Here is a 72089-nt window from a genome sequence, read left to right as displayed (position 1 = left end):
CGTACGTGTTTCGCCCCTTTCTGTTGTCTGCAGAGAGGGAATGGCACAGCTTGGTGTCTAGCGAGAAAAGCAACAGCTTAGCCTGCTCTGAATCATCGCACCCATTAATATCCCCTGTGTGTTCCACTTCCAGGAAGTGTACCGAGGGATCCCCCTGTTGGGTGAGCTTACTTAGGTGGCCTATCATAGCCCTCAGTTTTTGGGTGTCGTGGGGGACTACGAAGTTGCTTTCTAGGGGTCCTGCTGCCCCATTGGCATCAGGCGGGCCAAACTTCTGCTGCCGGACCGGGTGCATTGGCCCTGGTTCCGGCCTTGTATTGGCTCGCCCTCTTCCCCCTGCTGCCAAGCCGAGTTAAAACTCAGGGCTGCCGGTGTTGGTAGTTCGCAATCCTTGCCTGCCCCGCACTCTGGGCCATTCCTGGGAGCTGCAGGCGGTGACTGAGGGGTTTCTCCTTGCCCAACCAGGTGTTCCTGGGCTAAACCTGGGTTTAACAGGCACACCTTGCCTTTAGCCCGGGATAGAGCAAGGTTCAAGCTTTGGATCTGCTGCTGGCAGGGGCCGTGGTCTCCTGCCTCAAAGCTCCTGGTACTGGCTACCTTATAGGCTACCTGAATGTCTCTCACCCTCTCCCCGTACTCTTTAACTTGCTTGGTGAGGCGGGAATTCTCTTCCCGCAATGCCCGTTCGCTATTCTTGACTTCAATAATCTGACTCTGTAAAAGGTCCAGTTGGGCTTTGTACCTTTCTTTTGTGAGCTCTCTACTTTCTTTTAACTGTCCCACCTCTGTCCACAGCCTTTCCCCGACTGTGGCCCTTGCGCTGGACCTCTCTTCTGCCTGTCTCAATACTCCCTTTAATTTCTCATTCTCCTCATCTGGAAGCCGGATCTGTTGCTGAAGGCAAATTAGCCAAATGGCCTTCTCTATCGACCTTTTATGGTCCTTGCTCTCGGTCCATTGAGCTGCAGCATCTTCTGGACGCTCAGCATACAATAGATCGAGTACCCACTCCTTAGCCACATTTACCCTCTTAAACACATACGAGGAAATCCCCTCTTCCATTTTGCTTCGATTCCTGAAACCAGTCTCTCTCTTATCACGTTCCTTGTACCAGTGTCCCATCTGGGTCGCCATTATGTAAGGGGTGGTTTGCAGGGGGTCAGCTTTCCCTTCTGACCTTATATGAGCGGTTCCGAATCGCTCCCATACCCTTGGTTCTAGACACTGGAATTATGAAGGGACGGTGACAGACTTGGACAGACAATCGGTTTCAAGGTAGGAAGCAGGTATGGCTTTATTGTGTTTAAAAAGAAGTAAAAGGCACACCTTTAATAACACACACAGACCAATACACACTGAGGGGTACAACACATTGAATAAATTGTCCAATTACAGTCTGTGACTGTGTTCCAGTCTGTGCTCTGCTTCTCTCCTATCTTCTGCTAGTTTCTGTGTTCTGCTAGTCTGTGTGCTGCTCCTTGCTGGTCTCTTTGTAAAAACTGGGGGATAGATATATTCCAAAAAAAAGGCTCCGTTATCTCCCATCAAATCTCTTGGGCTCTGTTTGAACTGTTCTGTCCACTGATTTTCAAATGTCTCCTTTGTCAGCAGTAACTCGATTAGGGTGTGAGAATGTGCTATCACTGGTTTTGCATTGTTTTAGAATTGTCCAGTTTCTTGACCATGATTTCCATTGTGCTTGATTGTGTAATTCGATTATCTCTTAGAGGGTGAATAGTTCCCCAGACAGTCTGGGGTCTTTAATACACGAATTTGGCCCCACCTCCTGTATTTGGTAACTCTTTTTTTTTGCAGCCAAAATGTTGTAGAATCTTAAAATTGATATGCTCCTTCCCATAGATGTTTAGGGGATCTCAAGCTTCTGTAATTTAGGTCCATTTTGAATTCCCTTTCCTACAAGTCCAAACACTGGGGGGGGCGGGGGGGGGGTCTCCATGAATGCATCCCCTTTTATCCCCCGCAGTCTTCGTCTGTCCCTTTAAACTCATTTTAAAAGCCCAGAAAGGGATTCTTCTCCTCTGTAGGGGAAAGGTACCTGGAATCTTTGCGAGATATTGGTAAATTCTACAGGTTTTAAACATAAAAAGTGATTTTATAACTTTATTTTTTATTTGTATGTGTATTTTTAGCCACTTGTGCCTGTAAAAGTAAGGTATATACCTGCTGTTTCTGGCGCAGGATTTTAAAGAACATTTGCCGGGCAAGATATGGGTAAATATCGGAAATCTTACCGTGCAAGTGTCCTCGCTCCCGAGAAACAGCCATCTGTCAAGACCAGAAACTTGACAGAGCGAAAATGTCGGCTTCCAGGGAATGCGCATTGTGCACGGACCCGGGACATCGGAATTTCAGGGCCGTTGTGTTTCATGCACAAGGTCCCCCAGGTCCCTCTGTACTACAGCACTTTGCAATTTTTCTCCATTTAAATTATAATTTGCTTTTCTATTTTTTTCTGCCAATGTGAATAACCTCACACTTTCCTGCATTATAACATAAGAACATAAGAAATAGGAGCAGGAGTAAGCCATACGACCCCTCGAGCTGCTCCACCATTCAATAAGATCGTGGCAAATCTGCCAAATTTTTGCCCACTCACTTAGCCTGTCTCTATCTCTTTGCAGATTTTTTGTGTCCTCCTCACAATTTGCTTTCCCACCCATCTTTGTATCATCAGCAAACTTGGCGACATTACACTGGGTCCCCTCATCCAAGTCATTCATATAGATTGTAAATAGTTGAGGCCCCAGCACCGATCCCTGCAGCACCCCACTGGTTACAGTTTGCCAACCGGAAAATGAACCATTGATCCCGACTCTCTGTTTTCTGTTACTTAGCCAATCCTCTATTCATGCTAATATATTACCCCCAACCCCATGAACTTTTATCTTGTGCAGTAACCTTTTATGTGGCATCTTATCAAATGCCTTCTGGAAGTCCAAATACACCACATCCACTGGTTCCCCCTTATCCACCCTGCTCGTTACATCCTCAAAGAATTCCAGCAAATTTGTCAAACATGATTTCCCTTTCATAAAACCATGCTGACTCTGCTTGGATTGAATCATGCTTTTCCAAATGTCCCGCTACTGCTACCTTAATAATAGACGGCAGCATTTTCCCAACGACAGATGTTAGGCTAACTGGTCTATAATGTCCTGCTTTTTGTCTGCCTCCTTTTTTAAATAGCGGCATTACATTTGCGGTTTTCCAATCCAGGGAATTTTGGTAGATTACAACCAATATATCCACTATCTCTGCAGCCACTTCTTTTAAGACCCTAGGATGCAAGCCATTGGGTCCAGGGGATTTGTCCACCTTTAGTCCCATTATTTTACCGAGTATGACTTCTTTAGTGATAGTGATTGTATTAAGTTCCTCTCTCCCTATAGCCCCTTGATTATCCACTATTGGGATGTATTTAGTGTCTTCTACCGTGAAGGCTGATACAAAATATTTGTTCAACGTCTCTGCCATTTCCGCGTTCCTCATTATTAATTCCCCAGTCTCATCCTCTAAGGGACCAACATTTACTTTTGCAACTCTTTTCCTTTTTATGTACCTGTAGAAACTCTGACTATCTGTTTTTATATTTTGTGCTAGTTTACTTTCATAATCTATCTTCCCTCTCTTTATCATCTTTTTAGTCATTCATTGCTGGCTTTTAAAAATTTCCCAATCCTCTGGCCTCCCACTAGTCTTGGCCCTGGTTTTCAATTTGATACCATCCCTTATTTAGCCACGGATGGTTATCCCTTCTCTTACAGTCTTTCCTTCTCATTGGGATATATTTTTGTTGCGAGTTATGAAATATCTGTTTGCCACTGCTCATCAACCATCCAACACTTTAATCTATTTCCCCAGTCCACTTTAGCCAACTCTGCCCTCATACCTTTGTAGTCTCCTTTATTTAAGTTTAGGTCCCTGGTTTGAGAACCAACTTTCTCACCCTCCAACTGAATTTGAAATTCAACCATATTATGGTCACTCATTCCTAGAGGATCCTTTACTACGAGATCATTTATTAATCCTGCCTCAATACACAGTACCAGATCTAAGATAGTCTGCTCCCTGGTTGGTTCCACAACGTACTGTTGAAGGAAACTATCCCGGATACACTCTATGAACTCCTCCTCAAGGCTACCCTGGCCAATTTGTTTTGTCCAATGAATATGAAGGTTAAAATTGGCCAGGATTATTGTCATTCCTTTATTACAAGCCTCCATTATTTCTTGATTTATACTCCGCCCAACAGTGTAGCTACTGTTAGGGGGCCTATAGACTACGCCCACCAGTGACTTTTTCCCTTTATTATTCCTTATCTCCACCCAAACTGATTCAACATCTTGATCCTCTGAGCAAATATCGTTTCTCACTAACGCACTGATCTCATCCTTTATTAACAGAGCTACCTCACCTCCTTTTCCTGTCTGTCTGTCATTCTGAATTGTCAAATACCCCTGAATATTCATTTCCCAGTCCTGGTCACCTTGCAACCACGTCTCTGTAATGGCTATCAGACCATACCCAATTGTATCTATTTGTGCCGTCAACTCATCTATTTTGTTACAAATGCTGCGTGTATTCAGATAAAGAGCTTTTAAATTTATTTTTTTCCCTTTTTCCTGCTGGTTTCCTCTGTCTTTCAAACTCACTTTCTTCATTTTTGCTTTCTAATTCCAGCTTTACTCCCCTCCCTGCATATTGTAATTCAATGACAGAGGTTGGAACAACCTTGGATCTGGACGGAGGTGGGGGAGGTGGGGGGGCGAGGTCGGTCGAGAGCGATATGAGGAAGTGGTCCGAGATGGCCTTATCTGCGATTGGTATGAGTTACAGTACAGAAGCAGGGTGTGGAATCAGAGAGAGTTAGAGTACAGTACCTCGCTATAGATAATTAGGCCCATTCAGCAGGACCTGGTCTCCAGTCGCCTTGGACCCCCTTGCCACTGGACCAAGACCTCGCTCAGCTGAGCCCGTGTGGTAGCCGTGTGAGCGATCACCCCACGTTAAAAGAACTCACGCACAGGCATCTTCCAATCCTCTAACATGAGGTTCGGGACCTGGAACATCAGGACCTGGAACGTCAGGACCCTCATGGACAACTCCAACAGTGACAGGCCGGTACGCCGCACTGCCATAGTTGCCCGGGAACTTAGACGTTTTGATATTGACATCGCTGCCCTAAGTGAGACCCAGCGGGCAGGGGAAGGCCAGCTCAAGGAACAAGGTGGAGGTTACACCTTCTTCTGGAAAGGGAAGCCAGTGGAAGAACGCCGGCTCCTCGGAGTCAGCCTCGCTATCAAAAACAAGCTGATCGACCGCCTCAGAGACTCCCCCTGCGGGATTAGTGAACGTCTCATAACTCTCCGACTCACCCTATCCTGGAACCAATGTGCCACAGTCATCTGTGCATATGTCCCAACACTCGATGCAACAGACGAGGCCATAGAGGGATTTTACTCCAGCCTCGAACAATCCCTGTCCTGTGTCCCTACGGATGACAAACTGATCCTCCTCGGTGACTTCAGAGCCAGGGTCGGCAAGGCGTGATTGGCAGAGAGAGGGTAGGGAAAGCCAACTCCAATGGTACCCTACTCCTAACAAAATGTCTCGAATATAAACTTCTCATAACCAACACCCTGTTCCGCTAGAGGGACAAATACAAGGCATCGTGGCAACACCCTCGCTCCAAACGCTGGCACCTGCTCGACTATGTCATTGTCAAGCCAGGGATCGCAAGGATGTGCGCATCACCCGCGCCATGACAGGAGCTGACGACTGCTGGATGGACCACCACCTAATCCGATCCATCATTGACATCAACATAGCCCCAAAACAGCGATGGCAGCGGAAGCAGTGCCGCAGGAAAATTAATGCCAGGGCACTCAAAGACCCAGCTAAGAGTGCCCTATACAGCCAGCGCCTTAATGACCCCAAGACGCAGAATGCCCACAGCGCTTGGTCTGCCCTCCAGGCCTCCATAACCAGTGCCTGCAAAGAGACACTTGGTCACTCAACCAGGAAACACCAGGACTGGTTTGATGAGAATGATCAGGAGATCCAAGAGCTAATAAACCGCAAGCGCAAGGCAGTTCTGAACTTAAAGCAGCAACCCAACTCGGGAGCAGCAAAGCAGCTTCACAGACGACTGAAGGCTGAGGTCCAACAAAAAACCCGCAGGTGGTGAATGGAGAAAGCACAGGAGATACAACAACTGGCCGACAGCCATGATGTGCGAGGATCCTTCATTGCAGTCCAGGGCCACTTACGGCCCAAACTCCCAAGGCCCCACCCCACTGCTGGCCAAGAACGGGGAAACACTCATCAAGTACACTGAGGCTGTCAGGGCCTGATAGAGGGAGCACTTTGAAGATCTCCTCAATCGAGACTATGCCTTTGACTCGAGTGTCCTCGACTCCATCCCGCAGCATTCAGCAAACATCTTCTTGCATGGTGGTGCAGGCTCGAAGGGCCGAATGGCCTACTCCTGCACCTATTTTCTATATTTCTATGTTTCTATGTTTACCTGCCACCATCTCAGCACAACCCCAGCCTGGCACAAGGTAGAAAAGGCCATCCATCAGCTCAAGAAGAACAAGGCTGCGGGAGTGGATAGAATCGCCATTGAGGCACTAAAGTATGGCGGAGAGGCACTATTGGCACGAATACATGACCTCATCTCTCTCATCTGGAAGGAGGAGAGCATGCTGGGAGATCTCAGAGATGCCGTAATCGTGACCATCTTCAAAAAAGGGGACAAGTCCGACTGCAGTAACTACAGAGGAATCTCCCTGCTGTCGGCCACAGGGAAAGTCATTGCAAGAATACTCCTCAACCGTCTTCTCCCTGTAGCTGAGGAGCTGTTCCCAGAGTCACAATGCAGATTCCATCCACTAAAGGAGTACAACGGACATGATCTTCACTGCATGACAACTACAGGAGAATTGCAGGGAACAGCACCAACCCTTGTACATGACCTTCTTTGACCTTACAAAGGCCTTTGACAATGTTAACCGCGAGGGACTATGGAACATCCTCCTCCGTTTCGGCTGCCCCCAAAAGTTTGTCATCATCTCCCGCCTGCTCCACGATGACATGCAGGCCGTGATCCTGACCAACGGATCCACCACAGACCCAATCCACGTCTGAACTGGGGGTCAAGCAGGGCTGCGTCATCGCCCCAACCCTCTTCTCGATCTTCATCACTGCGGTGCTCCACCTCACACTCAACAAGCTCCCCGCTGGAGTGGAGCTAAATTACAGAACCAGTGGGAACTTGTTCAACCTTCGTCGCCTCCAGGCCAGACCCAAGGTCGTCCCATCCTCTGTTGTCGAGCTACAGTACGCGGACAACGCTTGCATCTGCGCACATTCAGAGGCCGACATCCAAGCCGTCGCCATGAGATGTAAGCGGTTTTGATCCTAGCCCAATGGCTAGACGGACGGTTCGAATTGCCCTGCCTTACGAGAGTTCTATACCCAGGGATTATTATTCAGAGTGTAAATGGAATAAGTCACAGACAGGAATGCTTCAGTGAAAAATCGTACTTTTATTTATTTAGTCTAACATACACTGGTTAAAACATGCACTACTAAACAAAATCACCGTCTCTGTGGAGAATAAGACCCAGGTTACAAACAACATACATACAGTACAGAACTGAGGACCGGTAACATGCAACAATTCCCTTGTTGCTATGGTGGATTCTAACTCCACCCCGACCAACAAATTACCCAATCGCAGCCCCTTCTCCTGGCTAAACCCAACGAAGCTTCCTCCCCAGAATTGCCCCGAAAAAGTTTCACTGAGAAAACCGAGCCCTTACACCTCACCCAGGCCACCTCTGGTTACTGGTTTGGGACACTCGTGACCATGCTCACCACCACACACAGTCGGTCTCAATCGCTCAGCTCAGTTGTGGGAAGTCGCTGCCTGGAGGCCAAACCCTGTGAGGTGTATGCGGTTCTCTGTCTCAGCAGCTTCTCCTATGGAACTGCGGCTTCCTCCTCTGGTACTTCTTCTTGTTACGTCAATCTTGGTGGAGCGAGAGCGAGAGGGAACGCGAGAATGGTGGAATAGAGTCTATCTTTATAGGAGTCTTGCTACCCCTTTCTTTCCCGCTAATCTTTAAAATTCTTTTGTTTCTAAGCACTCCGGTGCTTAGTCAGTGATGGGCCATCAATAGACCCATGTGTATTCCATGATTGGACTAATGGCCCTGAGTCTGGGACATATCGCGATCTTTGTGTTGGGAAAAGACTGGCTCCTCTTCGGCTGGCTAGGCGAGTGGGTTCATTGTTCTGCTTCTCTTCTGAGATGGAGGGAGAAGTGCTTTTGCATATTAGAGTGGCTTTCTGATCTGGTTACTGGCTTCAAGTTACCGAGTGCCTCAGTTTTCCTGAGCCCCTTTGTCAATGGCCCCTTTCCTTTTGCTCGGACTGGCGGGCAAACCCGTACATCCTGGAGTTTGTCACAGCCGACCGCCAGGCGGTCTCTAGTTTTAACATCCAGCTTTTTCACGTATCTGCACAGGGTGATCCCATCACAGAAAAAACCCATAAAGTCCACGAAATATTCTCGACTGAGTCCATTCTTTAAACAGAGACTTTGCGATCTCTTCAACCCTTACCGAGGCATACGAAAGCATGGGCCTTACACTAAACATCCGTAAGTCAAAGGTCCTCCACCAACCTGACACTGCCACAAAGCACTGCCCCCCCGATCAGCAAAATCCATGGCGCGGCCCTGGACAACGTGGACCATTTCCCATATCTCGGGAGCCTAGTGTCAGCAAGGGCAGACATCGATGACGAGGTCCAACACCACCTCCAGTGCGCCAGTGCAGCCTTCGGTCACCTGAGGAAGAGAGTGTTTGAAGACCAGGACCTCAAATCTGGCACCAAGCTCATGGTCTACAGGGCCGTAGTAATACCTGCCCTCTTGTATGGCTCAGAGACATGGACCACGTACAGTAGACACATCAAGTCGCTGGAGAAATACCACCAACGGTGCTTCCACAAGATCCTGCAAATCCCCTGGGAGGACAGATGCACCAATGTTACTGTCCTTGACCAGGCCAACATCCCCAGTACTGAAGCATTGACCGCACTTGATCAGCTCTGCTGGGCGGCCACGTTGTCCGCATGCCCGATACAAGATTCCCAAAGCAAACTCTTTACTCGGAACTCCTTCACGGCAAACGAGCCCTAGGTGGGCAGAGGAAACGTTACAAGGACAGCCTCAAAGCCTCCCTGATAAAGTGCAACATCCCCACTGACACCTGGGAGTCCCTGGCCAAAGACCGTCCTAAGTGGAGGAAGAGCATCCGGGAGGGCGCTGAGCACCTCGAGTCTCATCGCCGAGAGCATGCAGAAACCAAGCGCAGGCAGCGGAAAGAGCGTGCGGCAAACCAGTCCCACCCACCCTTTCCTTCAACCACTGTCTACCCCACCTGTGACAGGGACTGTAATGCCCGTATTGGACTGTTCAGCCACCTGAGAAGTCATCCTTAGATGGTCTTCCGGAAATACTAGGGGACCGAGGGTCTAGTGAGGAGGAACTGAAGGAAATCCTTATTAGGTGGGAAATTGTGCTAGGGAAATTGATGGGATTGAAGGCCGATAAATCCCTGGAGCCTGATAGTCTGCATCTCAGAGTACTTAAGGAAGTGGCCCCAGCAATAGTGGATGCATTGGTGATCATTTTCCGACAGTCTATTAACTCCTGATCAGTTCCTATGGACTGGAGGGTAGCTAATGGAACATCACTTTTTAAGAAAGGAGGAAGAGAGAAAACGGGTAATTATAGACTGGTTAGCCTGACATCAGTAGTGGGGAAAATGTTGGAATCAATTATTAAAAATGAAATAACAGCGCTTTTGGAAAGCAGCGACAGGATCGGTCCAAGTCAGCATGGATTTATGAAAGGGAAATCATGCATGACAAATCTTCTGGAATTTTTTGAGGATGTAACTAGGAGAGTGGACAAGGGAGAACCAGTGGATGTGGTGTATTTGGACTTTCAAAAGGCTTTTGACAAGGTCCCACACAAGAAATTTGTGTGCAAAATTAAAGCACATGGTATTGGGGGTAATGTACTGATGTGGATAGAGAACTGGTTGGCAGACAGGAAGCAGAGAGTCTGGATAAACGGGTCTTTTTCAGAATGGCAGGCAGTGACTAGTGGGGTGCCTCAGAGCTCAGTGCTGGGATCCCAGCTATTTACAATATACATTAATAATTTAGATGAAAGAATTGAGTGTAACATCTCCAAGTTTGCAGATGACACTAAGCTGGGTGGCGGTGTGAGCTGTGAGGAGGATGCTAAGAGGCTGCAGAGTGACTTGGACAGGTTAGGTGAATGGGCAAATGCATGGCAGATGCAGTATAATGTGAATAAATGTGAGGTTATCCACTTTGGGGGCAAAAACACGAAGGCAGAATATTATCTGAATGGCGGCAGATTAGAAAATGGGAGGTGCAATGAGACCTGGGTGTCATGGTTCATCAGTCATGGAAAGTTGGCATACAGGTACAGCAGGCAGTGAAATGGCATGTTGGCCTTCATAGCGAGGGGATTTGAGTATATGAGCAGGGAGGTCTTACTGCAGTTGTACAGGGCCTTGGTGAGGCCTCACCTGGAATATTGTGTTGAGTTTTGGTCTCCTAATCTGAGGAAGGACATTCTTGCTATTGAGGGAGTGCAGCGAAGGTTCACCAGACTGATTCCAGGGATGGCAGGACTGACATATGAGGAGAGATTGGATCGACTGGACCTGTATTCATTGGAGTTTAGAAGGATGAGAGGGGATCTCATAGAAACATGTAAAATTCTGACGGGACTGGAGGGTTAGATGCAGGAAGAATGTTCCCGATGTTGGAGAAGTCCAGAACCAGAGGACACAGTCTAAGGATAAGGGGTAAGCCATTTATGACTGAGATGAGGAGAAACTTCTTCACTCAGAGAGTTGTTAACCTGTGGAATTCCCTGCTGCAGAGAGTTGTTGATGCCAGTTCATTGGATATATTCAATAGGGAGTTAGATATGGCCCTTACGGCTAAAGAGATCAAGGGGTATGGAGAGAAAGCAGGAAAGGGGTACTGAGGGAATGATCAGCCAGGATCTTATTGAATGGTGGTGCAGGCTCGAAGGGCTGAATGGCCTACTCCTGCACCTATTTTCTATGTTTCTATGTTTCTATGTTTCCTCGATTCCGAGGGACTGCCTATGATGATGATGGTAAATGTGTTTCTCCTGTATTCCTTTATGGATTTATTAGTGATGATCATATTTATGGCCCCCAGTTATGGTCTTCCCCACAAGTGGAAATGTCTTCGCTATGCCTAACCTATTAAACCCTTACATAACCTTAAGTACCTCGATTAGGTCACCCTTCAGTCTTCCCTTTTCTAGAAACAGGAGCCCAGCCCGATCAATCTTTGCTGACAGACATAACCTCTCAGTACGAGTATCAATCTAGTAACTGTCTGTTGCACCTTCTCCAGTGTCTCGATATCCTTTTTATAATACGGAGACCGCAATTGTTCACAGCACTCCCAGTGCAGTCTAACCAAGGTTCGTTACAAGTTTAACATAACGTCTCTGCTTTTCAATTCTATCCCTCTGGAAATGAACCCCAGTGCTGGGTTTGCTGTTTATGGCCTTATTAACCTGTGTCGCTACTTGTAGTGATTTGTGGATCTGCACCCCCAGATCCCTCGGCTCCTCTCCCCATTTAGACTTATTTTCTCAGGGGTATGTGGCCTCCTTATTCCTCCTACCAAAATGTGCCACCTCACACTTATCTATGTTCGTTAATTTGCCAATTACACGCCCATTCTGCATATTTATTAAAGCCTTGCTGTATTTTGTAACAGTCCTCTTTAATAACGACACCCCCCAATTTGGTAACGTCCACACATTTTGAAATTGTATCCGATTCCCAAGTCCAAATCGTTTATGTAAATGTTCAACAACAGTGGGCCCAGCACTGATCCCTGCGGAACACCAATTCCTACCTTTTGCCAGTCTGAGTAACCACCTTGAACCCCTACTCTCGGTTTTGTAGCCACCTTGCTATCCATTCTCTGACTTGTCCCCTGTTCTGATCGTAGTCATGACTAGTTAACTTAGAAGCTGTTTCAGCTACTACTTGAAGAAAGCTGTTTCCTTCTTAAATAGTCTTAGTCTTTGTTTAAAAAATTGTTAAAAAGTTCTTTTGTCAGAATCTGAATTCTCTTAACGTTTGTCTTTTAATCCATGACTTGTGTGCCTGATGTGACAGTTATGTTCGCTAACAAGGTAATACCTCTCTCATGTATTCATGCTTCAGGTTGGGAACAACTTCGAACCCCAGTTATCATTGATTTTCTTACATCTATCCGGCTGGCCAGTTCAGTGATGTTGACTCTTAAACTCTTAAACCAACAACTATATTGAGTTTATATAAACATTTATTAGTAAAGTTAATGGCATCTATTTGTGCCATTGCAATCGGCAGCGATTTGTGTCATTAAACTGAAGATTGGTATCTTGAAGAAATGATGAAATGGATCCAGCTGGAAAAAGACCAGATGAAAGACTAAAGCAGAGCTGACGGCTAGAATTTTACCGGCGCCGAGAGCGCAGGATTGGAGGTGGGTTAGCTGTCAAACTGGAAACAATTGACACAGGTCGGGAGCTGGCTGTTAACCCGTCTCCACACTAGTCTCCCACATGTTGGGTCTGTCAGCGCTGAACAGACCCGACACCAAGCGGCGGGAGAAGCAATTTAGATTATTCATCATAGGCGGTCCCTCGAAGCGAGGATGACTTATTTCCACGCCAAAAAGGGATAAGTTCACAGGTGTTTCAATGAAGGACCAGGTCTCGAACTACATGTTGAAGGGTGGGAGATGCCTGTGCGTGGATTTTTTTAACGTGGGGTGACCGTTGCACACCAGCCACCACACGGGCTTGACAGAGCGAGGTCTTGGTCCAGTGGCGAGGGTTAAGCAGGACGACTGGTGACCTGCTCTGCTGCACGGACCTATTGCGCACACATATCGCAGTGTGGGCTGGCCCGTGCTGCCCCTGGGCCCTCGGCTCTTCTCGGCCACAGATTCACGCCTCTCCTGGGCCCCGGTCACTTCCCTCTTACCGCTCCTTCGCCCCTCCTGCTGTGCCTGCCCGCACTGCAATCAGTGACCTGGCTTTGTAGCCGTTGCCCTCCTGCAGCAACACGCGCTGCTCCCTGCAGTAGTATGTAGCAGCACGCTGCTCCCTCCAAAGGCCCCGGCCTGCTGATGGTCTTGCAGGCCGAGACCGCGCCGATTTCCGGGCTGGGCCAGTGCACGCTGCGGTTGTTAACATAGAAACATAGAAAATAGGTGCAGGAGTAGGCCATTCGGCCCTTCGAGCCTGCACCAGTATTCAATAAGATCATGGCTGATCATTCCTTCAGTACCCCTTTGCTGCTTTCTCTCCATTAAGCCAATTAAGCACCATTTTGACCTGTACTTACCATTTTTCCAGCTTTTTCCTGAGGTTCACAGTGCTCGGGGATCATGTCAGGTAAGTCACTCGAGTGTTCCATCGGTATTCATTCTTCTGAATAGCTGACAGCTGCTAATGTGGTATAAAAGCCTCCGTTTCACAGCTGTTCTCATTCCAATCTTAGAAGCTGGAGCCTTCAGGATTTGGAAGACACATTTGAGCTTTATGCAGGTTGGAAATATTTCAAGTAAACTCTCTATCCACTGTCACCTGCTGGGAACAACCTCTGTCACCAGTGACAGTTCACTTCTTGCATCTCAACCTCACCTGCCCTTGAAAAAATCTCACCTTGGTCCTCAGAATCCAGCCACGATCAGCCCCAATAGCAGCATCACTGGATACACCAGCATCACCAGGCACACCAGCATCACCAGGCACACCAGCATCACCAGGCACACCAGCATCACCGGGCACAGCAGCATCACCAGGCACACCAGCATCACCAGGCACACCAGCATCACCGGGTACACCAGCATCACCAGACACACCAGCATCACCGGGTACACCAGCATCACCAGACACATCAGCATCACCAGGCACACCAGCATCACCGGGCACAGCAGTATCACCAGGCACAGCAGCATCACCAGACACACCAGCATCACCAGGCACACCAGCATCACCAGGCACACCAGTATCACCAGGCACAGCAGTATCACCAGGCACACCAGCATCACCAGGCTCAGCAGCATCACCAGACACAGCAGTATCACCAGGCACACCAGCATCACCAGGCACAGCAGTATCACCAGGCACAGCAGCATCACCGGGCACACCAGCATCACCGGGTACACCAGCATCATCGGGCACACCAGCATCACCGGGCACACCAGTATCACCAGGCACACCAGTATCACCAGGCACACCAGTATCACCAGGCACACCAGCATCACCAGGCACACCAGCATCACCGGGCACACCAGCATCACCAGACACACCAGCATCACCAGGCACACCAGCATCACCGGGTACACCAGCATCACCAGACACACCAGCATCACCGGGCACACCAGTATCACCAGGCACACCAGTATCACCAGGCACACCAGTATCACCAGGCACACCAGCATCACCAGGCACACCAGCATCACCAGACACACCAGCATCACCAGGCACACCAGCATCACCGGGCACAGCAGCATCACCAGGCACACCAGCATCACCAGGCACACCAGCATCACCTGGCACATCAGCATCACCAGACACACCAGCATCACCAGACACATCAGCATCACCAGGCACATCAGCATCACCAGACACACCAGCATCACCAGACACACCAGCATCACCAGACACACCAGCATCACCAGACACATCAGCATCACCAGGCACACCAGCATCACCAGACACACCAGCATCACCAGACACATCAGCATCACCAGACACACCAGCATCACCAGGCACATCAGCATCACCAGACACATCAGCATCACCAGACACACCAGCATCACCAGACACACCAGCATCACCAGACACATCAGCATCACCAGACACACCAGCATCACCAGACACACCAGCATCACCAGACACATCAGCATCACCTGGCACATCAGCATCACCAGACACATCAGCATCACCAGACACATCAGCATCACCAGACACACCAGCATCACCGGGCACAGCAGCATCACCAGGCACACCAGCATCACCAGACACACCAGCATCACCAGGCACATCAGCATCACCAGACACATCAGCATCACCAGACACACCAGCATCACCAGATACACCAGCATCACCAGACACATCAGCATCACCGGGCACAGCAGCATCACCAGACACACCAGCATCACCAGACACACCAGCATCACCAGACACACCAGCATCACCAGACACACCAGCATCACCAGGCACACCAGCATCACCGGGCACAGCAGCATCACCAGACACACCAGCATCACCAGACACACCAGCATCACCGGGCACAGCAGCATCACCAGACACAGCAGCATCACCAGACACATCAGCATCACCAGACACACCAGCATCACCAGACACACCAGCATCACCGGGCACAGCAGCATCACCAGACACAACACTGACCTTCTCCGCAATCACCTGATGCTGCACAGGACACAGGGCACCAGCACCTGACCATATTGCTGCCCGGGAGGTCAGGGATGGCCTCACCATGACCACCTTTACTTCACTGGACGCTGTACACCCTGACTGTCACATGATGCACCAGGTCGGCACCACCCCACACCGACACCATAAAGCATCCCTGCAATGTCCAAACCATTCCTTTCCCACTCATCACCATTGCGGGAGGGGGAGGGGCGGGGGGAGGGTACCGTGATATCTCATCATTCACTGCAACTCACTAAGTCACTTTCAAAGCTGCACAAAATCTGCCCAAGACTGGAAAGTGTTGAAAATAAAGATATTTATGTTTGACACCACATTAACAGAAACTTTACATAAACATTGCACAAACTCGATGTGGTGTTAGTTGGTATGAATGCATTAAGACGAAGGTGAATGTGAGAGGTGGCTAGTGAGATGGGGAAGTGATAATGCAGAATGAGAGAGAGGGATGGGTGGAGGTGCAAGGTAAGTTGATGTGAGTAAGGATGTGCAGGAGTAGGGTAGGGAAGGCAGAGTGATGGGGATGTGATGAGTGGCACAGCAGGATGAGACTGAGTGTGGCTTTGCAGGAACGTTTCCTGATCTACTGAGATCATTGAAAGGTTTGCACCGCTGCAGCCTGGTCCTCCTGACGATAACCTGCTTGTGCCCTCCTGCGCAATGTGCAACCATGGTGTCCTGGAGAGGTCTCTTCCGCCCATTGGAAGGGAAGAGAACCTCCCTGTGTGCTGTGACTTCCTCCATAAACATCTGGAGGGAGTGATGGGAGAGCTTGGGTGCAGCCATGCCCCTCTGTGCCGTGACTGTCAGTGTGTGCAGCAACTCAATGCTGCAGAACACTGACAGCACAACTGTCAAAATCAATGTGGACATGGTCCCTTTAAGGATACCGGCCGATGACGCGTCATCAAATGTTGTCATCAGACCCGCTTCCTTTTAATTGGCCAGGGTCCTTACTGGGTTGGCTTAACAAGCCCGATCAATGTAAAATCACTTGTAGAGAGCGGGATGGAGCCGGCAGCAGGCTGGGACCTTACTTTACATCCCGACCGCCTCGCTCCCGACCTAGTCGGTGAAATTGAGGCTAACGAGACTTATGTCCAGGAAGAATTGAATGCAAGAGTGACAATTGGCATCCAAAAATCAAGAGCTAGCAGAGAGAATAGTGCAATAGCCAGATCTAATGGAGTCTATGGACAGCTTTTTTTATGATGAGTATGTAAGCGATTGTATAAAATTTATCGTAGTATCCTTTTATTTTTAAATACTTGTCTGCCTATATATCAAAAGGAAAAGTTTCAAATTGGTGGACAAGTATATGTAACTATCGCCTAAACATAGAAACATAGATATTTACAGCGCAGGGGGAGGCCATTTCGGCCCATCGTGTCCACGCCGGCTGACAAAGAGCCGCACGGCCCTTGGTCAGCAGCCCTGAGGGTTACATACAAACCCATGAACAATGACGGAAAGGCAAAGAGCACCCAGCCCAACCAGTCCACCCCAAACAACTGCGACACCCCTTATACTGAAACATTCTACACTCCACCCCAACCGGAGCCATGTGATCTCCTGGGAGAGGCAAAAAACAGATAAAAACCCAGGCCAATTGGGGGGAAGAAAATTGGGAAAATTCCTCTCCAACCCATCCAGGCGATCGACACTAGTCCAGGAGATCACTCGTATTCTATTCCCTGCAGTACTTACCATTATACCTGCTCCGTCCAAAAAAAGGTCATCCAGTCTAATCCCAATTACCAGCTCGAGGTCCGTAACCCTGCAGGTTACTGCACTTTATGTGCCCATCCAACCATCTCTTAAAAGTGGGGAGGGTTTCTGCATCCACCACTCTTCCAGGCAACGAGTTCCAGATCCCCACAACCTTCTGCGTAAAGAAGCCCCCCCCTCAAATCCCCTCTAAACCTTCCACCAACTACCTTAAAACTATGCCCCCTCATAATAGCCCCCTCCACCAATGGAAATAGACCCTTACTATCCACTATGTCCAGGCCCCTCAATATTTTGTACACCTCAATGAGGTCTCCTCTCAACCTCCTCTGTTCCAATGAGAACAAGCCCAGCCTATCCAATCTGTCCTCTAACTAAGATTCTCCATTCCAGGCGGCATCCTAATAAATCTCCTCTGCACCTTCTCTAGTGCAATCACGTCCTTCCTATAATACGGCGACCAGAACTGCACACAGTACTCCAGCTGTGGCCTAACCAAAGTATTTTACAATTTAAGCATAACCTCCCTACTCTTATATTCTATGTCTCAGCCAATAAAGGCAAGCATTCAGTATGCCTTCTTAACCACCTTATCCACCTGGCCTACTTTCAGGGATCTGTGGACAAGCACTCCAAGGTCCCTTTGTTCATCTACACTATTAAGTGGCCTATCGTTTAATGTGTATACCCTTTCCTTATTAGCCCTCCCAAAGTGCATCACCTCACACTTCTCTGAATTAAATTCCATTTGCCACTGCTCTGCCCACCTGACCAGTAGATTGATATCCTCCTGCAGCCCATGACTTTCCTCTTCATTATCAACCACACAGCCAATTTTAGTTTGTCTGCAAACTTCTTAATCATACTCCCTATATTCAATCTAAATCGTTGATATATACCACTAAAAGCAAGGGACCTAGTACTGAGCCCTGCGGTACCCCACTGGAAACATCCTTCCAGTCACAAAAGCATCCATCAATCAATACCCTTTGCTTCCTAGCTCCAAGCCAATTTTGGATCCAACTTGCCACTTTGCCCTGGATCCCATGGGCTTTAACCTTCATGACCAGTCTACCATGTGGTACCTTATCAAAAGCCTTGCTAAAGACCATATATACTACATCGTACACACTGCCCTCATCAACCCGCTTGGTTACCTCCTCAAAAAATTCAATCAGGTTAGTCAAACACGATCTTCTGTTAACAAATCCTGCTGACTGTCCCTAATTAATCCTTGCCTTTCCAAATTCAGATTTATCCTGTCTTTCAGGATTTTTTCCGATAATTTTCCCAGTGCTGAGGTTAGGTTGACAGGCCTGTAATTACTCGGCCTATCCCTTTCTCCCTTCTTAAACAAGGGTACTACATTAGCAGTCCTCCAATCCTCCGGCACCATGCCCAGATCCAAAGAGGACCGGAAAATGATGGTCAAGGCCTCTGCTATTTCCTCTTTTACTTCACTCAACAGCCTGGGATGCATTTCATCCGCGCCTGGGGACTTATCTACTTTCAAAGTTGCTAAACCCCTTAATACTTCCTCTTTCACTATATTTATTTTATCCAAAATATCCCACTGCTCCTCAATAGCAGTATCTGCATTGCCCCTTTCCTTTGTGAAAGCAGATGCAAAGTATTCGTCAAGAACCTTTGTGAAATGGAGGTATGCTTTCACTTCAAGATACTGAGAGCAAATAACAACATTTGACAAAGCTAAATGTCTCATTTTGCGGCACTGCTCACAGGATATAAACAAAATGTTGACTGTGTTATTCTGCCATTTACTGCTATAACTAAATACTTCATGAGTTAGGCTTTAAAAGAGTTTTAATCGCTGAACCCCCTCATGTGGTCATTGTGACATATTTACTCAGCTGATATCATCATTCCTCAAGCAGATCCACTTAACTTCCAGTTTTCTATTGTAAATTTCACCTGTTTCCAAGTCCATTTTATCACTTGCTTATTTGGCCTTATAATTGTTGCATTTTTTTTAAATTGTGAAGCCTACGTGATGGGCCAAGGGAGAAGAACCATAGTACCACCATGAAGGTTGAATGCACTCGGGGACAAAGATAAGATAAATCAAGTAGGACTGATTAGGTAACAGCGAGCTTAAGTTTAAAAAGCCTATGAATTATGGTAGGAAGGGATGACCCAGAGAAGCAAAGAGTTTCACACTTTGAAGTACTGAAAGAATCGTTAAGAGGGTGATAAATTTTGATTTTGAGAGCTATATGTTGTATTATTGTTAACATAGACAAACATAGACAAACATAGACAATATAGTAAACAGCCAGACCATTTGTTATAACTGATTCATCTCATGTGTTTGAAAAAAAGTCGTTTAGAATTTTTCTGATTAAAGTGCAGATTGATATCAAAATTCACAAAACAATTCAAAATACATCACAGATCTTAAGTCAAACAAGAAATTAGGGATGTGTGCAATAAAGGTACAGCAGTTATCATGGGCGACTTTAATCTACATATTGATTGGGTTAACCAAACTGGTAGCAATGCGGTGGAAGAGGATTTCCTGGAGTGTATTTGGGATGGTTTTCTGGACCAATATGTCGAGGAACCAACTAGAGGGCTGGCCATCCTAGACTGGGTGATGTGCAATGAGAAGGGACTAATTAACAATCTTGTTGTGTGAGGCCCCTTGGGGAAGAGTGACCATAATATGGTAGAATTCTTTATTAAGATGGAGAGTGATACAGTTAATTCAGAAACTAGGGTCCTGAACTTAAGGAAAGGTAACTTCGATGGTATGAGACGTGAATTGGCTAGAATAGACTGGCGAATGATACTTAAAGGGTTGATGGTGGATCGGCAATGGCAAACATTTAAAGATCACATGGATGAACTTCAACAATTGTACATCCCTGTCTGGAGTAAAAATAAAACGGGGAAGGTGGCTCAACCGTGGCAAACAAGGGGAATTAAGGATAGTGTTAAATCCAAGGAAGAGGCATATAAATTGGCCAGAAAAAGCAGCAAACCTGAGGACTGGGAGAAATTTAGAATTCAGCAGAGGAGGACAAAGGGTTTAATTAGGTGTGGGAAAATAGAGTATGAGAGGAAGTTTGCTGGGAACATAAAAACTGACTGCAAAAGCTTCTGTAGCTATGTGAAGAGAAAAAGATTAGTGAAGACAAACTAGGTCCCGTGCAGTCAGAATCAGGTGAATTTATAATGGGGAACAAAGAAATGGCAGACCAATTGAACAAATACTTTGGTTCTGTCTTCACGAAGGAAGACACAAATAACCTTCCGGAGATACGAGGGGAACGAGGGTCTAGCGAGAAGGATCAATTGAAGGAAATCCTTTTTAGTCAGGAAATTGTGTTTGGGAAATTGATGGGATTGAAGGCCACTAAATCCCCAGGGCCTGATAGTCTGCATCCCAGAGTACTTAAGGAAGCGGCCCGAGAAATAGTGGATGCATTGGTGATCATTTTCCAACAGTCTATCGACTCTGGATCAGTTCCTATGGACTGCAGGGTAGCTAATGTAACGCCACTTTTTAACAAATGAGGGAGAGAGAAAATGGGGAATTATAGACCAGTTAGACTGACATCGATAGTGGGGAAAATGTTGGAATCAATTATTAAAGATGAAATAGCAGCGCATTTGGAAAGCAGTGACAGGATCGGTCCAAATCAGCATGGATTTATGAAAGGGAAATCATGCTTGACAAATCTTCAGAATTTTTTGAGGATGTAGCTAGTAGAGTGGACAAGGGAGAACCAGTGGATGTGGTGTATTTGGACTTTCAAAAGGCTTTTGACAAGAGATTGGTATGCAAAATTAAAGCACATGGTATTGGGGGTAATGTACTGACGTGGATAGAGAACTGGTTAGCAGACAGGAAGCAGAGAGTTGGGATAAACGGGTCCTTTTCAGAGTGGCAGGCAGTGACTAGTGGAGTGCCGTGGGGCTCAGTGCTGGGACCCCAGCTATTTACAATATACATCAATGATTTAGATGAAGAAATTGAGTGTAATATCTCCAAGTTTGCAGATGACACTAAGCTGGGTGGTGGTGTGAGCTGTGAGGAGGATGCTAAGAGGCTGCAGGGTGACTTGGACAGGTTAGGTGAGTGGGCAAATGCATGGCAGATGCAGTATAATGTGGATAAATGTGAGGTTATCCACTTTGGTGACAAAAACATGAAAGAAGAATATTATCTGAATGGCGGCAGATTAGGAAAAGAGAAGATGCAACGAGACCTGGGTGTCATGATACATCAGTCATTGAAGGTTGGCATGCAGGTGCAGCAGGCGGTGAAAAAGGCAAATAGCATGTTCGCCTTTATAGCTAAGGGGATTTGAGTATCGGAGCAGGGAGGTCTTACTGCAATTGTACAGGGCTTTGGTGAATATTGTGTTCAGTTTTGGTCTCCTAATCTGAGGCAGGACATGCTTGCTATTGAGGGAGTGCAGCGAGGGTTCACCAGACTGATTCCCGATGGCAGGACTGACATATGAGGAGAGACTGGATCGACTGGGCCTGTATTCACTGGAGTTTATCAGGATGAGAGGGGATCGCATAGAAACATGTAAAATTCTGAAGGGACTGGACAGGTTAGATGCAGGAAGAATGTTCCTGATGTTGGGGAAGTCCAGAACCAGGGGACTCAGTCTAAGGATAAGGCGTAAGCCATTTTGGACTGAGATGAGAGAGAGTTGTTAACCTGTAGAATTCCCTGCCACAGAGAGTTGTTGATGCCAGTTCATTGGATATATTCAAGAGGGAGTTAGATGTGGCCCTTCTGGCTAAAGGGATCAAGGGGTATGGAGAGAAAGCAGGAAAGGGGCACTGAGGTGAATGATCAGCCATGATCTTATTGAATGGTGGTGCAGGCTCGAAGGGCCGAATGGCCTACACCTGCACCTATTTTCTATGTTTCTATGTTTCTAAGTGCAAGGAAGTTATATGGAAATGAACCATGCAATGTGGACAGGTCCATGTTCGGACATTTCACTTCAGGACACCATTATTAATTTATAACTTTACTGTATGTAATTTTCCATTTCCAAATATAGCTGTAATGAAGTTAATACTCTGAACATAACTGTGACAGGAGCAAGTCCTCAAACTCAGTAGTATAACAACTTATTTTATACACATTTTATTATATACCATTGATGATCTCCATATAATTAAAATGTTTTCTTTCCAAATTAATTTTTAGATGTGCATTATATCAACCCTTGGTAAAATTATACTTGATTACTGGTGTGTAATCTCTGGTAAGTGATAGAAAATGAATGACCATATTCATTACAATACAGTTCTTATATACACACATTTAACATTGTCTTTAAATTGTACAGTTGGTGTATTCTGTAAATACCTGTAGTTTCCATGTAAATAATTACGTGCAGTTAGACTGTATTTCTGTATTGAACAAGGCAAACTATTGTGGAACAGTCCAAGCTGTACCTTTCCTTTATTTATTTTGATGCCACTTTTCTTCTTCCCCTTTGGAAAAGTGCGTTGGGTGAGGTTCCATGTGTGGCAGAAGCCCTCTATTACCTTGCCCAGGTGGCCATTGCTTATATAGGCACCCAGTGAGACGACTATGCAACAGCAGAGAAGTGGGGCAGGGGGGGAAGCATCATAGCCAGTAATGATAAGGACCAGTAATCCTGACTGATGCCCGAGCCCCAGAACAAGGAAGCAACGATGGTGTTCCTTCTGCTAGTCCATGTAAATCAGGGAACTGCACACCAACGGCAGGTCAATCCTGGGACATTAACATACAATTACATACTCAGCCATCTTCGCTATGCTCTCATGTTCTCCTTTGTTTCTTTTATTCTTAATTTTTCATCTTTTTGTTAGGGTTTAAGTTGGAATAAAAACTATCTTGAAATGATAGAATCTTACAGCACAGAAGGAGACCATTCAGTCTATCATGGCTGTGCCGACACTTTGAGAGAGTTATTTAATTAGTTCAGCTCCCCCTAACCTTTCCCCAAAGTCACGCAAAATTTTCCTTTTCAATTATTTATCCAATTCCCTGTTTGAAAGTTACTATTGAATCTGCTCCCACCGCCCTTTCAGGCAGCGCGTTCCCGATCACAACTCGCTGCGGAAAAACATTCTTCTCATCTCCTTCTGATTCTTTTGCCAATTTTCTTATATTAGAGTTAAATTAGTCTGGGAGCTGCCTCCAAATTCTAGGCAGACTATATAGACTATAGTCAGGGATGCCACCAGCCTATTGCTCTTAATTCCAGATTGCTTCACTTGAACTATATTTTGGCATTAGATGTAATTGCAGCTTCAGTGTGTGCCCTACTGGTGTAAGGGCAAAAGCAATGAAAGAGCTGCAAGGTTGTATGAGGCTTTGGCCTTGGTGCAATAAATGGCAAACAGACCAGCAGACCAATCAGAGTGGCGTGCATACTTGGGCTATCTCTCTGCTAAGTGGCACTGTTGGTAGTCTTACCTTGGTAACCTCTTTAAGGTGTGCCATCTTCATTCACATCTGTCCCAGGCCAGGGAGCTCTACCCAGTGTTGAACCTAGTTGCCACTTCATGCCAAGGACAGTGTCATCCTCCAGCGAGGGGGTCCTTGAGGGGTAGACAGAGCAAGCCCTCCTTGCACTCCACTTTGCAAACCATCAAATGTAGTGTAAATGAAACAATCGCGAAGGAATATCAACTAACTTATAGATTCACTAAATCAACAGCACAGATAAACAAATGAAATAATGCAAAACGTTAACAAGGGTTGCTTTACATGCACATTTCACAGTCGAAAGACAACCGAGGACAATGTTTTCTCCCATCACATAATCAACCAGATTGTATTTTATCTCATTTATATTATTTGTTCTTTCAAATCGGCACTTTCTTCTGCTGTTACAGGAATCTCATTCACTTCCTCTCCTAAGCACATAGTGGCAGCATTGGTTAGCTGACATACCTTCCTTAACATGCTTTCTCGCAACAGTAAATAAACCCAGGGTTCAAAGATCTGATTGAAAGCTGCCAGTCTAATGCCTGTGAGAAAAATGTTGCATTCATTTTGCAGCTCAGGGCTTAGGGGCGATGGATTGGTGGGAGACGTGTAGCAGTATTCCGAAGAACTTTTAGTGACAATCTTTATCAACAACAGCATCTGGGAAAGATATCATTAAAAGATCTCAGTATTAAGCAAAAACAGCAATCAATGATATAACAACATAAGAAATATGAACAGGAGTAGGCCATACGGCCCCTCGAGCCTGCTCCACCATTTAATACCATCATGGCTGATCCGATCATGGACTCAGCTCCACTTCCCTGCCCGTTCCCCATAACCCCTTATCCCCTTTTCGTTTAAGAAACTGTCTATCTCTGTCTTAAATTTATTCAATGTCCCAGCCTCCACAGCTCTCCGAGGCAGTGAATTCCACAGATTTACAACCCTCTGAGAGAAGAAATTTTTCCTCATCTCATTTTTAAATGGGTGGCCCCTTATTCTAAGATTATGCCCTCTAGTTCTAGTCTCACCTCAGTGGAAACATCCTCTCTTCAGCCACCTTGTGAAGCCCCCTCATAATCTTATACGTTTTGATAAGATCACCTCTCATTCTTCTGAATTCCAATGAGTAGAGGCCCAACCTACTCAACCTTTCCTCATGTCAACCCCCTCATCCCCGGAATCAACCTAGTGAACCTTCTCTGAACTGCCTCCAAAGCAAGTATATCCTTTCGTAAATATGGAAACCAAAACTGCACGCAGTATTCCAGCTGTGGCCTCACCAATACCCTGTATAGCTGTAGCAAGTCGTCCCTGCTCTTATATTCCATCCCCTTTGCAATAAAGGCCGACATTCCATTGGCCTTCCTGATCACTTGCTGTACCTGCACACTATCCTTTTGTGTTTCATGCACCAGTACCCCCAGGTCCCGCTGTACTGCAGCACTTTGCAATCTTTCTCCATTTAAATAATAACTTGCTCTTCGATTTTTTTCTGCCAAAGTGCATGACCTCACACTTTCCAACATTATACTCCATCTGCCAAATTTTTGCCCACTCACTTAGTCTGTCTATGTCCTTTTGCAGGTTTTTTGTGTCCTCCTCACACATTGTTTTTCCTCCCATCTTTGTATCGTCGGCAAACTTGGCTACGTTACACTCGGTCCCTTCTTCCAAGTTGTCAATATAGTATGTTTAATAGTACACCTACCGTTTCCAATGGTCTGCACTTACTCCTCCTGTCCTAAAGCAGGTGACTCGTGAAGAAGGTGACATTTCCTGGGTGTCAGCAGCCCTCACCCAAGTGAAACCTGCCCATATTTATGCACTACCTAGCCTTCGGACAAAACTGTAGGAGTCGCACCCTTGCCCTAACTACCAGTGGTATATTTCAGAGGGTGGGGGAGCGGGGGGCTGGGGGGTGGGGGCCGGGGAGCTCAAGATCTTCAATGTTGGTACACTCATAATAAAGGATGAAACTGAGTACTGTGTATAATGAGTAAGTGTGACCTTAGCTCCTTTAATAAGAGTGCAGGTACCTCGTGGGTGGCCTGCTTATATACAGTGTTCCCAAGGGATGCTGGGATCCCTTGGGACTCCAACAGGTAGGCCCTCTGGCGGTCAGATGTGATGCAGGTTACAAAGGGTTAAATACATAACATCACTCCCCCGTGAAATCAACAGTACATTTATTTACAAGATGAGACAATCTGGGGCTTTATGCTCCTTTGTCGATCGTCCCGGTACAAATGCTGGTGTGGTTGGGTTGGTCAGTTCTTCACTGGGCTGTTGGGTAGCCGGCCTTGCCGGGCTGCTGGGGATGGTGAGTTCGGCTTCGTGGTCAACCATGATGTCAGTTGCCACTAGTGTGTGTGTTGGAGGGTCAAAGTTGGGGGTGTCTTCTTCGGGTTGTTCGTAGCTGTTGGTGAACCGCGATTTGATTTGGTCCAAATATTTTCTGTGCTTTTATCCGTTGGCCAATTTGACCTGAAACACCCTACTCCCCTCTTTGGCTATGACTGTGCCAGCGAGCCATTTGGGACCATGTCCATAATTGAACACAAACACAGGATCATTGATCTCAACATCGCGTGACAAGTTTGCACGATCATGGTACATACTTTGTTGATGCCGCCTGCCCTCCACGTGATCATGGAGATCAGGGTGGACAAGAGAGAGCCTTGTTTTAAGCGTCCTTTTCATGAGCAGCTCAGCTGGGGGAACCCCGGTGAGTGAGTGGGGTCTGGTGCGGTAGCTGAGCAGCATTCGGGACAGCCGGGTCTGCAGGGAGCCTTCCGACACACGTTTCAAGCTTTGTTTGATGGTCTGAACTGCTCATTCTGCCTGGCCGTTGGATGCAGGCTTGAACAGGGCAGATGTGACGTGCTTGATCCTGTTGCGGGTCAGCACTGGTGAAGCATGGCCCATTGTCACTGACTAGGACATCAGGCAAGCCGTGTGTGGCAAACATGGCTCGTAGGCTTTCAATAGTGGCCGTGGACGTGCTTACAGACATTATTGTACATTCAATCCATTTTGAGTAAGCGTCCACGACAACCAAAAACATTTTCCCCAGAAATGGGCCCGCATAGTCCACGTGGATCCTCGACCACGGTTTGGAGGGCCATTACCACAAACTTAGCGGTGCCTCTCTGGATGCATTGCTCAGTTGAGAGCAAGTGTTGCACTGGCGCACGCATGACTCTAAATCTGAGTCGATGCCAGGCCACCACACATGGGATCTGATTATGGCTTTCATCATTACAATGCCTGGGTGGGTGCAGTGCGGTTCACAAATGAATGTGTCTCTGCCTTTCTTGGGCAAGACCACGCGATTGCCCCACAACAGACAGTCCGCCTGCAGGGACAACTCATCTTTGTGTCTATGGAACAGCTTAATCGCCTCCTGCACCTCCGCTGGGACACTGGACCAGTTCCCATGGAGGACACGGATTTTTACCAAGGACAGTAAAGGATCCTGGCTGGTCCAGGTCCTGATCTGGCAGGCTGTATCGGGGGACTTCTCGTTCTCGAATGCCTCCATGACTATGAGCAAGTCCGCTGGCTGTGCCATTTCCACCCCGGTGGTGGGCAATGCCAGCCGACTGAGAGCATCTGAACAGTTCTCTGTGCCCAGTCTGTGGCGGATTACATAGTTGTATGCCGACAGCATGAGCGCCCATTTTTGGATGCGGGCAGAGGCATTGGTGTTAATCCCTTTGCTCTCAGAGAACAGCGATATGAGTGGCTTGTGGTCAGTTTCAAGCTCGAACGCACACCAGAGCCTCTTTTTCAATCATGCTGTAGGCCCTTTCCTCCTTGGACAAACTCCTGGACGCATAAGCGACCGGTTGCAAAATCCCTGATTTGTTAGCCTGTAACACACACCCAACCCCGTATGATGACACATCGCAAGCTAGCACTAATTGTTTACAAGGGTTATACAGGACAAGCAGTTTATTTGAGCACAACAGATTCCTGGCTTTCTTAAAGGCAGCCTCTTGTGACCTCCCCCATACCCAGTCGTCTCCCTTGCGCAGTAGCGCATGTAGGGGTTCTAGCAGGGTACTTAACCCAGGTAGGAAATTACTGAAATAGTTGAGGAGTCCCGGGAACGACCACAGCTCCGTCACGTTCTGTGGTCTCAGCGCGTTCTTGATGGCCTCCGTCTTGGCGTCGGTGGGTCTGATGCTGTCTGCTGTAATTCTTCTTCCCAAGAACTCAACGTCCTGTGCCAGGAAATTACACTTCGTGCGTTTCAACCTGAGCCCCATGCGATCCACCGACAAAGAACCTCTTCCAGATTCTTCAAGTGCTCAATGGTGTCCCGACCTGTAACCAGTATGTCATCCTGGAAAACCACGGTGCGAGGAACCGACTTTAGCAGGCTCTCCATGTTCCGTTGGAAGATCGCCGCGGCCGACCGAATCCCGAACGGCTATCTGTTACAGATGAACAGACCTTTGTGCATGTTGATGCAGGTGAGGTCTTTCAAAGGCTCCTCCAGCTTCTGCGTCATGTAGGCCAAGGTCAGGTCCAGCTTGGTGAATGTCGTCCCTCTAGCCAGGGTCGCAAATAGGTCATCTGCCTTGGGTAGCGGGTACTGGTGCTGTAACGAAAAACGTTTAATCGTTACTTTATAGTCCCCACAAATTCTAACCATGCCGTCCTCCTTAAGTACCGGGACAATCGGACTGGCCCACTCGTTGAATTCCACTGGCGGGATGATGCCTTCTCATTGCAGCTGGTCCAGCTCAATTTCCACTTTTTCACGCATCATGTACGGTACCGCCCGAGCCTTGTGGCGGATGGGTCGGGTACCGGGAACCAAATGGATCTGCACTTTTGTCCCCGAGAAGCTTCCAATGCCTGGCTCGAACAACGATGGGAACTTGCTCAGAACCTGGGCACATGAGGCGTCATCGATGGACGAAAGCGCTCGGATGTCGTCCCAATTCCAGTGGATTTTTCCCAGCCAGCTTCTGCCAAACAATGTGGGGCCATCCCCCGGCACAATCCACAGCGGGAGTTCGTGTACTGCTCCGTCATAGGAGACTTTGACTTCTGCACTGCCAATTACAGGGATTAGTTCCTTGGTGTAAGTCCTTAGTTTGGTGTGAATGGGGCTGAGCTTGGGCCTGTGTGCCTTTTTGCCCCACAGCCTGTCGAAGGCCTTTTTACTCATTATGGACTGACTCACACCCGTATCCAGTTCCATAGATACTGCAATTCTGTTCAGTTCAACTTTCAACATTATTGGTGGACATTTCGTAGTGAATGTGCCCCGTACACTTCTGCCTCCTCGGTACGAGTCTCCGATTCAGCCTGATCCACAGTGGATCGATCTTCCTTTGCAATGTGGTAGGGGGTTTGCAGGGTTTGCAGCTCACCTGCACATTCGCTGGAGGTGTCCCATTGTTCTGCAGACGTTGCACATATAGTGCTTGAAGCGGCATTGATGGAGCCGATGATCACCTCCACAACGCCAACAATGTGTTAATGCGAGGCAGTTAATGATTGATGGCGGACTCTGGGTCAACTGAGGTCGGGCTGTAGCAGCTGGCGTGTACGTTCTGCCATGTACATTTCTGCTCGAGACCAACGTTACTTTATGCACAGTACTGGCCGAAACTTCTTTACTCTGCTAAATCTGCTTGGTGCTGTCACTGGTGGACATAAATGCCTGGGCTATCTTTATGGCTTTACTTAGATTTGGAGTTTCTACAGTCAACAGTTTGCGAAGGATTGTCTTATGGCCAATGCCCAGTACAAAAAAAGACTCTGAGCATTTGTTCTAGGAAATCTTCAAACTCACAATGTCCTGCGAGGCGCCTTAGTTCGGCGACATAGCTCGTCACTTCCTGGCCCTCCTATCGTTGACACGTGTAGGACCGATATCTCGCCATCAAAACGCTTTTCTTAGGATTTAGGTGCTCCCGGACCAGTGTACACAATTCTTCATAGGATTTCTCTGTTGGTTTTGCCGGGGCTAGGAGATTCTTCATGAAGCCACAGGTTGTTGCCCCACAGACAGTTAGGAGAATCGCCCTTCGTTTGGCAGTGTTCTCGTCCCCTTCCAGCTCGTTGGCCACGAAGTATTGGTCGAGTCTCTCCACGAAGGCCTCCCAATCGTCCCCTTCTGAGAACTTCTCCAGGATACCGACTGTTCTTTGCATTTTCACGCAGTTGTTCGTTACCTCGTCATAATAAAGGATGAAACTGAGTACTGTGTACAATGAACAAGTGTGACCTTAGCTCCTTTAATAAGACTCCAGAGTGCAGGTACCTCGTGCGTGGCCTGCTTATATACTGTGCTCCCAAGGGATGCTGTGATCCCTTGGGACTCCAACAGGTAGGCCCTCTGGTGGTCAGGTGTCATGCAGGTTACAAAGGGTTAAATACATAACAAATGCAGCTTGAACTCACCTAGCCAAAAACAAGGTATCTGAAAGAAAGATTACTGGATGGGGCACCTTCTTGAGGTTGGGGCTAAAGCACTTTGATGACCAGTTGAGATACAATTGATGTGGGAGTACTTCATGCTGACCCGATAGCAACAATCTCTGGAAAGTGCACTTCGAGTAGGGAGCCCCACCCACAGGGGAATGCAGATCAGGAATTCAGACAGATGTCCCATCATTAATTTAATGGACAGAAGATGGCTGGGTATGCACCCAAGTTCTCAATATGTGCTCCCAGCAAGGGAAGCACTACATTAGGGTATCATTACATAAAATTACTTCTTTCAACAATCCTACATTACAACAGTGGCTACACTCCAAAAATACTTCATTGGCTGCAAAGCGCTTTGGGATGTCTGGTGGTCGTTGTAATGCTCACAGGTTTGTAGAGCTGTTGCATTGGGATTGGCTTAGCCTGTCACGTGATGTTCACAGGACTCAATAAAACCCCAGCCAGTTGGGTCTAGGTCATCCACGATGAGGTATGCAGTTGTGAGCCCAGTGGATGAACCAGTAATGTGTAGTGTGATTGTTGAACCTTTGCTAATAAACCAATTAGTTCTTAATATCAATGTTTTGCTATGAATTCTTAAGCATAGAACCCATGAAGCAAATACACTACAGTAGTGAAAGGTACTATCTCAATTCAAGTCTTTCTTAGTTCCTAATGTTCACATTATTACAAGATAATTATGGAGGAGAAAGACCCATATTTGTTCACTCATCTAGAAGCATCCTACAGTTCTCCTTTGCAGGATCTAATTGTTTCTGAAACATATCCAAGGTTTTCACTCGCATCATTCCACTGGATAGTCCATTCCAAGTGTTGGTCATTTTCTGCATGGAAAAAATTTCCTGAGATCAGTCCTAAAATTATATTTCACTAGTTTGAACCTATGTCCTTTTGTCCTACTCCAACAATTTAATTTGAAGCAATATTCACTATGAAACTTTTCAATACATGTACTATATACCTCTGTACAATCACCTTTCACACACCTCCTTTCCAGGCTGACTAGCAAGAGTCGCTCGAGTCTTTCCTCATAAGTCAGAACCCTGATACCAGGGAACAGCATTATGACTCTGCTCTGCACTGCCTCCAGAGCTTGAATGTTTCCCTTGCATCTCAGTGACACAGCATTCAAGACATAGTCTGACGAGAGCACTGTCCAGTTTGCTCATGACTTCCTCTGACTTGTATTCCACTATTTTGGCTATGTACTTTGTTGATTGCTGCTCTGCATTGGCTGAATATATTTAGTGAAGAATCTGCCGAGACTCTTAGGTCATTCTCCATTTCACACTCAGCTATTTCAGCACCATTCACAGAATATGTGTGTTGCTAGTTTTTCCATTGTATGTGCAGTACTTTGCACTTAACTGCATTAAACTTCATCTTCATTATATGTCCACATATTTATTTTGCCAATCTCACTGTCATTTTTGAGTCGTTTCCTCTGCCCCTCACAGTTAGGTATTTTCAGCAAATGTGATCACTTTGCAGCAAGTTTCGAAGTCTTCTACAACATGCCTTTTGGAAGTCTGGGAACACAGAGATGGGGATTTGCCTGGGCCCATTTTCGGGCCTGGAATGGGTGCTGTGCAGGTAGTACGCACACAACTGGGTTCCCAATTTCAGGCCAGCCTCAGGCCTCATTAAAAAAATGTTCCGAGAGCTGACAGCACCTGTCATGCCTTCACTGGTCCATCTCCCACTTTGCCCAGAAGAATATCGGGCACTTGTGAGCAAGAGGACTTAAAACAGGTGTTAGGTTCTTTACATAAGTAAATGAGGGGCCTAACATCTGCCGTAAACAGCCTCCAGGCACGACTAAAAAGTGGCCTGATTCAATTTCAGGTCGGACATTTTTCAGGTGTCCTTGAAGCACGGGTCGTTGGCCTCCAAAATCAGGCTTCGATATGCTTGATGTACACCTGTCGGGCACAGTCCACTTCCAATGTTATTTACTCAAAGAAATGGAGCAAGTTAGTTGGCCATGCTCTTCCCTCTCTGAATCCACATGGAGCATTGTCTGCAAAGTAATTATTGAGTCCTGTTAATTGATTCCATTCGTTGACCTTAGTCTCTTGTAGAATTCTGGGGTAAATAGCATCGATCCCCAGTGTTGTTTCGAGCCCTTTTACCCTGACGAGGAAATGTCCCATTTCCCAGGGTGGCTATCCCTTGCATTCTTGGGGGGGGGGGGGAGGGGGACAAGGGGGACGGGCGGTAATCACTCCAGAAATATATATAAAATTCGACAAAAAGTAACAAGTAACAAAAGAAAACAAACAATAAAAAGGAACTCAGTCATGTTCTAACATTAACTTTAAAGTACAACAAATATCCCTTCCAGCAGGCTCTTGGCCACAATATCTGAGGCACAATCAATTTCTCCAGCCAACACAAGCAGGATCTAGAAAAGAGAAATTGTGTAATTGTTGATTCATAGCTGCGAAAAAGGGCTTCGTGCTGCACATGTTTAATAAATAAATAACCAATGAGCCATGAGCCCTCTCGAGCTCTAATTGGGTTAATAATAAAATTACCGGGAAGATAATAATTCACCAGAGCCACAAGATATGAAAGGACAGAACCGTGTATGGCAGGACTGACATATGAGGAGAGACTGGATCAACTGGGCCTTTATTCACTGGAGTTCAGAAGGATGAGAGGGGATCTCATAGAAACATATAAAATTCTGATGGGACTGGACAGGTTGGATGCGGGAAGAATGTTCCCGATGATGGGGAAGTCCAGAACCAGGGGACATAGTCTTAGGATAAGGGGTAGGCCATTTGGGACTGAGATGAGGAGAAACTTCTTCACTCAGAGAGTTGTTAACCTGTGGAATTCCGTATCGCAGAGAGTCGTTGATGCCAGTTCATTGGATATATTCAAGAGGGAGTTAGATATCCCTTATGGCTAAAGGGATCAAGGGGAATGGAGAGAAAGCAGGAAAGGGATACTGAGGTGAAGGATCAGCCATGATCTTATTGAATGGTGGTGCAGGCTTGAAGGGCCGAATAGCCTACTCCTGCACCTATTTTCTATGTTTCTAAAACTGATGACTTTTTCTTCAGTTCCATGTATGAAAACAGATGATAGAAAACATTACGAACAAATAGATAAGTAACTGGGCTTCACTTCTGAAGTTAAAATGAACCACAATTATGTGATCACATACATAAAGTCATATTAACCCTTAGAGTGCTGACAGGCTCAGTGAAATTGGCTCTGTTTTCAGCTCCTGTTCTGTGACATTGAAATAAACACAGAACTACTCCAATGCCAGGAATACCATTATTACTATAGTAGTAACCCCAAACAACTAAACTACGCACAAGAGGGCTAGAATTTCCTAACAGCCCACCAGCGCCCGACTGTCGTCCAAAAGACCGCAAAGATTCCCAAGATTATCGCCAGCGAAAACTTCCCCCCCAAAAAGAAAAAAATCCTCCCAGTGAAACAAACGGGCGTTGCACCCCGATTCTGAGGTGAATTCTGGGTCCATTGGGCGGTTCTTAAAGAAAAAGGGCGATAATTAATAAATTTGCTAAAAATTTACCCCAAGGCTGCAGGTTGGGCCTAGGAGGAAAAAAACACTAAAAATATTTTTTCAAACAACAGAACATAAAAATCATAAAAACATTCTCAGGGCTCTTTTAACTTAAATCACATCAGAATTTTAAAATAATGAGTAACAACCAATGGCTTACCTTTGTCTTGCAGAGCTCCGCCCAGCTCCGCTGATTCTCAGGGGCGGTTTACTTTAATACTTACCTACGGGTCACCGCTGAACCAAATATTGCAGCATGGCGATCTGTGAACGGTTCCTCAGCGGGACTTCGAAACCTGAGCTGAGCAATTTCTCACCGACCCGGTTATCGCCCAAAACGCCCAATATACCGCCCAGAAACCGGGCAGTGAGCCACTGCAATTTCTAGCCCACTGTCACATAAAAAATAAGCACTTGGAAGATTTTGCTTGTGGTTTGGCAATTGGTTGGGAGGTAAGAAAGGAAGAAAGACTTGCATTTATATAGTGCCTTTCATGACCTCAGGATGTCCCAAAGTGCTTTACAGCCAATTAAATACTTTTGAAGTGTCATCAATTTGCGCACAGCAAACTTCCACAATCATCAATGTGATCATGACCAGATAACCTGTTTTAGTGATTTTGATTGAGGGATAAATATTGGCCAGGACACCTGGAATAACTTCCCTGCTTGTCTTTGAAACAGTGCCATGGGATTTTTTATGTCCACCAGAGAGCAGATGGAGCCTCGGTTTAAGGTCTTTTCTGAAAGATGGCACCTCTGACAGTGCAGCTCTCCCTCAGTACTGCACTGGAGTGTCAGCCTAGATTTTTGTGCTCAAGTCTCTGGAGTGGAACTTGGACCCACAACCTTCTGACTCAGAGGTGAGGGTGCTGCCCACTGAGCCACAACAGAGCATAGGGATAAATAGTTTGTTTTCTGATTGGTGGGATGCGACAAGTGGTGTTCCCCAGGGATCTGTATTGGGGCCTACGCTGTTCACCATATATATCCTATATATATAAGTTGCTTATAGAGAGTTGTATATCCAAGTTTTCAGTTGACACTAAAAAGGCACAGTAAGTCGGGTACAAGGGATTAGAAAGTTACAAAGGGACATAGACAGACTAAGTAATTGGGAAAAACTATGGCAATTTGAGTTCAATGAAGTCATTCACTTTGGATCTGAGGAAGACAAATCGGAATTATCTCTTAAAGATGAGAAACGAGGACCTGTGGAAAAGCAAAGAGATTTAGGTATCCATATACAAAGATCACTAAAAGCACAGGTACAAAAAGTACTCAAAAAAGCTAACGGAATGATAGCCTTTATCTCAAGGGGCTTGGAATTCAAAAGTGAGGAAGTGATGTCAGTTGTACAGAGTCTTAATCAGAGCCCATCTGGAGAGGTGTGTTCAGCTTTGGGTACTGAACCCCAGCAAATAAATACTGGCCGTGGAAGGGGAGAGGAAAGTCTTACCAGAATAATACCAGGGCTAAAAAGATTAAATTATAAAGACAAGTAGCATAAATTCATTTGTATTCCCTTGAGTTTAGACAAGTTAGAGGTGATCTAACTGAGGTGTTTAAAATAATAATTCAATACAGCGGAGCCATTTAGAAGTGAAATCAAGATACACTTTTTCACACAAATGGCAGCGGCAATCTGGAGCCCCGCAAATGTTGGGTTCATTGAACTTTCAAGGCTCAGATTGATTTTTTTGTGAGGTAAGGATAATTAACATAATCCTCTATTTTGTCTACTTTTTCTAACTGTAACATTATATTTTTTCTTCTACTTTCCTGTCCTTGCTTGTTTTTAAAAATTGCAAATTGCTCACCAAAAATAAGCTTCAAAGATTGTTTTTCAAAGAATTTTCAGATTAGTACACAGGCATTCATTTAATACTTTTATATCAATGAGGTACACTAACAAACTCCAGATTCCAGACATTTGTGTGATTCTGAAACACTGGCTGAACTCACTACTATCATTTTTGGGATCATACTGATAAGAACATAGAAACAGGAGTGGGTCACTCAGCCCCTCGAGCCTGTTCCACCATTCAGTGAGATCACGGCTGATCTGTATCCACCTGCCTTGGCTCCATATCCTTTTATAATCTTGTCTAGTAAAAATCATCAATACCAGGCGGCTCTGTCCCCTGTCCTGGACATCCCCACCAGCGGAAAAAGATTCTTTCTATCTACCCTGTCAATTCCTTTCAAATTCCTAAATACCTCAATCAAATCACCCCTTAACCTTTTATATCCAGGGAATACAAGCCTTGTAATCTTGCCACATAATCTAACCGTTGTAGCCCTGGTAACATTCTGGTTGATCTGCACTGCGCTCCTTCCAAAGCCAATATCTTCTTTCCAAGCTATGGTGCCCAGAACTGTACACTGTATTCCTGATGTGGTCGGACCAGCCTTGTCTCGCTGGAGCAAAACTGCCTCCCCTTTAAATTCCAGCCCTCTAGTTATAAAGGCTAGCCTTTAAAGTTATTTTTTGTACCTGAGCACTAATGATCTGTATACATGGACCCCTGATATTATCTTCTTCTTCATAGTGATTGCCAGAAGCAAAGGATTTAAAGAAGTATTCTTATACAGGAATTAAAAACAGCGACTGCTGTAAGTAGCCAGATTAGCCAGCGTCTGTTCTGGGTGAAGGGTTACCCACCTGAAACACCATAACTTCTCTTTTCTCTTCACAGATATTGATTCCCAGCATCTGTGTTTTTTTTTCCTTTTTCTTTTAGATTAACTTGGTGGTACAAGTTCTAATAAAATAATCATGCGAAAATGTTTCTATCCTGGTATGAAAGTGCCAAATACAAATGATGGTTACAGTTAATACATAGAATTCACGGCACAGAAAGAGGCCATCCAGCTCGGCTGGTGTTTGTGCTCCACAACCGCCCCTCCCACCTATCGAATTCGATCAGCATCACCTTCTATCTTTATCTCAATCTATTCTTGTCACCTCAACCATTCCCTGTGGCAGCGAGTTCCACACTCTCACCACTCTCTGGGTAAAGAAGTTCCTCCTGAATCCCCGATTGGATCTTTTGGTGACTACCTTATATTCATTTTAGCTCTGGAGCCCCCCACATATTGGGGCTGAACTTGCGTCCCCTATAAGTGTGTATGAGGTGCGCCCGAAGTTCCGGGGTTCGGCATGTACTGTGACCTCTTGACCGATGGTACAAATCTGCAGGCAATGGGTTTTCACAGGCACAGAGTTGGGCTGTTTGCCCAGTTTTTACCAGCGTAAGAGTTTAAAAATGTACTTATATGTTAAAAACCCTGTCCATTAAGGTAATACATGCTCGCAGTTAAGCAATGTACCCAGGGGGGCGCCGCTAAGTTTATGGTCTTGGCCCTCCAAACACGTCGACTATGCAGGCCCGTTCTTGGGTAAAATGTTCCTTGTGGTTGTAGACGCGTACTCCAAGTAGATTGAATGTGAGATAATGTCGGCCAGCATGTCCGCTGCCACCACTGAAAGCCTGTGGGCCATGTTTGCCACACACAGCTTACCCGATGTCCTGGTGAGCGACAACGGGCCATGTTTTACCAGTGCTGAGTTCAAAGAATTCATGACCCGTAACAGGATCAAACATGTCACATCTGCCCTGTTTAAACCAGCATCCAGTGGTCAGGCAGAGAGTGCAGAGCAAACCATCAAGCAAGGCTTGACGAGGGTAACTGAAGGCTCACTGCAGACTCGCCTATCCCGAGTCCTGCTTAGCTACCGCACAAGACCCCACTCACTCACTGGGATCCCACCTGCTGAACTGTTCATGAAAAGAGCACTTAAGACAAGGTTCTCGTTAGTTCACCCTGATCTATATGAACAGGTAGAGAGCAGGCAGCTTCAACAAAGTGCATACCATGATAGCGCAAATGTGTCACGCGAGATAGAAATCAATGATCCTGTATTTGTATTAAATTATGGACAAGGTCCCAAGTGGCTTCCCGGCACTGTCGTGGCCAAAGAGGGGAGCAGGGTGCTTCGGGTCAAACTTTCAAATGGACTCATTCACTGGAAACACTTGGACCAAATCAAACTTAAATTCACGGACTATCCTGAGCAAACCACCTTGGACCCTACCTTTTTTGATCCCCCAACATACACACCAGTGGCAACTGACACCACGGTTGACCACGAAGCAGAACCCATCATCCACAGCAGCCCAGCAGGGCCCAACACACCAGGCAGCCCAGCAAGGCCAGCTGCACAGCTGCCCAGCGAGGGCCCAACAAATGATTCAACAATACCAGCTTTCACACCGAGACAATCAACCAGGGCAAGAAGGGCCCCAGATCGACTCACATTGTAAATAGTTACACGATTGACTTTGGGGGAGAGTGTTGTTATATATGTGGACTTGTATTTACTCTGTACGGCCACCAGAGGGCTCATCCACTGGAGTCCCAAGGGATCCCATAATCCCTTGGGAGCACAGGTATTTAAGGAGGTTTCACAGGTTGGAGAGGCACTCTGGAGACCTGCAATAAAAGACTAAGGTCACACTTTACTTTGAGCTCACAGTGTTCAGACTAACCCTTTCTCCATACACAACACCAAGTTCAGGAGTTCAGGAGGTCGGTGAGACAGGGCCTTGAGGTCGGCAAGTCGGTAGGTCCTGAGGTTGGCGAGTCGGTAGGCCCTGAGGTGGCCCTGAGGTCGGTGAGTCGGTAGGCCCTGAGGTTGGCGAGTCGGTAGGCCCTGAGGTCGGCGAGTCGGTAGGTCCTTAGGTCGGCGAGTCGGTAGGCCCTGAGGTTGGCGAGTCGGTAGGCCCTGAGGTCGGCGAGTCGGTAGGCCCTGAGGTCGGCGAGTCGGTAGGCCCTGAGGTCGGCGAGTCGGTAGGCCCTGAGGTCGGCGAGTCGGTAGGTCCTTAGGTCGGCGAGTCGGTAGGCCCTGAGGTTGGCGAGTCGGTAGGCCCTGAGGTCGGCGAGTCGGTAGGCCCTGAGGTCGGCGAGTCGGTAGGCCCTGAGGTCGGCGAGTCGGTAGGCCCTGAGGTCGGCGAGTCGGTAGGCCCTGAGGTCGGCGAGTCGGTAGGCCCTGAGGTCGGCGAGTCGGTAGGCCCTGAGGTCGGCGAGTCGGTAGGCCCTGAGGTCGGTGAGTCGGTAGGCCCTGAGGTCGGCGAGTCGGTAGGCCCTGAGGTCGGCGAGTCGGTAGGTCCTGAGGTCGGCGAGTCGGTAGGCCCTGAGGTCGGTGAGTCGGTAGGTCCTGAGGTCGGCGAGTCGGTAGGCCCTGAGGTCGGCGAGTCGGTAGGCCCTGAGGTCGGTGAGTCGGTAGGCCTTGAGGTCGGTGAGTAGGTAGGCCTTGAGGTCGGTGAGTAGGTAGGCCCTGAGGTCGGCGAGTCGGTAGGTCCTGAGGTCGGCGAGTCGGTAGGCCCTGAGGTCGGTGAGTCGGTAGGCCCTGAGGTTGGCGAGTCGGTAGGCCTTGAGGTCGGTGAGTAGGTAGGCCCTGAGGTCGGCGAGTCGGTAGGTCCTGAGGTCGGCGAGTCGGTAGGCCCTGAGGTCGGCGAGTCGGTAGGCCCTGAGGTCGGTGAGTCGGTAGGCCTTGAGGTCGGTGAGTAGGTAGGCCTTGAGGTCGGTGAGTCGGTAGGTCCTGAGGTCGGCGAGTCGGTAGGTCCTGAGGTTGGCGAGTCGGTAGGCCCTGAGGTCGGCGAGTAGGTAGGCCTTGAGGTCGGTGAGTAGGTAGGCCCTGAGGTCGGCGAGTCGGTAGGTCCTGAGGTTGGCGAGTCGGTAGGCCCTGAGGTCGGCGAGTAGGTAGGCCCTGAGGTCGGTGAGTCGGTAGGTCCTGAGGTCGGCGAGTTTGGACGTTCGGAGGCTGGGAGTTCGGAGGTCGGTGAGGTCGGGAGGTGACAGAGGTCGGTGAGTTCGGGAGACCACAGAGGTCGGTGAGGTGAGTTGGTAAGTAGCTCTCTTTTCTCTATTTCTTTTTAAGTAGATTTTAAACTAGATAAGCCTAACTAAAGGGATGGCAGTGCAGCTCAGTCCCGTGGAGTGCACATCCTGCGGCATGTGGGAAGTCCGGGACGCTTCGTGCAGCCTAGACAAACATGTGTGCAAGGTGTCTCCAGCTTCAACTGCTCGAGCTCCGCGTTTCGGAACTGGAGCAACGAGCGGTGTCAATACGGTGCATCCGCGAGGCTGGGAGCTACGTGGAGCGCATGTTTCAGGTGGTGGTCACCCCGCAGCTTAAAGGCGTGCAGGCAGAGGGGAAGTGGCTGACCACCAGACGTAGTAAGTGTGCTAGGCAGCTAGCGCAGGAGTCCCCCCGTGAGTCCATCTCGCTTTCAAACCAATATTCACTTCTGAGTATCGGTGAGAACGATGGTGCCTCTGGGGAGTGCAGCCAGAGCCAATTCCAAGGCACCACGGGTGGCTCAGCTGCACAGGGGGGGAGGGACATAGAACAAAAGAGCCCTAGTGATAGGGGATTCTATAGTTAGGGGAACAGATGGGCGTTTCTGCGGCCGTAGACATGACTCCCGAATGGTATGGTGCCTCCCTGGTGCCAGGGTCAAGGATGTCACAGAGCGGACGCAGGACATCCCGGGGTGTGGGCGGGGAGAGTTAACAGCTAGAGGTCGTGGTCCATATCGGGATGAACGACAGGTAAAATGAGGGATGAGGTCCTACAGGAAGAATTGAGGGAGCTAGGAAGAAAATTAAAGGATAGGACCTCAAAGGTAGTTATCTCCGGGTTACTACCGGTGCCACGTGCTAATGAGCACAAGAATAGAAGGATAGAGAGGATGAACATGTGGCTAGAGAGTTGGTGTAGGAGGGAGGGCTTTAAATTCTTGAGGTATTGGGACCGCTTCTGGGGGAGAGGGGACCTGTACAAACCAGACGGGTTGCACCTCAACAGCACCGGGAGTTTTGCTAGTGCTCTTGGGGAGAGTTTAAACTAGCTTGGCAAGGGGATGGGAACCGGAGAACAAATTCAATAGGGAAGGAAGTAAAGCAGAAATTGGCTAACAATCTAGAAAGCGAATCTGTAAGACAGAGGAAACGAGGCTTAGTAAGTAGTAAGCAAGGAGGTCTTCCTGTGCTAAATGGTATATACTTTAAGGCAAAGAGTATAGTGAATAAGGCGGATGAGCTAAGAGCATACTTGGGAGTATGACATTATAGCCATTACAGAAACATGGCTGAAAGAGGGGCAGGTTTGGCAAATCAATATTCCTGGTTACAGGATTTTTTAGACAAGATAGATGGGGGTATAAAAAGGGGAGGGGGGGCTGCGGTACTGATTAAAGAAACTATTACAGCAGTGAGGAGGGATGATATGTTAAAGAGATCATTAACTGAGGCCATATGGGTCGAATTGAAAAATAAAAAAGGGGCGATCACACTGCTGGGCATGTATTATAGACCCCCAAACAGTGGGAGAGAGATAGAGGAGCAAATATGTAGGCAATTTGCAGTGAAGTCAAAAAGCCATAGGGTAAACATAGAAACATAGAAACATAGAAACATAGAAAATAGGTGCCGGAGTCGGCCATTCAGCCCTTCGAGCCAGCAACACCATTCAATAAGATCATGGCTGATCATTCCCTCAGTACCCCTTTCCTGCTTTCTCTCCATACCCCTTGATCCTCTTAGCCGTAAGGGTAGTAATAGTCGGGGATTTTAACTATCCAAATATTGATTGGGACAAATTTAGTGTGTAGGGTATAGAGCGTGTGGAATTCTTGAAATGCATTCAAGAGAACTTTTTTAGTCAGTATGTCGCAAGCCCAACTAGAGAGGGCGCGGTCTTGGATTTAGTTTTGGGGAATGAAGCTGGGCAGGTTGAAGGTATTAATGGGGGAGCACTTGGGTGCCAGTGACCATAATTCAGTCAGATTCAAGTTGGTTATGGATAAGGACAAGGATAGGCCTGGAATAAAAATTTTGAATTGGGAAAAGCTAATTTTGCCAAGTTAAGGAGTGATTTGGCCACAGTGGACTGGAAACAGCTACTTGTGGATAAATCAGTGTTGGAACAGTGGGAGGCATTCAAGGAGGAGATCTGGAAGGCTCAGGCCAAACATGTGCCCTTAAAGAAAAAGGCTGGGAAAAATAATTCTAGAGCCCCCTGGATGTCTAGGGACTTACAGGGGAGGATTAAGAAAAACAAGGATGTTTATGTCATATACCAACGGCTAAATACTTCAGAATCTTTAGAGGAATATAGGAAGATAAGTGGCCAAATTAAAAAGGATATTAGGAATGTTAAGAGAGAGCACAAGAAACTCTTGGCCAGTAAAATTAAGGAAAACCCTAAGATGTTCTATAAATATATTAAGAGTAAGAGGGTAACTAAAGAAAGGGTAGGGCCTATTAGAGACCATGAGGGTAATCTTTGTGTGGAGGTGAAAGATATTGGTAATGTTCTCAACAAATACTTTGTATCTGTTTTCACAAAGGAAAGGGGCAGTGCAGATTCTGCTATCGAGGAGGAGTGTGATATTCTGGATGAAATAAATATAGTGAGAGAGGAAGTATTAAGGGGTTTAGCAGCTTTGAAAATAGATAAGTCCCCAGGCCCAGATGAAATGCATCCCAGGCTGTTGAGCGAAGTAAAAGAGGAAATAGCAGAGGCCTTGACCATAATTTTCCAGTCCTCTTTGGATCTGGGCATGGTGCCGGAGGATTGGAGGACTGCTAATGTAGTACTCTTGTTTAAGAAGGGAGAGAGGGATCGACTGAGTCACTACAGGCCTGTCAGCCTAACCTCAGTGGTGGGAAAATTATTGGAAAAAATCCTGAAAGACAGGATAAATCTGCATTTGGAAAGGCAAGGATTAATTAGGGACAGTCAGCAGGATTTGTTAAGGGAAGATCGTGTTTGACTAACCTGATTGAATTTTTTGAGGAGGTAACCAAGAGGGTCGATGAGGGTAGTGCGTACAATGTAGTATATATGGAATTTAGCAAGGCTTTTGATAAGATCCCACATGGTAGACTGGTCATGAAGGTTAAAGCCATGGGATCCAGGGCAAAGTGGCAAGTTGGATCCAAAATTGGCTTGGAGCTTGGAAGCAAAGGGTAATGATTGATGGATGTTTTTGTGACTGGAAGGATGTTTCAGTGGGGTTCCGCAGGGTTCAGTACTGGGTCCCTTGCTTTTTGTGGTATATATCAACGAATTAGATTTGAATACAGGGAGTATGATTAAGAAGTTTGCAGACAACACTAAAATTGGCTGTGTGGTTGATAATGAAGAGGAAAGTCATGGGCTGCAGGAGGATATCAATCTACTGGTCAGGTGGGCAGAGCAGTGGCAAATGGAATTTAATTCAGAGAAGATGCATTTTGGGAGGGCTAATAAGGAAAGTGTATACACATTAACCGGTAGGCCACTTAATAGTGTAGATGAACAAAGGGACCTTGGAGTGCTTGTCCACAGATCCCTGAAAGTAGCAGGCCAGGTGGATAAGGTGGTTAAGAAGGCAGACAGAATGCTTGCCTTTATTGGCCGAGGCATAGAATATAAGAACAGGGAGTTTTTGCTTAAATTGTATAATACTTTGGTTAGGCCACAGCTGGAGTACTGCGTGCAGTTCTGGTCGCCGTATTATAGGAAGGACGTGATTGCATTAGAGAGGGTGCAGAGGAGATTTACTAGGATGCTGCCTGGAATGGAGAATCTTAGTTATGAGGACAGATTGGATAGGCTGGGTTTGTTCTCATTGGAACAGAGGAGGTTGAGAGGAGACCTCATTGAGGAGCCTGGACATAGTGGATAGTAAAGATCTATTTCCATTGGTGGAGGGGTCTATTACGAGGGGGCATAGTTTTAAGGAGGTTGGTGGAAGGTTTAGAGGGGATTTGAGGGGCGGGGACTTCTTTACGCAGAGGGTTGTGGGGATCTGGAACTCGCTGCCTGGAAGAGTGGTGGATGCAGAAACCCTCTCCACTTTTAAGAGATGGTTGGATGGGCACTTAAAGTGCAGTAACCTGCAGGGTTACGGACCTAGAGCTGGTAATTGGGATTAGACTGGATGACCTTTTGTTGGGTGGCGCAGATATAATGGTAAGTACTGCAGGGAGTAGAATACGGCCAGGGTGTGATCTCCTGGACTAGTGTCGATCGCCCGGATGGGTCGGAGAGTAATTTTCCCAGATTTTTCTCCCTAAATTGGCCTGGGTTTTTATCTGTTTGTTGCCTCCCAGGAGATCACATGACTCCGATTGGGGTGGAGTGTAGAATGTTTCAGTATAAAGGGTGTCGCAGTTGTGTGAGGCGGACTGGTTGGGCTGGGTGCTCTTTGCCTTTCCATCATTGTTCATAGGTTTATATGTAACCTTCAGAGCTACTGACCAAGGGCCATGCGGCTCTTTGTCGGCCGGCGCAGACACGATGGGCCGGAATGGCCTCCCCCTGCACTGTAAATTTCTATGTTTCTATATTTCTAACTCACTCATACTGACAGCACAGAGTTGGGAGAAATGTTACTGGATTAACAATGGGGCAAGTCACCAATTTCAGATTGCCTCACGAATGTTTCAAGTCAACAACATCAGAAAAATAGCTCTCCGGAACCACTGCCCACTGGGTTTCCAGGTATCTTTAATATAATTCGTTCCACCCTTTAGTTACTAAAAGGTAGTCTTACTGGAAGATCTATTTACTTACCAGGACAGTGGACCAACAGACATAGACAACGCACATGATGCCCATCAGCTGGAACAGTACTTCCAGGGTGATCCTCTCCCATTGCTTGTTGGTGGACGATATCTTGTTCTTCGAGCAAACTAGCAGTCCTCGAATAGTTGCGACGTTGCTGCTCAATGTGACCAGCAAGGAGGAGATACCCAACACGACGAAGATCAAAGCATAAATAGTGTTGCTCAAGCTGCGGCCACCAGTGTTGATGAAGCACCAAGTCCCAGGCCATTGCACAGTGTACCTCCCAAAGCCGAAAACAGGCAGCAAGGCGAAGATCAGCACGCCGACCCAGATAGACATCACCAGCAGCTTGGTGAACCTGATTGTTATATGGTTGGAGTAGTATTGGGGAGCGTGGATAGCCAACGTCCATTGAACCGCCATAGCACTGCTAAAGAACAAGGGCCACAGCCCAAATGTGGTGATGCAGACCCCAAAGAAGGTGCACAGGTTGCCGGATGGGTCGACATGGCCCCACTGCCTGTGGGTCAGGTAGACGGCGATCACGATGGGGCTGATGAGAAGTTCACCAGTCAGGTTGGTCAGAGCCTGTGCTCCAATAATCAGCACAAAGGACTTCTTCCTCATGTTCTCCTTCTGATGGTATGACCTGTAGGCCAGCATCAGGGCCAGCAAGTTGGTCACGATGCCGATGGTCATCATGATGACTGGGTAGAGCACGGACACAGACTTGGGCTCTTTGCTGGCTGAGGACATGTTGCTGGGCTCGGGAGCTGTGATCCAACAAAGACAACCTCCTCACTCTTGGATTGATCAACTACAATTGACACAAATAAACTCAAATTACAACAGCGACTACACTTCAAAAGTACTTCATTGGTTGCAAAGTCCCTGTATAAGCCGCGAGGTCTTTAAATGAAGACATAGAGTAAGCATTAGATGGCACTAACTGGAATCTGTAACTTGTGGCAGTACTCAATGATAATGTGTGTATCCAACCTGCATTCTGGTCAGCAATACTTTCACACCAGGACCTTCATCATCAGGGGCTTTGTGATGCAGTAATTTATTCGCTCGCACTGTCATGTGGGACTTATTTAATCGGCTGTGTTTCTGAAAACCCTTCATGGGCAGATTGTTTGGCCGCTGCAGTGCCCCAATAAACATTACAATAAATGATTTAACAGCCAAAAAGATTTATAAAAAGGGCCAATGTTGATGCAGAAGAATTGTTACGGTATATAGCTGAAACCTCAGACTATTCATGCACATTACTGCAAGGTCAAGGGATCAGGGTCAGCCTGACACACACCGTGGGGCACAATTCGTTAGTTGCTTACGATAAAAATATTCGATAATTCACATTAAAAACTGCAGATATTTAAATAGACCTGTACAGCAGAAGATATTTCAACATCGGAGTGGCTTCAGGTTTCAGTATACGGTCCAGCTCTTAAGTGCCTTTCAAACAACCCTGGTAATAAATTGCCTGGGATATAATATCATCATTATATTATGGTCTAAGAAAGAATTTTTTGTCTATTTACCTTGTGTCCATCACATGCTCTTCACTGAGATAAGAAACAGTACAGTTCACTTCCAACACCCACTGACTGCCAAACATACAGGATCCAACTACAGGAGAGCTTACATCTGCTCATCAATTCTTACTGAAGAACATAAGGACATAAGAAATAGGAGCAGGAGTCGGCCATTTGGCCCCTCGAGCCTGCTCCGCCATTTAATAAGATCACAGCTGATCTGATCATAGACTCAGCTCCACTTCCCTGCCCGCTCCCCATAACCCTTGACTCTCCTGCAGTTCAAGATTCAGCCTTGAATATATTCAATGACCCAGCCTTCACAGCTCTCTGGGGTACAGAATTCCAAAGATTTACGACCCTCAGAGAGAAGAAATTCCTCCTCACCTCAGTTGCCCATTATTCTGAAACTGTGCCCTTTAGTTCTAGATTCCACCACGAGGAGAAACATTATCTCTGCATCTACCCTGTCAAGCCCCCTCAGAATCTTATACATTTCGATAAGATCACCTCTCATTCTTCTAAACGCCAATGAGGAGGCCCAACATATTCAAACTTTCCTCATAAGTAAACCCCCTCACCTCCGGAATCAACCTAGAGGAGTGTTTGCTAGTGCTGTTGGGGAGGAGTTAAACTAATATGACATGGGGATGGGAACCTATGCAGGGGAGACAGAGGGAAGTAGAATGGGGGCAGAAGCAAAAGATAGAAAGAAGAAAAGTAAAAGTGGAGGGCTGAGAAACCTAAGGCAAAAAGCAAAAAGGGCCACATTACAGCAAAACTCTAAAAGGGCAAAGTGTGTTGGAAAGACAAGCCTGAAGGCGCTGTGCCTCAATGCGAGGAGTATTTGGAATAAGGTGGACGAATTAAGTGCGCAGATAGCAGTTAATGGGTATGATGTAATTGGCATCACGGAGACATGGCTCCAGGGTGACCAAGGCTGGAAACTCAACATCCAGGGGTATTCAACATTTAGGAAGGGTAGACAGAAAGGAAAAGGAGGTGGGGTGGCATTGCTGGTTAAAGAGGAAATTAATGCAATGGTAAGAAAGGACATAAGCTTGGATGATGTGGAATCGGTATGGGTGGAGCTACGGAATACCAAGGGGCAGAAAACACTAGTGGGAGTTGTGTACAGACCACCAAACAGTAGTAGTAAGGTTGAGGACAGCATCAAACAAGAAATAAGGGATGTGTGCAATAAAGGTACAGCAGTTATCATGGGCAACTTTAATCTACATATTGATTGGGCTAACCAAACTGGTAGCAATGCGGTGGAGGAGGATTTCCTGGAGTGTATTAGGGATGGTATTCTAGACCAATATGTCGAGGAACCAACTAGGGAGCTGGCCATCCAAGACTGGTGATGTGTAATGAGAAAGGACTAATTAGCAATCTTGTTGTGCGAGGCCCCTTGGGGAAGAGTGACCATAACATGGTAGAATTCTTTATTAAGATGGAGAGTGACACAGTAAATTCAGTGTCCTGAACTTAAGGAAAGATAACTTCGATGGTTTGAGGCGTGAATTGGCTAGAATAGACTGGCAAATGATACTTAAAGGGTTGACGGTTGATAGGCAATGGCAAACATTTAAAGATCACATGGATGAACTTCAACAATTGTACATCCCTGTCTGGAGTAAAAATAAAATGGGGAAGGTGGCTCAACTGTGGCTAACAAGGGAAAATAAGGATAGTGTTAAATCCAAGGAAAAGGCATATACATCGACCAGAAAAAGCAACAAACCTGAGGACTGGGAGAAATTTAGAATTCAGCAGAGGAAGACAAAGGGTTTAATTAGGAGGGGGAAAATAGAGTACGAGAAGAAGCTTGCCGGGAACATAAAAACTGACCGCAAAAGCTTCTATAGATATGTGAAGAGAAAAAGATTAGTGAAGACAAACATAGGTCCCTTACAGTCAGATTCAGGTGAATTTATAATGGAGAACAAAGAAATGGCAGACCAATTGAACAAATACTTTGGTTCTGTCTTCACAAAGGAAGACACAAATAACCTTCTGGAAGTACTAGGGGACCGAGGGTCTAGTGAGAAGGAGCTACTGAAGGATATCCTTATCAAGCGGGAAATTGTGTTAGGGAAATTGATGGGATTGAAGGCAGATAAATCCCCGGGGCCTGATAGTCTGCATCCCAGAGTACTTAAGGAAGTGGCCCGAGAAATAGTGGATGCACTCTGCTCACTGCCCGTAGCCCTGTGCCACCCACTGCCTCAAATCGTTATCCATTGATCCGCTAAAAGATGCAACGGTCTCTCCCTCAACTGTTCGGTGGTAGAACAATCTCTGCTCCAACAATTCTTTGCATAAAGACATTTCTTCTCTCCTCACTCTCCTCTCTCGTCATTGACTCCCCAACTAGAGGAAATAGTCTTCACCCAATCACCTTCTCAAAATCAATCTTCATTTTAAATCCTCTATTAAATCTCCTTTTAATCTTCTCTGTTCCAGTGGATATAATCCCCTGGACTCAAGTGTCGCTCCACAACTGTCGTTTCCCACCCCTGGCACCATGCTGATAAATGTATGCAGCACACTATCTATGGCTCGAATATCCTTTCGATAATGGAGCTCCCAAAACCACACACAACAGTCTAATTATGACCTAACCATTGCTTTGCTAATTAATTACATTTTGTGCTCGTTATTTATAAAAGCCCAAATGCTATTGATTATTTTTATGCCTTTATCGATCTGCACTTATACATTCAGGGATTGTGTATTTGCACCCAAGGTCACTCTGTTCCACCATACCCTTCAGCATCTTTCTATTTTGATTATACGCCACTTATACTGCAATCTCTTTGTCCTGTCAGTGGTTCCCTCTTCAAAAAGCTAAAATCTGTAAAACGTGGCATGCTTCAACAACGATACGTTAGCTGTCCGTGATAATATTCACGTCTCTGAATGGTCTTGAATTATCGCATCAACGATTCTGCCCACAACAGATATTGGACTAATCGGTCGATATGCACCTGTTTTAAGACCAAGGCCAGAATTTTAATTTGGATGTGGATAGGGGAGGGGGAGGGAACGCGGGCAGGAACACGGGAGAATGGGTTTCCTCAGGTCATGCTAAATTTAGCAGCAGTCCCTGATTAACATTTTGTACCTCTGTTGCTTGCCTGCAGTCAGGGAAATGGGAAGGCTGTCTGGCTGTTGGGTGCATAGGCCTGTGGCACTAGGCCACAGGGAGGAGGGAGGGATGTGGGGGGAGGTCAAAAGGTTGGAGATCTTCGGGGGGGCTGGTGGCTGGAGGGGGTTCAGGGGGAGGCCTGGAGGATCTTCGGGGGGAGGCCTGGAGGGTCTTCGGGGGGGCTGGAGGCTGGAGGATCTTCAGGGGGGTTGGGGGCTGCAGGGTCTCTGGGTGGTGGTGGAGGCTAGAGGATCTTCAGGGAAGGGTGGGGGGGTGGGCGACAATTTTCTGGAGATGCTGGATGCTCTTCGAGCAGTGGCTGAAGGTCACTCAGGGGGGCTGGAGGACACTCGGGGGGGCTGGAGGACACTTGGGGGTGGGGGGGGGTTGGAGGACACTCGGGTGGAGCTGGAGGACACTCGGGGGGGGCTGGAGGACACTTGGGGGTGGGGGGGGTTGGAGGCCACTCGGGTGGAGCTGGAGGACACTCGGGGGGGGGGCTGGAGGACACTCGGGGGGGGGGCTGGAGGACACTCGGGGGGGGCTGGAGGACACTTGGGGGTGGGGGGGGGGTTGGAGGACACTCGGGGGGGGCTGGAGGACACTTGGGGGTGGGGGGGGGTTGGAGGACACTCGGGTGGAGCTGGAGGACACTCGGGTGGAGCTGGAGGACACTCGGGTGGAGCTGGAGGACACTCGGGGGGGCTGGAGGACACTCGGGGGGCTGGAGGACACTCGGGGGGCTGGAGGACACTTGGGGGGGGCTGGAGGACACTCGTGGGGCTGGAGGACACTCGGGGGGCTGGAGGACACTCGGGGGGCTGGAGGACACTTGGGGGGGGCTGGAGGACACTCGGGGGGCTGGAGGACACTCGGGGGGCTGGAGGACACTTGGGGGGGCTGGAGAACACTCGGGGGGGCTGGAGGACACTCGGGGGGCTGGAGGACACTCGGGGGAGGCTGGAGGACACTCAGGGGGGGGGGGCTGGAGGACACTCGGGGGGGGCTGGAGGACACTCGGGGGAGGCTGGAGGACACTCTGGGGTGCTGGAGGACACTCGAGGGGCTGGAGGACACTCGGGGGGGCTGGAGGATACTTGGGGGGGGCTGGAGGACACTCGGGGGGCTGGAGGATACTTGGGGGGGGGGCTGGAGGACACTCGGGGGGCTGGAGAACACTTGGAGAGGCTGGAGGACACTCGGAGAGGCTGGAGGACACTCGGAGAGGCTGGAGGACACTCGGGGGGCTGGAGAACACTTGGAGAGGCTGGAGGACACTCGGAGAGGCTGGAGGACACTCGGAGAGGCTGGAGAACACTCGGGGGGGCTGGAGGACACTCGGAGAGGCTGGAGGACACTCGGGGGGCTGGAGGATACTCGGAGAGGCTGAAGGACACTCGGGGGAGCTGGAGGACACTCGGGGGGGGCTGGAGGACACTCGGGGGGGGGGGCTGGAGGACACTCGGGGGAGGCTGGAGGACACTCGGGGGGCTGGAGGACACTCGGGGGGCTGGAGGACACTCGGGGGGGGCTGGAGGACACTCGGGGGGGGGGGCTGGAGGACACTCGGGGGGGGGGGGCTGGAGGACACTCGGGGGAGGCTGGAGGACACTCGGGGGAGGCTGGAGGACACTCGGGGGGCTGGAGGACACTCGGGGGGGGCTGGAGGACACTCGGGGGGGGGGGCTGGAGGACACTCGGGGGGGGGGGCTGGAGGACACTCGGGGGAGGCTGGAGGACACTCGGGGGAGGCTGGAGGACACTCGGGGGGGGCTGGAGGACACTCGGGGGAGGCTGGAGGACACTCGGGGGAGGCTGGAGGACACTCGGGGGGGGGGGCTGGAGGACACTCGGGGGAGGCTGGAGGACACTCTGGGGTGCTGGAGGACACTCGAGGGGCTGGAGGACACTCGGGGGGCTGGAGGATACTTGGGGGGGGGGCTGGAGGACACTCGGGGGGCTGGAGAACACTTGGAGAGGCTGGAGGACACTCGGAGAGGCTGGAGGACACTCGGGGGGCTGGAGGACACTTGGGGGAGGTTGGAGGACACTCGGAGAGGCTGGAGGACACTCGGGGGGCTGGAGGACACTTGGGGGAGGTTGGAGGACACTCGGGGGGCTGGAGAACACTCGGAGAGGCTGGAGGACACTCGGGGGGCTGGAGGACACTTGGGGGAGGTTGGAGGACACTCGGAGAGGCTGGAGGACACTCGGGGGGCTGGAGGACACTTGGGGGAGGTTGGAGGACACTCGGGGGGCTGGAGAACACTCGGAGAGGCTGGAGGACACTCGGAGAGGCTGAAGGACACTCGGGGGGCTGGAGGACACTCGGAGAGGCTGAAGGACACTCGGAGAGGCTGAAGGACACTCAGGGGGGCTGGAGGACACTCGGGGGGCTGAAGGATACTCGGGGGGAGCTGGAGGATCTTTGGGGGGGAGGGGGCTGGAGGTTGGAGGCTGGAGGGGGGCATTGGAAGTAAGAGGCCTCATGGGGTGGGGCGGTTGTCGGTGGCCTTGGAGGGAGGTAGGGGGGAGATGGGAAGGGTGGGAGGTGTCCGATTGTGGGGTTTGGCGAGGCAGGAACGCTAACTCCAGCAGGTAAGTGGAAAGGCACAATTCCTGGATCCAACAGTCCTCATCATCCTATAGCTGGCAGCTTCTCCGAGGCCTGGGAAACCATGGAAACCAAAAATGTAAAGAGTTACATTTAAAATGGTGCTATCGAATGAGGCACGCAGCTTCCTTATAATATTTAACGTGTCAACGTGTATGGAGAAAGAGTCAGATTGAACACTATGGGCTAGACTTTCCACTTTCACGCTAAGGCCGAGAAAAATGGGCCTTGTTCCAGTGATGCGGGACGTATCGCCCGTGCTGATTGCCGGCTAAAGGCCCATTTCCTTTTTGCGATTTTCCACTCGCCCAGCGATGTCAAATGGGCGATGTCATTTCTCGGCGATGTCCTGATCGCCCAAAGAAAACGGAAGTGAATGAAAAAAAAACTTCCCTAGCAACGCATTACTGCGCATGTGCAGGTTGATTTTTTTTTCAGGTTGATGCTTCTTCCCGCATTTTGAGAGGTCAAGGGTCTTCACACATGCTCAGAAGCTCTGGGGAGTCTGGGAGAAACAGAGTGAGAGGAGAAAGGAAGCAGGTCAGAAAGTCTTATCCAAATTACAGATAAATTTAAAGAATGGAGGGAGGTGCAGGAAAGAGAAGGGCCAAACCCTTCAGCGAAGAGGCAAATGAGGCTCTCGTAAATGCTGTCAGCTCCAGGTGGGAGGATCTGACACGGGGTGGGCAGGAGAAACCACCCCGAGCATATCGCAGGAATTGGTCCGAAATAGCCGACGTAGTCCCATCGGCCTCCAATGAAATGCGCACACCGGACCAGTGTCGCAAACGGTGGAACAGCCTACTGGCAGCTGCGAGAGTAGTTGAAGTTTATATTTATGTATTATTTAATGATCTAAATAGTAACTAGAATCCGCAATGTTATTGGGTTACATTTAAACATAACTAAATTTTACACAACCCAGCATAAAGTTAAATGTTCACTTGTTCACTTGTTATCGTTACTTAACTGTTCCCTTTCCATTCTTTCTGAAATGGTCACTTGTGCATGACTGAAATGGTCACTTGTTGTCATCACTGAAATGGTCACTTGTTAACGTGACTTAAATGGCCACTTGTTATCATCACTGAAATGGTCACTTGTTGTTATGACTGAAATGGTCACTTGTTGTTATGACTGAAATCGTCAATTGTTATCATCACTGAAATGGTCACTTGTTATCATGACTGAAATGGTCACTTGTTATCATCACTGAAATGGTTACTTGTTGTCATCACTGAAATGGTCACTTGTTATCATGACTGAAATGGTCACTTGTTATCATCACTGAAATGGTTACTTGTTGTCATCACTGAAATGGTCACTTGTTATCATGACTGAAATGGTCACTTGTTATCATCACTGAAATGGTTACTTGTTGTCATCACTGAAATGGTCACTTGTTGTCATCACTGAAATGGTCACTTGTTATCATGACTGAAATGGTCACTTATTGTTATGACTGAAATCGTCAATTGTTATCGCAACTGAAATGGTCACTTGTTGTTATGACTGAAATCGTCAATTGTTATCGCAACTGAAATGGTTACTTGTTGTCATCACTGAAATGGTCACTTGTTCTGTAAAATGTTCATTTCTTCTTCTTGAAACGTTTTGGGGATTTTGAGGGAAGGGTGGGTTGGTGTGGGGGGTGGGGGGGTTGGAGGGAGGGTGTTGTTCATTAGTTCTTTGTTAATTAAAAAAAAATTCTACAACTTTTGAACCTTCTCTCTTACTTACATAAGTTTTACAACGTACAGTTCTTCATGCAGATTTGTTTGTTTATTCTGTTTCCCCACGGAATATCATTAAATAACTTCACTATGTAAAAACTATTAAATAAATAATTCCAATATATGCATAAATAAGGTGATAATACCTATTTATATTCCCTGTCTCAAATTTCTGAGTACAATTTGCATCAATTTTACTCTCTAAATAACTCAGAACAATTCTCCACCCTTCCTCAGAAGTTAAAAATGGCGTCCGTAGTGCCCATTTCCCTCTCTAAGGCCCTGAAAAAGCAACTATTTTTGAGCACTCTTTTGGGCCTTGCATCGGCCCAGCGAAGTGCATGCTAAGTGCTGAAACTTGGGATGAGCCTTGTGTGGGCAATCATTTGGGTGATCATCTCAGCGATCAAAGTGGAAACTTGGCGACCTATTTTTCCGGCGATATTTTGGGCCTAGTTTCCACTTTTTGCTCAAAATGGGGGATAGAGGTCCATTTTGGGCCATAGATGGGCCTTAGATGGGCGACGTGAAGTGGAAAGTCTAGCCCTATGAGCTCAAACTAAAGTGTGACCTTAGTCTTTTATTGCACGTCTCCAGAGCGCCTCTCCAACCTGTGAAGCCTCCTTAAATACCTGTGCTCCCAAGGGTTTATGGGATCCATTTGGATTCCAGGGAATGAGCCCTCTAGTGGCTGTACAGAGTAAATACAAGTCCACATATATAACAACATTCCCCCCCTCCCTGCCCCCCGTCGCCCAAACTCAATAGTGTAACTATTTACAAAGTGAGTCGATCTGGGGCTCTTGCTCTGGTTGATCGTCTCGGTGTGAAAGCTGGTGTTGTTGAATCATTTGTTGGGCCTTCGCTGGGCTGCTGTGCAGCTGGCCTTGCTGGGCTGCCTGGTGTGTTGGGCCCTGCAGGGCTGCTGTGGATGATGGTTTCTGCTTCGTGGTCAACCATGGTGCCGGTTGCCGCTGGTGTGTGTGTTGGGGATCCAAGGTGGGTTGCTCAGGATAGTCCGTGAATTTAAGTTTGATTTGGGCCAAGTGTTTCCGGTGAATGAGTCCATTTAAAAGTTTGACCCAAAACACCCTGCTCCCCTCTTTGGCCACGACAGTGCCGGGAAGCCACTTGGGACCTTGTCCATAATTTAATACAAATACAGGATCATTGATTTCAATCTCGGGTGACACATTTGCGCTATCATGGTATGCACTTTGTTGAAGCCGCCTGCTCTCGACCTGTTCATGTAGATCAGGGTGAACTAACGAGAGACTTGTCTTAAGTGCTCTTTTCATGAGCAGTTCAGCAGGTGGGATCCCAGTGAGTGAGTGGGGTCTTGTGCGGTAGCTAAGCAGGACTTGGGATAGGCGAGTCTGCAGTGAGCCTTCAGTTACCCTCTTCAAGCCTTGCTTGATGGTTTGCACTGCTCTCTCTGCCTGACTATTGGACGCTGGTTTAACTGGGGCAGCTGTGACATGTTTGATCCTTTTACGGGTCATAAATTCTTTGAACTCGGCACTGGTAAAACATGGCCCGTTGTCGCTCACCAGGACATCGGGTAAGCCGTGTGTGGCAAACATGGCCCGCAGGCTTTCAGTGGTGGCAGCGGATGTGCTAGTCGACATTATCTCACATTCAATCCATTTGGAGTACGCGTCTACAACCACAAGGAACATTTTACCCAAGAACGGGCCTGCATAGTCGACGTGTTTGGAGGGCCAAGACCATAAACTTAGCGGCGCCTCCCTGGGTACATTGCTTAACTGTGAGCATGTATTACATCTGTGAACGCAGGACTCTAAGTCCGCATCGATATCGGGCCACCACACGTGGGATCTGTCTATCATTTTCATCATTACAATGCCTGGGTGGGTACTGTGGAGGTCATTGATGAAGGTGTCTCTGCCCTTCTTGGGGACCGTTACTCGATTGCCCCACAGAAGGCAGCCTGCCTGTATAGACATTTCATCATTGCGCCGCTGGAACGGCTTTATCTCTTCCTGCATTTCCACTGGGACACTGGACCAGCTCCCGTGAAGCACACAGCTTTTGACTAGAGAAAATAAGGGGTCCTGGCTTGTCCAGGTTTTGATTTGCCGGGCAGTGACGGGTGATTGCTCACTCTCAAATGCTTCCAAAACTATGGCTAGATCTGCAGGCTGTGCCATTTCCACCCTCATGTTGGGCAATGGCAGCCTACTGAGAGCAACAGCGCATTTTTCTGTGCCTGTCCTGTGGTGGATGGCATAGTTGTATGCGGACAACATGAGCACCTATCTTTTTTTAAAATTCGTTGCCAATCTTTCCAATTCTTTGTCAAATCACAAACACCAGAGGTCACCCTGCACCTGTCAAGGATCACTCTGCGCCAATGCTCTTAGCCAAAAGGCCTAGAGCCACTGCACCGTTCTTGGAAGTACTGCAATACCAGGTTCGTGCCATGGAGGTGGGTGTGTACCCCCCACACACCTCCGTGGAGGTGGATGGGTCAAGCAACCCCACCCACCTCCTATTTCCAAAAAGCATAGGAGAACCACCTTCCTGATCCAGGGAGAACCACTTTCTGGTCATGGTTACTCTCCTGTCAGGTCAGTTACGCATGATCTTAGCCAAAAGGCCGAGACAACGAAAAAAAAAAAAATAAATAAAAACATGAGCACCTATCTCTGGATGCGGACCGATGCGTTGGTATTTATCCCTTTACTCTCGGAAAACAGGGATATAAGTGGCTTATGGTCAGTTTCCAATTCGAATTTTAGCCCAAACAGGGATTGATGCATTTTCTTTACCCCATAGACACACGCTAACGCTTCTTTTTCAATCATGCTGTAGGCTCTCTCAGCCTTAGACAGACGCCTGGATGCATAAGCAACCAATTGCAGTTTCCCAAAATCATCAGCTTGTTGCAATACACACCCGACGCCATATGACGATGCATCACATGCTAGTACCAAACGCTTACATGGATCATACAACACAAGCAATTTGTTTGAGCATAACAATTTTCTCGCTTTTACAAAGGCATTTTCTTGGCTTTTGCCCCAAACCCATTCGCCCCCTTTTCGTAGTAAGACATGCAGTGGTTCTAGCAGGGTGCTGAGACCCGGTAAGAAGTTACCAAATTAGTTCAAGAGTCCCAGAAATGACCGCAGCTCCGTCACGTTCTGTGGCCTCGGTGCGTTCTCGATTGCCTCCATCTTCGCGTTGGTTGGCCTGATGTTGTCCGCCGCAATCCTCCTTCCCAGGAACTCCACTTCAGGCACCAGGAAAACACACTTCGAGCATTTTAACCTGAGCCCCACGCGGTTGAGTCGACTAAGAACCTCCTCCAGGTTCTGCAGGTGCTCGACTGTGTTCCGACCTGTGACCAAGATGTTGTCCTGGAAGACCACGGTATGCGGGACCGACTTCAGTAAGCTTTCCATGTTTCTCTGGACTATCGCAGCCGCTGATCAGATTCCAAACGGGCATCTGTTACAAATAAAAAGACCTTTGTGCGTGTTGATGCAGGTGAGGGCCTTCGATGATTCCTCTAGTTCCTGCGTCATGTAGACTGAAGTCAGATCCAGCTTTGTGAACGTCTTTCCTCCCGCCAGCGTTGCAAAGAGGTTGTCGGCCTTTGGTAGTGGGTATTGGTCCTGCAGGGAGAAACGATTGATAGTTACTTTGTAATCGGCAAGATTCTGACGGTACCATCACCCTTGAGGACTGAGACAATCGGACTGGCCCACTCGCTGAACTCGATCGGTGAAATTATGCCTTCTCTTTGCAGCCGGTCTAGCTCGATCTCTACACTTTTTCTCATCATGTACGGTACTGCTCTTGCCTTGTGATGGATGTGTCATGCCCCCGGAATTAGGTGGATCTGCACTTTTGCTCCTTGGAATTTCTCGATGCCTGGTTCGAACAGCAAAGGAAATTTGTTTAAGACCTGGGCACACGAAGTGCCGTCAGTGGGCTATAGCACTCAGACGTCGTCCCAGTTCCAGCGTATCTTTCCCAGCCACCTCCTGCCGAGCAACGTGGGACCATCGCCCGGTACCACCCAGAGTGGTAGCTTGTGCACCGCACCATCGTAGGAGACTTTTATGGTAGCACTGCCGATTACCGGAATCAGTTCTTTCGTGTAAGTTCTTAGTTTCCTGTCAACTGGAGTTAAGACTGGCCTTGAGGCCTTGTTGCACCACAACCTTTCAAAGTCTTTTTGCCCATGATGGACTGGCTCGCGCCTGTGTCCAGCTCCGTTGACACCGGGAATCCATTTAGTTCAACATTCAGCATTATCGGGGGACATTTCGTGGTGAATGTGTGCACCCCATGTACCTCTGCCTCCTCTATCTGAGGCTCTGGTTCATCGTGATGCTCTGTAGATCTGTCTTCCTCTGCAACATGGTGGTTTGGAGGTTTAATAGGCTTTGCAGCTCGCCTGCACACTCATTGTAGGTGTCCCATTGTTACACAGCCCTTGCAAATGTACTTTTTGAATCGTCATGAATGGAAACGATGATCACCCCCGCAGCGCCAACAAGGTGTTAATGGCCTTGCATTCATCACCTTGATGGTGGACTCAGACATCTGTGGACGTGCAGCTGTAGGTATGTGTGACCTACCTGTTCGTTGCGATTCGAAAACAGCATCACTTTGTTCACAGTACTTGTAGCAGCACTTGTGTGCTGAGAGATTTGCTTCGTATTGTCACTGGTGGCAATGAATGTCTGGGTTATCGCTATGGCCTGACTCAAGTTTGGGGTCTCTACAGTCAAAAGTTTGCGAAGTATGGTTTTGTGGCCAATGCCAAGTACAAAAAAGTCTCTGAGCATGTGCTCCAAATGTCCTTCAAATTCGCAATGTCCTGCAAGGCATCTTAGCTCGGTGACATGACTCGCCACTTCCTTCAGACCTTTTGTAGGTGTAGAACCAGTACCTCGCCATCAGAACGCTTTCCTTCGGATTCAAATGCTCTCGGACCAGTCTGCACAAATCGTTGTATGATTTTTCCATGGGTTTCGCTGGAGTGAGCAGATTCTTCATGAGGCCATGCGTTGGTGCCCCACAGAAGGAGGATCGCCCTTCATTTGGCAGCAATCTCTTCCCCTTCTAGCTCGTTAGCCACGAAGTATTGGTCAAGTCGCTCTACAAAACTTTCCCAATAATCTCCCCCTGAAAATTTATCCAGGATGCCCATTGTTCTCTGCATCTTTTGGTTCGCTATCTGTATCTCATTGCCAGTTGCTGTGTCTGGAGAAAGAGTCAGACTGAACACTTTGCGCTCAAAGAAAAGTGTTACCTTAGTCTTCTATTGCAGGTCTCCAGAGTGCCTCTCCAACCTGTGAAGCCTCCTTAAATACCTGTGCTCCCAAGGGATTATGGGATCGCTTGGGACTCCAGGGGATGAGCCCTCTGGTGGCTGTACAGAGCAAATACAAGTCCACATATATAACACAGTCGATCCAGTCTCTCCTCATGTGTCAGTCCTGCCGTCCTGGGAATCAGTCGGGTGAACCATCGCTGCACTCCCTCAATAGCAAGAACGCCCTTGCTCAGATTAGGAGACCAAAACTGAACACAATATTCCAGGTGAGGCCTCACCAAGGCCCTCTGCAGCTGCAAGACCTCCCTGCTCCTATACGCAAATCCCCTAGCTATGAAGTCCAACATGCCATTTGCCTTCTTCATCGCCTGCTATACCTGCATGCCAACCTTCAATGACTGATGTACCATGACACCCAGGCCTCATTGCACCTCCTCTTTTCCTACTCTGACACCATTCAGATAATATTCTGCCTTCATGTTTTTGCCACTAAAGTTGATAACCTCACATTTATCCACATTATACTATATCTGCAATGCATTTGCCCACTCAAGTAACCTGTCCAAGTCACACTGCAGCCTCTTAGCATCCTCCTCACAGCTCACACCGCCACCCATCCATATACTAACATTAGACTACACTTAAAGCACTGTGAACAGTTCTTGTCTCCATATACTAACGTTAAACTACCTTGGAGCGCTGTGCACAGTTCGGATCTGCATATGTCTTGGTTAGACCACACTTGGAGAACTGTGCCCAGTTCTGCTCTCCATATAGCTTCGTTAGACCACATTTGAAGTATTGTGCACAGTTCTGGTTTCCAGATACTTTGGTTGGACCACACCTGGAGCACTGTGCTTAATTCTGGTCACCATATACTAGGGTTAGACCACCCTTGGGGTACTGTGCACAGTTCTGCTCTCCATATAGCTTCGTTGGACCACACGAAGCATTGTGAACAGTTCTGGTTTCCATATACCTTGGTTAGACCACATTTGCTGCAGTTTGCACAGTTCTGGTCTCTATTCACCTTGATTCGACCATACTTGGAGCACTGTGCATAGTTCTGGTCTCCAGATATCTGGGTTAGACTACACTTGAAGCATTGTGCACAGTTCTGGTCTACATATAGCTTGGTTAGATCATACTTGGAACATTGTGCACCAGTTTGGTCTCCATATACATTGGTTAGACCATACTTGGAGCACTGCGCAAAGTTCTGGTCTCCATATACCTTGGTTAGACAACACTTGAAATATAGTGCACAGTTCTGGTCTGCATATACTAAGGTTAGATACCTTGGAGCATTGTGCACAGTTCTGGTCTCCATGTACATTGGTTAGACCATACTTGGAGCACTGTGCACAGTTCTGGTCTCCATATACCTTGGTTACACCATGCTTGGAGCACTGTCCCCAGTTCTGTTCTCCATATAGCTTCGTTAGATCACACTTGAAGTATTATGCACAGTTCTGCTCTACATATGCCTTGGTTAGACCACTTTGAAAAGTGTGTCCAATTCTGCTCCACATATAGCTTTGTTAGACTACACATGAAGTATTGTGCACAGTTCTGGTATCCATGTACGTTAGTTAGACCACACTTGGTGCACTGTGCACAGTTCTGGTCTCCATATTCCTGGGTTAGTCTACACTTGGAGCATTGTGCACAGTTCTAGCCTCCTGGGAGAAATGTAGAATTCAGCAGAGGAGGACAAAAGGTTTAATTAGGAGGGGGAAAATAGAGTATGAGAGGAAGCTTGCTGGGAATATAAAAACTGACTGCAAAAGCTTCTATAGATATGTGAAGAGAAAAAGATTAGTGAAGACAAATGTAGGTCCTTTGCGGTCGGATTCAGATGAATTTATAATAGGGAACAAAGAAATGGTAGTCCAATTGAACAAATACTTTGGTTCTGTCTTCACGAAGAAGACACAAATAACCTTCCAGAAGTATCAGGGGACCGAGGGTCGAGTGAGAAGGAGCTACTGAAGGATATCCTTATTAGGCGGGAAATTGTGTTTGGGAAATTGATGGGATTGAAGGCCGATAAATCCCCGGGCTTGATAGTCTGCATCCCAGAGTACTTAAGGAAGTGGCCCTAGAAATACTGGATGCGTTGGTGATCATTTCCAACAGTCTAGCGACTCTGGATCAGTTCCGATGGACTGGAGGGTAGCTAATGTAACACCACTTTTTTAAAAAGGAGGGAGAGAGATAACAGCTAATTATAGATCAGTTAGCCTGACATCAGTAGTGGGGAAAATGTTGGAATCAATTATTAAAGATGAAATAGCAGCGCATTTGGAAAGCAGTGACAGGATCGGTCCAAGTCAGCATGGATTTATGAAAGGGAAATCATGCATGACAAATCTTCTGGAATTTTTTGAGGATGTAACTAGGAGAGTGGACAAGGGAGAACCAGTGGATGTGGTGTATCTGGACTTTCAAAAGGCTTTTGACAAGGTCCCACACAAGAGATTGGTGTGCAAAATTAAAGCACATGGTATTGGGGGTAACGTACTGACGTGGATAGAGAACTGGTTGGCAGACAGGAAGCAGAGAGTCGGGATAAACGGGTCCTTCTCAGAATGGCAGGCAGTGACTAGTGGGGTGCCGCAGGGCTCAGTGCTTGGACCCCGGCTATTTACAATATACATCAATGATTTAGATGAAGGAATTGAGTATAATATCTCCAAGTTTGCAGATGACACTAAACTGGGTGGCAGTGTGAGCTGTGAGGGGGATGCTAAGAGGCTGCAGGGTGACTTGGACAGGTTAGGTGAGTGGGCAAATGCATGGCAGATGCAGTATAATGTGGATAAATGTGAGGTTATCCACTTTGGGGGCAAAAACACGAAGGCAGAATATTATCTGAATGGCGGCAGGTTCGGTAAAGGGGAGGTGCAATGAGACCTGGGTGTCATGGTTCATCAGTCATTGAAAGTTGGCATGCAGGTACAGCAGGCGGTAAAGAAGGCAAATGGTATGTTGGCCTTCATAGCTAGGGGATTTGCGTATAGGAGCAGGGAGGTCTTACTGCAATTGTACAGGGCCTTGGTAAGGCCTCACCTGGAATATTGTGTTGAGTTTTGGTCTAATCTGAGGAAGGACATTCTTGCTATTGAGGGAGTGCAGCGAAGGTTCACCAGACTGATTCCCAGGATGGCTGGACTGACATATGAGGAGAGATTGGATTGACTGGGCCTGTATTCACTGGAGTTCAGAAGGATGAGAGGGGATCTCATAGAAACATATAAAATTCTGACGGGGCTGGACAGGTTAGATGCAGGAAGAATGTTCCCAATGTTGGGGAAGTCCAGAACCAGGGGACACAGTCTAAGGATAAGGGGTAAGCCATTTAGGACTGAGATGAGGAGAAACTTCTTCACTCAGAGAGTTGTTAACCTGTGGAATTCCCTACCACAGAGAGTTGTTAATGCCAGTTCATTAGATATATTCAAGAGGGAATTAGATATGGCCCTTATGGCTAAAGGGATCAAGGGGTATGGAGAGAAAGCAGGAAAGGGATACTGAGGTGAAGGATCAGCCATGATCTTATTGAATGGTGGTGCAGGCTTGAAGGGCCGAATGGCCTACTCCTACATCTATTTTTTATGTTTCTATTTTTCCATGTATCTTGGTTATGTTAGATCTCTTAATTTCCAATAAAATACGAACTCCGATTGTAGTTTTAATTTCTTTATTTTGGCAGACAGCAGTAACAAGCTCTTGGCTTTAAGCCAGGTCTTTGTCCTTCTGAGACCACATGGTCAAAATGGCTGTACTTATACCTGGATCAATTTACAGAAAAGAACTCGCCTTCTTTGACCTTATTGGCTCAATTAATAGTCTTTTAACCTTTTAATTGGCTCGCTACCCAAAATCCTAAAATGTCAAGTTGATTGATGACTTAATGCAACATGCTGAACTGCACGTAGCAGCCTTGAATTGGGGGTCTGTGAATTTTCACAGTCTGTCTAAATGCAGCCTGTTTGAATTCTCTATCAATCCCCCCTTTGATTCTTTCACAAACTGAATCATAAAACATCGGCTATCACTGGTTAAACATTCGACAAAATAATTTCATACATGTTAATATAGTTTCCTTCTAAAATTTGTTGCTGTTTTTCGCCACATGTCCGGACTAGTAGCTTCCACACAAATTTACACCAACCCGAGTTCCATCGTGGCCACAATGGAAGTCTGGTTTTAGTAGGTTAATTAACCTTATTTCAATTTAATCCAAATCAATATCTTAATTCAACCAATAAACAACCTTCCCTTAAGCATAACATACCCCTGTGCCATGTACAGACGGTCTGCTGGGACCTGCAAGGTGTCTCACATGCGGGACAGCAGCTACAGCCGCCTGGTCGCAACAATATTTAATCAACATAAACAAACAATATAAAAGTAAAATAATTACAACAAATAGAATTAAACCTTCCACCAATGAAGTTCCTATTGAACCTAACCATTCAGTGGCTCCACTCCACAAAGTGAATGATGGGGGTTGCTTAAGTTTTTCTACCTCCTTTTGGATATGCTCCGCTAAGTGGGTAATTTCTTCGGAGCTATCTGGGATATATGTGCAACACACAGTTCCGAGTAGGGTGCAAGTACCTCCCTTTTCAGCCAGGATGTAATCAAGGGCCAGTCTATTCTGTAGGGCTACTGTGCGGATTGCTACCATTTCTGCATTGATTTTAACTAGGGCCTCTGAGGTATCATTGGCTACCCCTTCCACAACGGATGCCATGTTAATGGATTCCCTTGCCAGTCTGGCGGTCCCATACCTGGGGATCAGAATGGCAAAGAACCTTTCTGTTTCTGTGATAGCTCTCTTAGGACGGTGTAAATGTTCCGACAGTGACTTTATATGATACATATAAGGCACAATGTAGGCTAAATAGCAGGATCCCATCCAATTCTGGGGCAACCAAGGGTAGGCCTTGTGGCCACACACCCAATAGGTGTCATTATAGGCAATGAAAGTTAGCTGTTTCTTTGTCAGCAACACTCCGGGGCCTGTCCAGGCTTTTCCATCCGTTTTATTCAGAATCCCCGTTACGTTAAGAAGTCCCACATTGGCCCAGTTTGGACGGTTCCGTGGCTTGATTATATTATAATTCCAAGAGCAGTTACTATATCCCATATTTTGGCCTCCTTTGATGTTTCTAATCAGACAGACCGATTCTCCCGGTCTTCCTATTCCTGTTGTATTAGTGATAACAAAAAATGGGGGCCGTTTGGAATTATTGTAGCACGGTTGGTATACCCCGTCAAAGATAGTCAGATTGTAACCTGCTGACTTCCATTTACGTGCCCAGTTTTCCGTATCCTGAAACGCATTGCCTGTTTTGTTTTGATTAATTATCCACTCAGCCATTTCCGAGATATTCAAGGGAACTGGCCTCAAGGAATCCCTCCCTTTGAGTGAATAGGAATATGCGCACACACCCAACAACTAGAAATGTTACCTTGTTTGGCATAAATGTATGACATATAAAAAGGTATTTATATGTAATTCCCTTGCTACCCTACTATTTCCCTTTGGTGCAGAGGGTCGGCTAGTAAGAAGTAGGCAAATGCCTAGAATACCTACAAATCAGTAATACAGTAAATTTATACATTTTGGCAAAAAGTAATTGTCCTTATTAGATTTCAGCTTCAGTTACGGGTGCTCGTTAACGTGTGAGGCGTGGATCCAGGCTTTCTTTCTTTGGACTTTAACAGCTGCCTGGGTGGTCAATAACACTTGATAAGGTCCCTCCCACTTGGCACCCAAAGGTTCTTTATGCAACTTTTTCACATACACCCAGACTCCCGGGATGATGTCGTGTCCTCCTTCGGGTGGATTACCCCAAGCTGCCGATACCTGTCGGGAAACAGAACTAATAGCATTGGTTAAGTCCTGACAGTATGATAACAAAGTGTCACTCATTAAATGAACATCAGCTTTCCGTAAATCAATAGTTCCTGGTAGCGATATGGGTCTTCGTGTTATATCTTCAAATGGGCTTAGACCTGTAGTTCTGTTCGGGGTTGCCCTAATGTTACATAGCACTATTGGTAGTGCCTGGGGCCATGGTGTTCCTTCTTGGTGATATTTGGCAAGCCGTTGTTTCAGAGTTCGATTCATTCGCTCTACTTGTCCTGATGATTGTGGGTGATAAGGACAGTGTAAATCCCACGTAATGTTCAGTAACCTGCAGACTTCTTGGCAGACAGCAGCTGTGAATTGTGTTCCCTGATCTGAGTCAATGCTACTTGGGACTCCCCATCGGGGAATGTAATCCTTACACAAGACCTTTGCAGTGTGATTGGCTGTGGCTCTTTGAGTTGGGACAGCTTCTACCCATCTAGAGAATCTGTCGACCATGACAAGAATGTTAGTGTATCCTTGGCATGAAGGAAGAGATATATAATCAACCTGCAGATGCTGGAATGGTCCGACAGGGGCAGGGGGCCTCAGTTGGGGCATTACCGTGATGGGTCCAGAATTATTTTTCTGACAGACCACACAGCGGTCTGTTACCAGCTGGGCATGTTTTTTAAATCCCCGACCCCACCAGCTTTTCTAGAACCGTGCCGTCATCTGTTGTGCGGCCAAGTGTCCCCACAAGTGGATCTGTTGGGCTAAAAAAAGTATTGAGCACAGTTCTAATTAATATATACTATGGTCGTTCACACTTTTAGCATTGTGCTCAGTTCTGGTCTGCATAAAATAGGGTTAGACCTCCCTTGGAGAACAGTGCATAGTTCTGCTCTCCATATAGCTTCGTTAGGGCACACTTGTATTGTGCACAGTTCTGGTTGCCTTATCCCTTGGTTAGACCACACCTGGAGCACTGTGCATAGTTCTGGTCTCCAGGCACCTTGGTTAGACTGCACTTGGAGCATTGCACAATTCTGGTCCACATATAGCTTGGTTAGATCATACTCGGATCATTGTGCACAGTTCTGATCTCCATATAATGGCGCAGCCCGCAGATCTAGCCATGGTTATGGAAGCATTCGAGAGTGAGCAATCACCTGTCACTGCCCGGCAGATCAAAACCTGGACAAGCCAGGACCCCTTATTATCTCTAGTGAAAAGCTGTGTGCTTCATGGGAGCTGGTCCAGTGTCCCAGTGGAAATGCAGGAAGAGATAAAGCCATTCCAGCGGCGCAAAGATGAAATGTCTATACAGTGGGGCAATCGAGTAGTGGTCCCCAAGAAGGGCAGAGACACCGACATCAGTGACCTCCACAGTACCCACCCAGGCATCGTACTGATGAAAGCGACAGCCAGATCACATGTGTGGTGGCCCGATATCGATGCGGACTTAGAGTCCTGCGTTCACAGATGTAATAATGCTCGCAGTTAACCAATGTACCCAGGAAGGCGCCGCTAAGTTTATGGTCTTGGCCCCCCAAAGCGTGATCTAGGGTACACGTCGACTATGCAGGCCCTTTCTTGGGTAAAATGTTCCTTGTGGTTGTAGATGCATATTCCAACTAGATTGATTGTGAGATAATGTTGGCTAGCACGTCCGCTGCCACCACTGAAAGCCTGTGGGCCATGTTTGCCACACACGGCTTACCCGATGCCCTGGTGAGCGACAACAAGCCATGTTTTACCAGTGCTGAGTTCAAAGAATTCATGACCCGCAACGGGATCAAACATGTCACATCTGCCCTGTTTAAACCAGCGTTCAATGGTCAGGCAGAGAGAGCAGTGCAAACTATCAAGCAAGGCTTGAAGAGGGTAACTGAAGGCTCACTGCAGACTTGCCTATCCCGAGTCCTCCTTAGCTACCGCACGAGACCCCACTCACTCACTGGGATCCCACCTGCTGAACTGCTCATGAAAAGAGCACGTAAGACAAGGCTCTCGTTAGTTCACCCTGATCTACATGAACACGTAGAGAGCAGGCGGCTTCAACAAAGTGCATAACATGATAGCGTAAATGTGTCACGCGAGATTGAAGTCAATGATCGCCTATTTGTATTAAATTATGGACAAGGTCCCAAGTGCCTTACCGGCACTGTCGTGGCCAAAGAGGGGAGCAGATTGTTTCGGGTCAAACTTTCAAATGGACTCATTCACTGCAAACACTTGGACTCAAACTCAGATTCACGGACTATCCTGAGCAACCCATCGTGGATCCTACCTTTTTTGATCCCCCAACATACACACCAGTGGCAACCGGCACCACGCTTGACCACGAAGCAGAACCCATCACCCACAGCAGCCCTGCAAGGCCAGCTGCACAGCAGCCCAGCGAGGGCCCAACAAATCATTCAACAATACCAGCTTTCATACCGAGACAATCAACCAGGGCAAGAAGGGCCCCAGATCGACTCACATTGTAAATAGTTACTCTATTGACTTTGGCGGGGAATGTTGCTTTATATGTGAACTTGTATTTACTCTGTACAGCCACCAGAGGGCTCATTCCCCGGAGTCCCAAGGGCTCCCATAATCTATTGGGAGCACAGGTATTTAAGAGTGCTTCACAGGTTGGAGAGGCACTCTGGAGACCTGCAATAAAAGACTAAGGTCACACGTTACTTTGAGCTCACAGTGTTCAATCTGACTCTTTCTCCGTACACAACACAACACTTGCCTCATGGAGTCATTCATAGGTACATTACAGACATAATAACTGGCGACGAGAATGCAGACTTTCACGCGATTATGGCTTCCTTTGGCACACTAAAAGACTTCGCAGAGGGTGATGATTGGGATGCCTTTGCGGAAAAGCTCGAGCTATATTTCATGGCAAACGACCTGGCAGGGGAGACGGACACATTGGCGGAGAAGCGCAAGGCTATACTGCTGACCAGTTGTAGGCCTGAGGTCTACCGCCTTGTCAGGGACTTGCTGGCACCCATGAAGGCCAAGGATAAGACATACGATGAGCTGACTGAACTAATTCGTGACCAACTAAAACCAAAAAAGAGCATCCTCACGGCCAGGCACAGATTCTACACACGCCACAGACCTAAAGGCCAGGAGATTGCAAAATATGCTGCCGACCTCAGGAGACTTGCGGCACCGTGTGATTTTGGCATGCACCTCAACGAAGCATTGCGAGACATCTTCATTATAAGAATTGGCCACGAGGGCCTCCTTCACAAGCTATTATCTGCTGACACCACAGTCAACCTGCAGAAGGCCATCAGCATCAGTCAGGCGTTCATGACCTCGACCTGCAGCACCAAGCAAATTATTCACCCTGTGGACTCAAATCCAGCAAGTACTGTACACAGAATGGTGCCTTTCACAGGCAAGACTGTAGAACGTGCCTCTGCCCAGGGCAGAGAGCACAGAACTCAGGGTTCCAGAACTCAGAGTCTGCCGACGGGTGCTAATCGAGTAGCACCATGCTGGCGTTGTGGAGGAAACCACAGGGCTCACCAGTGTCAGTTTGTGGAGTACATATGCAAAGCCTGTAACACGAAGGGCCACCTCCAGTGTATGTGTAAAAGAAATCGACTCACCGTCTAGCAGAGGAGTCGGTAGATGACTTTGAATCCAGCGGGGAGTATGATGATTTGGCCAGGGACGCAGCTCAGCCCCAAGAAGAAGTGTATGGAGTATATACCTGCACCACCGATTGTCCTCCAGTGAAGATGGAAGTCAAGATAAATGGCACTCCAGTCTTCATGGAAGTGGACACCGGAGCGAGCCAGTCAGTCAGGAGCCAGGATGCCTTTGAGAGGCTATGGAAAGAAAAACGACCCGAGCTGGTTCCAGTACAGGAAAAGTTGCGCACCTACACCAAGGAGCTGATCCCAGTCCTTGGTGGTGCGGATGTAATTGTAATCCATAATGGCATGGTGCACAAGTTACCTCTGTGGATTGTTGCAGGTGATGGTCCAACGCAACTCGGAAGAAGGTGGATGGGAAAGATCCAGTGGAAATGGGAAGACCTCTTCACTCCAGCAATCCATGTCCTCTGTGCTCAGAGGCAGAGCAAAACCTCACCTTCGCTTGGGCTAGGCACCAGCGAATAGATCAGTGCAGCACCTGAGGTACAGACCGTCCATCACGACTGCGTGGCAATGATCCGACCAGAACAACCGAAGGAGGTAGGGTAGCATTGCTGTTAAAGAGGAAATTAACGCAATAGTAAGGAAGGACATTAGCTTGGATGATTTGGAATCTGTATGGGTGGAGCAGAAAACGCTAATGGGAGTTGTGTACAGACCACCAAACAGTAGTAGTGAGGTTGGGGACAGCAGTAAACAAAAAATTAGGGATGCATGCAATAAAGGTACAGCAGTTATCATGGGTGACTTTAATCTACATATAGATTGGACTAACCAAACTGGTAGCAATACGGTGGAGGAGGATTTCCTGGAGTATATTAGGGATGGTTTTCTCGACCAATATGTCGAGGAACCAACTAGAGGCTTATCAGTCAGGAAATTGTGTTAGGGAAATTGATGGGATTGAAGGCTGATAAATCCTCGGGGCCTGATAGTCTGCATCCCAGAATACTTAAGGAAGTGGCCCTAGAAATAGTGGATGCATTGGTGATCATTTTCCAACAGTCTATCGACTCTGGATCAGTTCCTATGGACTGGAGGGTAGCTAATGTAACACCACTTTTTAAAAAAGGAGAGGCCGTTGCCCACCACTCGGGTGGAGACGGTGCAGCCCCCAGACCCAGTCGCTACCTCAGCCATGTCCGGGAGCGAAAGGTCAGAACCAATGAATTCCCCAAACGGGACCTGGAACAGTCAGATTCCCAACACCGTTAGAGAGCAGGCAGAAGATTCTGCAGCCCTCAAAGGAGGACAGGGAGGCCACACACATCTGTGGCTCTGCCCACCACTAGGCAACGGCAAAGGTCCTGAGTCCTGGAAAGGTGAGCAAACCAAGCCCACCCCGCTAGCAGGGGGCACATCGCCGCCATCAGATGACTAGGACCCCATCCGGTGGCTCTGGAACTAGCGTCCTCGCATATCTGTACTGCTACCTCAGTACTGAACATGACTGAACCATGAATGCAATCTACCCAATCCTGGCGCACAACCGCAAAACGTAACGAATGTACGTCACTGAACCAAGGTGTCACAATACAAACTGTAAAAAGAAATGTGTTTTTCTTCCTTTCTTTGTACTTGCACTGTGTCTGATCCTGTATGTTGATGTAACAGGTCAGCTGCATGATCTCGTTGTGGGGGGGCGGGGGGGTGGGGGGGAGGAATGGATGTATGTAGCCATGGACACACACATGGATCACACCCAGAACCCACTAGAGCCTCCACTGCATCATCCAACCATCCAAACTGGTAACCACTACCAAACGTTGCGGCAAAAGGACTTGGGGAGTTAACAGGGAGAGAGCCAAGCCAAAGCACAGCCAAGGTGCAAGGCCTATTGGCACTTAAGTCTGGGGAGAGCTAAGCTAGAGCACATTGTGCAAAGGTAATTGGCACAAAGGACTTGGGGGAGAGTGATGATATATATGCAGACTATAGATATACTCTGTGTAGTCACTGTGTGGTTGCATAAGATGGAGACTAGTTTACCTGATGTACAATCAATAAGGTTTACGCTGTGTATATACATGCTGGCATCACTAGAGGGTGCAACTGGTGGAGACCAGGGTTTCCTGCCCTGGTGGCAGGGGCTGTACAAAAGAGAAGCCACCATGCGGCTGCCTCACTCTGGAGTTATGAATAACGGACCAAGGTCACTACAGTTTGAATACAACACATTGCCTCGTGGAGTCATTCATAGGTACATTACAGACATAGAAACATAGAAAATAGGTACAGGAGTAGGCCATTCGGCCCTTCGAACCTGCACCACCATTCAATAAGATCATGGCTGATCATTCACCTCAGTACCTCTTTCCTGCATACTCTCCATACCCCTTGATCCCTTTAGCCGTAAGGGTCATATCCAACTCCCTCTTGAATATATCCAATGAACTGACATCAACAACTCTCTGCGGTAGAGAATTCCACAGGTTAACAACTCTCTGAGTGAAGAAGTTTCTCCTCATCTCAGTCCTAAATGGCTTACCCCTTATCCTTAGACTGTGTCCTCTGGTTCTGGACTTCCCCAACATCGGGAACATTCTTCCCGCATCTAATCTGTCCCGTCCCGTCAGAATCTTATATGTTTCAATGAGATCCCCTCTCATCCTTCTAAACTCCAGTGAATACAGGCCCAGTCGATCCAGTCTCTCCTCATATGTCAGTCCTGCCATCCCAGAAATCAGTCTGGTGAACCTTCGCTGCACTCCCTCAATAGCAAGAACGTCCTTCCTCAGATTAGGAGACGAAAACTGAACACAATATTCCAGGTGAGGCCTTACCAAGGCCCTGTACAACTGCAGTAAGACCTCCCTGCTCCTGTACTCAAATCCCCTCGCTATGAAGGCCAACATACCATGTGCCTTGTTCACCACCTGTTGTACCTGTATGCCAACTTTCAATGACTGATGTACCATGACACCCAGGTCTCGTTGCACCTCCCCTTTTCCTAATCTGCCGCCATTCAGATAATATTTTGCCTTCGTGTTTTTGCCCCCAAAGTGGATAACCTCACATTTATCCACATTATACTGCATCTGCCATGCATTTGCCCACTCACCTAACCTGTCCAAGTCACCCTGCAGCCTCTTAGCATCCTCCTCACAGCTCACACCGCCACCCAGTTTAGTGTCATCTGCAAACCTGGAGATATTACACTCAATTCCTTCAACTAAATCATTGATGTATATTGTAAATAGCTGGGGTTCCAGCACTGAGCCTTGTAGCACTCCACTAGTCACTGCCTGCCATTCTGAAAAGGACCCGTTTATTCCAACTCTCTGCTTCCTGTCTGCCAACCAGTTATCTATCCACGTCAGTACATTACCCCCAATAGGATGTGCTTTAATTTTGCACACCAATCTCTTGTGTGGGACTTCTCAAAAGCCTTTTGAAAGTCCAAATACACCACACCCACTGGTTCTTCCTTGTCCACTCTACTAGTTACATCCTCAAAAAATTCTAGAAGATTTGTCAAGCATGATTTCCCTTTCATAAATCCATCCTGTCACTGCTTTCCAATGCGCCTCTATTTCATCTTTAATAATTAATTTCAGCATTTTCCCCACTACTGAAGTTAGGCTTACCGGTCTGTAATTACTCGTTTTCTCTCTCACTCCTTTTTTAAAAAGTGGTGTTACATTAGCTACCCTCCAGTCCATAGGAACTGATCCAGAGTCAATAGACTGTTGGAAA

General features: G+C 47.5%; 1 protein-coding gene and 1 non-coding gene across 2 annotated transcripts; both read right to left on the bottom strand.

Moving 5' to 3' along the window:
• Positions 1 to 24206: 24206 nt before the first annotated feature.
• On the bottom strand, positions 24207 to 56736 carry LOC139275517 (prostaglandin E2 receptor EP3 subtype-like). Its single transcript, XM_070892688.1, has 4 exons — positions 56701 to 56736; positions 45705 to 45752; positions 44501 to 45259; positions 24207 to 24506 (listed from the first exon to the last, which is right to left on the bottom strand). The coding sequence occupies exons 1-4, from the start codon at positions 56734 to 56736 to the stop codon at positions 24207 to 24209; spliced, it is 1143 nt and encodes a 380-aa protein (XP_070748789.1).
• On the bottom strand, positions 55975 to 56169 carry LOC139276616 (U2 spliceosomal RNA). Its single transcript, XR_011595957.1, has one exon. It is a non-coding gene; the product is annotated as a U2 spliceosomal RNA (small nuclear RNA).
• Positions 56737 to 72089: the final 15353 nt, after the last annotated feature.

This window comes from Pristiophorus japonicus, chromosome 11, assembly GCF_044704955.1.
Source record: "Pristiophorus japonicus isolate sPriJap1 chromosome 11, sPriJap1.hap1, whole genome shotgun sequence".
Lineage (NCBI taxonomy): Eukaryota > Metazoa > Chordata > Chondrichthyes > Pristiophoridae > Pristiophorus > Pristiophorus japonicus.
This window is presented reverse-complemented; position numbering and strand designations above follow the sequence as displayed.

Bases quoted from the DNA above. Each gene is read 5' to 3' on its own strand.
- LOC139275517 (XM_070892688.1), bottom strand. From the start codon at position 56,736: ATGGAGGCAATCGAGAACGCACCGAGGCCACAGAAC. The intron at 45,753-56,700 runs GTGACGGAGCTG...GTGCATGAATAG, and splicing joins ACGCACCGAGGCCACAGAAC to TCTGAGGTTTCAGCTATATA. The intron at 45,260-45,704 runs GCCCTTTTTATA...ACAGCTCCCGAG, and splicing joins ATTCTTCTGCATCAACATTG to CCCAGCAACATGTCCTCAGC.